We start from the raw sequence: 69,403 nt of genomic DNA, 5'->3' as shown, positions 1-69,403 counted from the left end.
AGGTCATGAAGAACTTGCTCTGAGGAGGTTGAGGAACCAAAAATGATGCGGAAACTGCCTTTAATAAATTTGAACACCCTGTGTGAAAAAGGAGGGCTGAAAGTGTGTCCTGGATAGGTAACTGGGACAGCATTGCCTCTTCCCCTCCAGGGGAAAGGAAAGCTGGTCAGCCTCCATGAACAAAGCTTGTGAAGATGGCCTTTGTTTGCCTCCACGAGCACAGAAATGCCACAGGAAGACCCTTATATTGAAGGCTGTTGATCCAGCCTTCTTAGGGTACTCAGACTTCTCCTCCTGTCTTTATGTAGTTCCTGTGGCCATTTCTTCCATCTCTGTCTTTCCTTTTACACATTTTCCTATGTGGAAACCTGGTCTCGCTGTGGTTGGCTCTGCTTCTCTGTGAAAAGGAGGTGTCTCCTGGCCAGTTCCTGGTGCAATGGCACACAGACAGCTGGCAGCTCACCCTGCCTCCCCATGGTGTTCCCTGCCAGATCTCTAGTTCTCTCCTTGGCATGTAGTGTCCACTCAAGTTCAGGATTCTGGTTTAACCCTAAGATTCAAGCGGTATTTGTGCCTCTTCGGGTCTTTAGGGAATGGATGACATTTATTCAGTTGGCCTTTGCTGATATTGAGGTCAGAGGACAGATCATTTTTGGTGACACTGGCCCCACTCCACGTGCTCACAGAAGCAAAGTGCTGGGTGTTTGTGAAGTGGGTGATGGCACATTTATTTGAGCCCTTAAAAAAACACAGGAGAACATGGGTGCCCTGCAGCCACCAGCTCTCCACTGGGGACAAAGCTTGGGGGAAGAGCCCAGGAGGGGCACCAAAATGCCCTCTGCCCTCTCTGTCTAACCTCAGCCCCAAGTGCTACATCTGTGATTGTGCTCCCCATTCCCAGCACTCTGCAACAAATGCTGCCCTGCAACAGCGGCTCACACAAGAGGACTGAGCCAGGAGAGCCTCTGCCTGCTGTGTGGCTTGGGCCTCTCCTATGCTAAAAAGGAGCATTTTAGGGAAAGCTTTTGTTCTGGATTTGCTATTTCAGCAGTTACTTGTCAGTCCACATTAGCAGGCACAAGGGGATGCTCAGTACCAGTTACACCACGTCTTGCACTGCCATTGCCTTTGGCTTCAGACCCAGATGAGCAGTCCAAGCACCTCAGCTCTCCTGTCCTCCAGATCTCTCTTGGCAAAAGACTTTACTTTTCAGGGAAAAACAGTTCTTTTTATCACACCAACAGGCCCTGCTCCAGCCCCCAGGACTCTGGTTCTTCTGTGACTACAGCAGCCTTTAATTTCCAAGGCAATTTAGTTCTGGGCAAAAAGCAATCTCAGCACCCCTGCCCACTGCCACCTGCCTGCAGCATCCCACATCAGCTGCTGGGGGGGAAATGCAGCTCGGACCCCTGGGGGAGGTACACGGGCCAGGAACTGCAGGAAGCTGAGGTTTTTGATGTTTGCCTTATTTATTTATGCAGCAGCCACCATTTCCACGAGCATCCCTTTCTGCCGAGGAGCGATAAGCTGCTCCTGGCTCCTGCTTGCCCACCCCTGCTGGCTCCATTTTCTGCCAGGCTCCATCTCGTTAACATGCACCAAAAAAGCCCCCGTTCATATCCCTGCCAGGCTGCCCTCCCTGCCCTGCCTCCAAAACACTGCCAGTGTACCATGGAAACAGCTGACTGAGCTTGCTGGGCTCAGCAGAGTGTGCAAGGGAAAGGGAAGAGGGATGGCTCCAGAGATGCCCTGGGTACCCACAAGACAGAGATGCAGCTTCAGAATTAAATTCCCCACTTCCCTTCTCACAGCTGGGCTGGGTATGGTGTGGTGTACAAAGTAATTTAAATATGTGTAATTAAATCAACTTGCTTGCATGGTTTGCAGCTGAAGGTCGGTGATACACGTCTGAGGCTGCACCAGGGTGATTGAAGCCTGAGCCCAACAAGTCCTGTGCTTGGACTTCCTTCCCCTGCATGACAGGTGGGAGCAAACCCCTTGACGGGCTCTGCAGGGGGCTTGCACCTCTCCATGTGGGTGCAGCTCATCCTCAGGTGTGCCCAGCTCCTGCCCTGCCACACTCTCCTGCCCACTGCACCTCGCAGTGCCCCTGGTCCCACCATGGCTCCAGTCCACACTAAAGCCTCTTCACCCTGCAGGGTCTGGGCATCAGCAGTGACGTGCACCTGTCTGGGCAGAGCTCTGCCAGGCAACACTCCTGCATCCCACATTCCTGATTGCTCCATGCTGTGATGTGTCCATCTAGGCAGAGCTCTGCCAGGTAATGCTCCTGCATCCCACATCTCCAGTTACTCCACAATGCAATCCCAGCTGTCCCTCTCCTTCTCCCAGCCCATTGCAGTTGAGCAACCATAAGAGAGAGAGACTGCTGTTGATGATAGTTTCTGAAAGGGATTTGGTAGGACTTCCCATCACAGCAGCAGGCTCATTGTGCCGTGAGCTGAGGAGCAGGAAAAGCTGTTTATCCAGCAGTACCTAGCAAGGAGGAGGGTTCTATTGCCCAGGCAACAGTTTTGTTTGTCTCCAAATACAAGCCAGGCAAGTTATGGTAGAGCCTTTCCCATGGGCCAAGCCAACACCAAGGGGACATCTGTTAACAAGCACTGACGAGTCTCTTGTGAGCACTGAGCACGGGGATGCTGGAGCTACAGAAACATCACTCTGATCTCTGCATTAACACCAACCCTCTCGTGTAACCAGGAGCTGGTGGCTGCACACACAAGCCCTGCACTGGCAGCAGCTGGGCTCCCATCCTGGCTTGGCCACACAGCTGCTGCTCAACCCTGGGCAAATGGCCCTGCTTTCCCAGTGCCTGGGAGCAGCATTGGACAGGGCTGGAGAGGGCACAGCTCCTCTCCAGAGAGCTATAATTAATATTTGGAAGCTGCTCTGGTAATCCCAAACTATCCACATTGTGCCCGTGCCATTCACATCTCTCCTGCTTTGTGAAGCATATTTATTATTATCTTTATTAATTATATACTGCAGTGCACTTAAAATAGGGAGGAGGGGGAAGGAATGGCCAGTATTTTACCGCCATGGAAAAGCAAAATGTTACATTTTGTACTTGTTGAAAGTAAAAAATCTTTCATTTCACAAAATGTGAGATGCATTACTAATTGCACAATTATTTTGTTCTGTGGCACTTGCAAAACAGAACTTGGAGTGCTTTCAGCAAATTCTGGTGTTGAGGAAATAATTGCTTGTTTTTTAAAAAATGTACTAAATTACATGCTCTTCCTTTATGATAGTTATTTCTTGGGTTTCTAGGATCTTTCTGCCCTAACCATTCTTAAGACATAAGAAGCAAAAGCTTTGCTGCATTAGCAATTTTCTGGAGTCGTGTGGACACTGAGGAAAGGAAGGGGCTGAGCAGGGACTACTCCCTGCCCAATTCCCACCACCTGGAGAAGCAGATGAGCCCCTCTCTGACAGGGGTCAGTCTGGAGTGTGTCACTTGCTTCCCCTTGAAGGATGGCCAGGTGACACTTGACATGCAAAATTCATCCTGTGCCCTAAGGAAGTGCCAACAAACATCAGAAATGCACACAGCTGGAGCAGCTCCTGCTCTCAGGGGCAGAGTGGGATGATGCAGGTACTCCAGCTGTCCAGTAGCTTGAGCAGTGGAACAGAGAACGACAATGCTTGTTTGCATTCAGTGAGAGGGACAGGGATGGAGCTGGAATATGGCAGATGAGTTCCTTTCACAAGAGATGCACAGGCTGCAATATGCAAATGCTCCCAGGGAGGTGGATATTGCAGATCTTTAAAATTAGAGGCCCTCTTCTGAGGTGAGAGGTGGGTTAGCCCCACCTCTGCAGTGCTGGGCTGCAACATGTCCTTCCACGGCTGCTCTGATGCAGTTCTCCCACCATATCTTGTCTAGACAAACTCAATTTAATACAACTATAAAATTAATGACATTGGAAATAGTTTTATGGTCTTTTCTTCTGTGTGTTTCTCCCTTGCCACTCTCCCACCACACACATAAAAATCCAGCCGTTGGCAGCCTCAGGTCTCTCTTCCAGCTCTGTCATGAGCTGAGGATGTGCCTGGCAGCACACGAGAGCGAGAGCAATCTCACTCAGCTCAGCAGGTAAGAGCAGATGTTTGGAAAACTAACCTCTTCAAGATGAGAAGAAAAATAATTCTATTTTTGTGAGATTGATCTGCTGGCACCAACAGAGCAATCAGCTGGACTTCTAGGAGAGCGGCAACAAACAGCAAATTAGAAGGTGTCAGCCTGCTGAGATTTCAGGCAAATTAGAACGTCGATTTTGCTACGCTGTGTCTCAGAAGAGGCTGGTTGGGCTAAATCAACTCCTTGCATCCCTGCAAGCCAGCCTCTTACTCTGCTGTGGTGGCCAGTGGCCACGTGCTAAGGTGAGGGAGCTGAGGGTCAGGTGGAAGCTGCCACTGGAGCCCCCTATGAGGATGCTGCACCCACTCCCTGCAGCGCTGGGCTGGCAGTGGCCACCAGGACCTTCCCGCTGAGCTGTTCCTCCAACCAGCCAAAACTTTGACTTCATGTCAATTGGCTGTATTCCTAAAGCGAGCTTGAGCTCTTCCTGTTTCTCTTAGAAGGCTTTGAAATATAGCTACAGTTACAAACCCCAAGATACCAGCACCCAGTGCAGCAGGAGTGCTGGGCAGGGAGCTTTGGCCAGTGGGAGCACAAGCAGTGGATCACCCTTCTGCTACAGCCTGCAGTCCCTAGATCTGGATTTTCCTTAATGCCCCCCAATTCTACCTCATTGTGCTGGTTGTAAATCTCTCTCTTCTCCTGACAGCACGATACTCCTTGCTGGACAACTGAAGAATAGTGAATTGTGATCAGAGTCAATCATTCCCGCGGGAAGTCAGGGGGTCAAACAACTCAAGTTGCCTTTATAGACTGTCAGAGTTTGATGACAGCTGTTTCCACCAATGCACAGTATTTCAGTAACTGTTATTTAGCTGCACTAAGGAGGATCTGAGCACCCCACAGAAACTCTGTCTTTATCCCCAAATACTCACCTACATATACTTTAAACTCTGATCTCATGGGAATGATGCTCCCAATGCTTTCATCCATCAAAACTGATATTGTTCCAAATGAAATGGATAATTAAACATCTCTGCTGATCTTTAAAGCCCTCAGAATAGAAAAATCCCAGTTTACAATAGCATAGAAGCACATCACCGAATAGTACAGATTGGCAGCCAAGTTCTGTTCAGGTAAAGGCAATTACTCTGTGATTTTGTCTTTCTTTGAAGTCATAGAATTTTTAGGAAATGTTTGTCCTTGATTCTAAGGAGACAAAACTTCACCTGACATTTTTAGATTTAGATTGCTGAAGTTTGCTTTCATTCCTTCTCCCATTCCCATTGAATAAAGGTAAACATTTGCCATTTTCTTGTGCCACTTCTACCTCAGAAATTAATGCTCCTTTTTGGCTGAAATGTCCGGAATGAGTTAAGCTACCCCCAAGAAATTACTGCAGTGATGGATGTGCAAGACAGGTGGAATGAAGAACCTACCAGCAAAGTGGGGGAGGGAGAATGCTTTCAAGTGCTTTATAATTGCTAAGATTTTTTTTTTAATCCTGTTTACATTTAACTTTGCACATTAAATTCATAACCGTGGTGTGCAACCAGGTGCAGTAGCAATATACAAAATCTTATTAAGAGGAACAAATGAAGAAGATGGGAGGATCTGGGATGGGAAAGGAGGGGCATTGCCATGGAATTAGCACCTGCTGATTTTCATCCTTTCTAATAAAAAATTGCTTGTCAAGAAACTTGAAGGGGACCAACTACTGTCAGTTAACTATGCACTTGAGAGAAATAATTGGAATGGAAAATTCAATGGCTCACAGCAGTCTCCAAAATCTCCTGGCTCCTTGCATTTCCATTCAGTGGGCTCTGCCTTGCTGCAGCTTGGCATCATACAAGGTCCCTCCTGCTCCTCTCTTGCACTCGCTCTTGTTAATTGCTGTGGTTTTTTAAAAACCTTAAATACAAAAGGGTCTTGAGCAGTTCTGGCTGGATTGAATTATTGTGTTAGCAGCTTTTCAATCCTGCCAGTGATGGTCAAAATAAAAGAGTTAGATTTTAGCCAGGTTTGCAGTTAGAACGGAAAAGAAGGATCAACCGATCACTGGTCTCACTTTGGGAAGTCTCTCAGCTCACACGGGTGCTTAAGCATAATCAGCCACTTTATATTATTAGCTGTAGAAATGAAAGTAAAGTGTCATCATCCTTATGCAGAGACAGAAGTCCTGGACCCAGGGAGAAGTGACTTGTTAAGATTGCTTAGAAAAATAAACGCAAACCCAGAAATGTAATCTCCACTTTGGAATTACTTAAAATTCTTATTGCTGCCACAGGAATAGAAGGACCTGCACAGAGAAAAACAGCAGAAATATGGGTATACTTCAAGATGTATATTTCTATGGCTTTTCTATGGTCAATATGTACCTGCTCCCATGGTCTGGGCTGTATCCTGCACCCTCCCTTGAACAGTGGATCATGAGAGCTCTTCTTGCATCCCAACACCACTCACCTTTGGAAAGGGAGGTAAGGTGTCAAATCAAGAGCTGAACCCAGGGTTGAATCTGGGTCAAAAACTCCTGTCAGGGATCCAGTGAAACCCCCAGCCCAGGTAGTAGCTGCTGGGCAAAGGAGTTATACTCAGTCAATTGAAGGATCTCCAGATCTCAGTGGAAAGCTCTGCTTGAGCATCCCTGGGACAATCTGAATGCATCATCCTGCTCCCAGCAAAACCCTGGAGACTCTCAGACTGGGAAAAGGCACAGGGGCAGGAACACACCACAGCAGGACCCCATGCCCCTGCAAACCCACACGTGCAAGCCCAGGCTTGAGACAGCCCAGGCTCCCCATGAGCACCTGTAAAATCGAAGCTCGGTCTAGCACAAGCCCAGCAGCCCGGCCAGCCCGAGCCTGCTCAGCAGTGGGATCTTTTCCATCACATAAGAAAACATCTGCAGAAAACAGAGGAATGAGAGCTTTACTCCAAGATATGTCATCTCCCTTCTCCACCTTCAGCTCAGTGTTAGTGTGGAGCTGCCGGGGGACTCTGATGTTTGTGGGAAATGTAAAATCATTGCAGCTTTCACATTGTTTAATATTCCTCATCGATTAGTTTCCGTCTCCCTGGAGGCAAGTGGATTTGACTCGGAGCCAGAGTTCGGCAGTACCCAGTGCTGTGGGTGGTATTGAGCTTTCCAGAGAGAGAGAGAGCTGACAAAACAAAATGCAGCAAATTACTTTCAAAAATAAGGACAAGAAAACGAATATCTTTCAGAATTGATGTATTTTCCTGACCTGGACTAAAATCTCAGTACTGTTTGCATAAAGCTTTAACTCCCTGAGACAGTTTGTTTCGGCTCCAAACCATGGATCTCATTGGTTGCAGCTACAGAAATGTCATGTGGGCATGGTTTTCATTTTTTCTGCCAAGAACTGGCTGTATTTGCTGTGCCCACCCAAGAGGAGGCTTGTGGGTGCAGCAGCCATGTGTCCTCTCCAATCATCCAGGGTGCCGGTGGCACGACGCTTTGTGCCAGTTCCCCACCTCACCCCTCTCCTGTCAACAGGACTTCCAAGTCTGCCCTGGAGCAGGTAGAAAGAGGAAGAGCTGCCTGTTCAGTTGGCACACACAGAGCTGCTGTCAGGGAAAAGGCAGGCCAGCAGAAGCAGGGTACAGAGCTTGTGGTAGGCCAGTTTTCACTGAGCCCTCACGAGGATTTCCTGATTCTCCAGACCCAGACCATCTCTTCTCACAGAAATCCATCCCTGTGCCAGATGTCCTGAATGAAACAGAGCTGCTGAGTAAGGAGGAGACCTGTCGTTACAGCTTAATTGCCTTGAAGCTTGTTTTGAGGAACCATAGGCAGTAATCTCCCTTCTAATAAAATAGCCAAGAATAGCCGTGTCTGGGCAGCTCTTGCTATTTGATTAATCTCATCTCGGCTCCGGCTTCCTTCTCCCAAAGCTTCTTCTACAAAGCCCTGACTCGCCTCATTCCACTGAGTCATCCACAGCACAGATCCCTCCACTCTCAGGCTGTTTCTTCGGGCTCATTATATTTTTCAAATCTAGGCTGGTTCTTTTCCTTCCCCTCTGTCCAGCCAAGTTTATGTTGGGATCTGCTTTACAAAGCCAGATTTTACACTGGCTACCAGGAATCCCAGTAACAGCCTCCAAAGGGGATCTTGGTGTTCCACACATCCCGTGCCATGCTGGCCATGCCACAGCTTTGGGCATTGGCAGAAGAGGAACTCCATTGCAGCAGTCAGTGGGAGGAACACATCTCTCTCATCTGCCCTGTCATTCCCTCCCTGACTCCAAGCTTTTGGGGACTCTGGCATTTTCAAACACATTACATCTCCCCAAACTGCCTCACTTCCACTCTCTGCAGGCAATGACCAATTGGTCATTGCTTTTTTTGTTTTAAGGAGTTTATCCCATCCCAGACCAGCTTAGGTGAGCTCGCTATAATAATAGCAGTACATAATGGAGAAATATTGAGTATTAAATAATCACATCTTTATTTATTTATTTCTTGGTACAGCAGTGCACCTCTGGGCTCCCTTATCTTTTTGGGAGCACCTGGAACTGTGAAAGATTTAAACTTGCAAATCCAAACCTTAAACAGGATAAATAGTTTTGCTTCAAACACTCCAGAATGGTAATACAAAAAAAAAAAAAAAGAAGAAGAAAAATCATGCTCTATATTTGGTCCTTGGATTTGTTGGGTGTGCAGGAGAGGAAGGTTTGGGAAGTTTATGGATTTGTACAAGAGCTGAAAAGCTTCTGCCTGCTTAGCAGCCTTCATTGCCTATCTGTCCTTGCTGAACAGTCCTGCTGCATGTGGACACTGGGCATGGATTTCCCCCAGTTCTACTCAATGCCTTTAAAAGTTGCCTTTTAGGCATTTCTTTTTGCATCTCAGAATAAAACTTGCCTTCCTCCCACTGCAGTTATTTGTGGGAGCTTTATAAAGTGCCCAGGAAGGAGAATCACTCCCCTCTTCGGTCCTGGACCCTTCAAAATTCTCAAAAAATGATTGACTCATCTTCCTAGAAAAACAATAGTGATGTCAGCGTGTCTGAGTGATGCCAGCAGTGGTCACGGAGACAGCCGGGTAACTAAGCCCTGAAGGATCCCCGCGGGACTCTGTTCCAAAGGCGCCTGCAAGGGGCAGGGCGGGGAGCTGTGCCCTGCCAGCGGCGCCGGAGGTGACTGTCAGCGGAGGATGCTCCGCCAGCGCAGATTTCCATCCCGCCACTAAAGTGCTCTGACAGCCCACACCAGCTGAAGCCGGGTGTTTGCACTAACCTAACACACTGCCCGCATCCCTCGCCGTGGAATTTTGCTCCAGCTGCACGGCCCGTGGCATTTGTGCGCTGCAGAACGTGCAGCGGGGGGCACTGGCAAAGGGGCTGTGACTTTGAGGCACTGCCTGGTCAGAGGGCCGAGGACAACTTAAGCCGTTTCTCAGAGGCAGACACAAAGGGGGACAGCCCAAACCCCATCTCTCTGATATAAATAAGTTTTCCAACCCATTGGGAGCACGACAGAACGACTTACCACTGCCTGGGGCCATCCACCCCAGGATGTTGTAACCCCTCTGTCTGAGCTGGGATCTAGGAACCGAGAAAGGGATTTTCCCAGCATTTGGGGTATGTCATGCCTGACATACTTCAACTTCAACTTTTGACCAGGATCTTGCAAGCTATTTGTGGTTGTAAAAAGGATTTGTGCCACACAGTCCATCTTTTAGCTGTTTGCAGCAAAGCAGGGCACTGCAAGTAAGAAAAAGAGCCCCAGCAGCAATTCCCTGACCCAGGAATAAAATTTGATGAGGAGGTGGCTCCATTCAGTCCTGGTCACTTTTTCCATTTACACCACACTCCCCAAAGTCCATGGTGGTTTGTTGTGAACAGTGAGTAAAGCTGCACAGAGGACATAGATCAGGTGAACTTGTAAGAAAATCCTGGTTTTTAAGGTATCTTCTGGAGTTCAAGAACAGGTAAACGCATGTCAGATCCATTTCCCAGCTTTTCTTTGGGAAGAAATACAAGGATCCATGTGCTTTCTGCAGGCTCAAAAGACAAGGAGCCAGAGAGAGCTTCCAAACAAGTCGTATTTATTGTCTTTCCAGTCTTGACTTTTACAGCACTCCCCAGTTTGAGCTCCCTGTTTTTCAGAGTTTGGGGCTAGCTGGCAGGTTTTCAGTTTCCATCAGTGGAGAAAACAGGATGGATATCTCTGAGAGTGCCCAGAAGAGCCAGGGGAAGTCTGAAGGAGGGAGTGAGACAGTGGCAGTTTGCAGAGAGGAGAATGAAGAGGGACAGCTGCACCACAATACAGCCCTACTGCTGCTCTTCAGTAATCACCCAACTGAGCTGGTTTTCCCCCCTCTCTCTTTTTTCACTATTAAGATTTATGGGAAGGAAGGTGCCCAGCTGCATCTGAGTGCAATAAACCTCTTGTGGCTGGTAAGAACCTATGAGCTATTCTTCCCGCTTGTTAGCAGCCAGGAAGATGGAAGGAAGTGGGAGGAATCCAGAGGGTGAAGTTTTCTAATGCCTCACTCTTCACTGCCGAACCCAGAGCTATTTATGGTGCAATTATCACCGCAGACAGACTCCTTTATCATCCAGCCAATATTCTGGGTAGAAATCCTATTGCAGCTCAGCCACTCCATACATCATCTGGGCGCAGGCAATGGCCAGGTGAAGAGGTTCTCTTGCAGAGAACATATCTGCCAGACACTGCCAGTCCTTGGCATCCCTGCTCACCCTCTATTTATGACCAGGGAGGAGGACGTGTCCTTTTGCCCTCCCAAAGTGCCCAGCAGAGTGGGAGCAGGCAAGGACAGTGTAGGGCTGCTCTGCACAACAATGCCAACAGGGCCTTCCCACGGGAATCTGCTCCTGTTGAGGCATGAGAGATGGTTTTTATTAGTAACACAAACAGCAACAAGTCTGCTGGACTGAGGATGGCTCAGGGCAGCAGTGGAGGGAGAGGGGTTACAGGGAAGTGATAGGAGGTGAGTTTTGAATCCCCTGTGGTTTCATAAACGAGCCACAAGACAGGAGAGCTCTGGGGCACCCTCCTCACCTCCTGACTGCCCCATTGCCTGGGTCAGTGCTTCAAGCATCATCCCCAAGGAATCACCATGGGTGGGCAGCCCATTTAGCTTTTCTTTTTTCTCTTCTCAAAATTCCTTTTACTCTAGGGAGGAAACTGTACTGTTCTCCTTAGTCTGTACTGGAATCCCTCCTGAAGTTTGACTGCTCTTCTCCATGGGGCTAGAGGGTCTCTGAGCAAACTCCCACTCAGCCCACTTATGTGGCTGGTTTGGGACAAGACCAGAGAGGACTGGCCCACAGACAACACCAGTGAAGCAAGGTTTCCTATAAAATACCTATCCTGAAAAAGACTGTGGTGTAGACTCTGGTGTCTAATAAGGGTTGAGCATCCCCTTCCCCTCCCCATTGGCAGATGCCTTTCTTTTCTCTCTTTCTCTGCCCATATTCACAGACCTTGCCAGGACCTCGATATATCTGGAAGTCTCTTCCACTGTGTCAAACGTGGGTGGTACTGGGCAGCTGCCAGTGGGAACGAGCAGGAACACACGCAAGGCTGCTGAGTCACGTAGCCTAATTTTCCTGGAGAATTGGACTAAACTCCCACCCACGTCACAGTTTCCACTGCCGGGGCAGAGCTGAGCCCTGGTCTCTGCTCCATCATCTCCCCTTTATCTCTCATTGTACAGAGCTGGGCTGCATTTATTGAGGGATGAGCCTCAATACTTGCAAGGAGTGAAATTCTTGAGGTGCAGGAGATAAAATAACCATCACTCACAGCGCCTGTTTACCTTCTAATTGTCACTGACTCCTGCCTTTTCACGTTCCTGGTGCTTGAAAAGGGAAGAATAGATCTAGGCAATGTAATTTTATACACCAAACACACTGGCTTAATTGCAATCCCCATAAGCCAGACACACAAAACTCTAAACAAATTCGATTAATTTATTTCAATTTGCACAAGTCTCCCTCTCAGACTGTAATTAATGGAGGGAAACAATTAAGGTAAACACAGCCCAGCTGAGAGAGCTGTCCTTGCTAAAAGTCACATTTTATTTTAATAATGCTGTATTTAGATAAGTTCCATGCTTTTAACAAGTTTCCCATTTCCTCAATGTTTAATCAGTCCAGTAAATATTTTGCCTGGGCTCAAAGGGTTTTGTGAAATCAGAAATCAGCAGGGAGAGCAGGAGGCAGGGAGAGACCAAATCACCACTGGGCACTCAGGATGAATGTGGCAGTGGGCAGAGACTCAGGCAAGGGGCCAGTATATATACATATATATATATGGTCCTATATAACCTCCCTCTCTCCACACACCGGGATGCTCCCAGGGAGCATTGATGATAGGTTGCTTTGCCAAGGTTTGCTTTGGTTAGGTGGTGAAGAACTCACCAAGCAGGCAGAGCCCATCTCTCCCATTATCTGCAATAAACACTTGTCCCTTACAATCCTACACACTGGACAGCAGCTGATTGCTGTTCACTCAGAGTTTGACAGTCTCCAAGAGACCTGTTAGCACCAGCACTGGCTCTGTGACACTCTGCCACCCACGGACACAGTGCCACCTGGACCCTGCCGTGGAAAGGGCTGGATGAAAGAGTGTTGGGGGAAATCCTGCACCCCCACCACGTGCTCAGCCTCAGATGTGTCGCTGTTGTGGGACTGGAGACACCGAGGGGGTTAATTCCTCCTCCAGGTGCTCCCTGGGGAGCTGAAAGGTGGCCCTGAATCAGGCAGTGTGGGAGGGCTGGGGAGCAGCCCCTTGCTGCTGCCCCAAATCCAGGGCTCCCTAGACGCAGGTGTCACGCTGCTGATGTGATGTGGCTAAATGGGTTTGGAAAAGCTTTTGGAATAAGCCTGTCAATGTACATCTGTTTGCTAATGGTGTGAATGACCCATGGTCACGCTAAGGCGGCTCCACCTGATGCATCATCCCAGATATTCTGCTTGGATCCGGGCTTGGCTTTGCACAGTTCCCATGTGCAGCACAGCCAGTGACACGTCAGTGCAGCAGCTCCAAAATGCCACTGCACAGGAGGCCCAGGCACTTGTCCAGCTGCCATTTGATCTCTGCTCTCCGTCACCTTCAGCACACGCCCGTGATCACCCTGCTCTGCTCCGTGCAGGACAGGGCACAGGCAGCCTGGCCAGAGGAAGTGACAGCACCATCGTGTGATCCCAAACACCACCATGGTGTGATTCTTCAGGTTGTCCGGTGCAGGGGCAGGAGATGGACTCGATGTACCTTGTGGGTCCCTTCCAGCTCAGGATATTCTACGTTTCAACGATTCTGTGGTTTGCCCAGGTGAATAGGCAGGTCCCAATCCAACTGCTACAGCAGTGACTTTGAGTCACTTTTTTCATCACTTGTCATTTTTCCAGCTTTGAATACATCCCGTGGGCTGGTTTCTTGAAAGAGACGGCACATCTGTCTTCATTGCTTTCCTTTTCTTTCTTTTTTTTTTTTTTGAAAAAGCAGGAACAATACAACCCCTCCTTCGTTGCACCAACTGGTATTGCTAAAGGGTGGAAAAAATTAGGTGCTGGTTTTCTGCTTTTTCTTCCCACCTTTATTAGCTTTAACATGTACTGTGCTTCTCTTCCAGCACAAGCATACCTTACTAGAGAAAAAGATCTGAGCTCAAACAATCTAGTGTTGATTTTCCGCTCTCTCAAGTACCGGCTGGTCTAATTAGTTTGGAAATGCACCATTTGTTAAAGAAAGATGAGACACAGCCTGACACCTGCTGTATTAATTACTTGCCTCTTTAGCTAATTGTTTGCCCACACTATTAGGTGAGGGAAGTTGTCACCCGTCTCCATTGGAAGGTGCCAAATAGGAAGGGAGGAAATGGTGCTGTTGGGGAAGAGGTCAGGTTTGGGGATGGTGGAATTGGGGCCAGTGCTAGTGCTGATTTCTGATTTACACCTCCCCAGGGATGTAAAAATCAGGTGCAGGAGACATCCCAGCATCCACAGAGTGGAGGCTGGAGGGATGGGAAGAGGATCCATTTGGAGAGTGGACTCCTGACTACCATGGACCTTGCTGGGTGACCCTGGGCAGCACACTGGCTCTTCCCACCCCAGTCCCTGTCTGTAAAATCCAGAGAAGATTGTTACATAAAGGTCAGAAATCATTGCTAGTTGTTGTGGGGATGCACAGGGGAGGAATGCAAAGCATGGAGGCACCTCCTGTGCTGCAGGTCTGGGTGGCTCATCTCCCCTTGGGGAGTGCCACTGAGGAGCCTACAGAGAGACAGACCCATCTCCTCATGGCTCTGGCTGCTGATTTGGGCCTGAAGCTGTTGCCTGCACTGCCACCAAGCCTGGGGCAGAGAGGTTGGAGGTGTCTGTCACTGCCAGCCCAAGCCATGCTGAGCAGGACCAGATGCAGCCTCTCTGCAGGCTCATGGCAGAGGATGAGGTGAAGCAGGAGCCCTTGTCCTCTGTGTCCTCACAGACAGAGTGAAACTGTAGAAGCCTGGGACCTAAAGCTGTCCAAAATGGATCTTGAAGACTAGAGCTCCTCAAGGGGGAGAGTGGGGAGAGTGGGGTGGTTTGGTGGGAGCTACTGATGATCCCAACATCCACCTCGCAGTCCCACCTGATGGTGAGGACTTTGGGGTTCCCTCACTCCAGTAGACATTTGTGGCAGGGTTGGGTGACAGCATGGAAGTTGTCCGGTCTTTCCGAACTGGTCCCAACTACTGAGTGAAACAACTGGTTATCCCAGTGGGGCTGAGAGATTCCTGTCTGCCTTCAAAAGGCACTGTGGGACAGTTCTGTCCCAACTGTGTGCTGGGACAAGGGGTTGCTTCACCTCCCACCTCTGAGCTGAGGCCATGCCCAGCAGGATGGTTGGAAGAGGATGGGGAGCAGGACACCCCACAACTGCCTCAGTCCCCTGCCCCAGTCCCAGGATGGCAGACTGGCTGGAGTGGGGAGAGGATCCCCCAGCACAGACCTTGCACACCTGGGGAACTGAGGGTGGATCACAGTGACATCCTGCACCGGTGCCCAGCTTCACTTCTGTGCTGATGGAGAGGTCGGGGCAGCCCAGCCGAGGCCAGAGCTGAGAGCAGGGCTGATTTTGGGGCTGGGGTGAGAGAAGCATAGCCAAGGCTCTGGAAGCAGCTGATGCTGCACAGCTCTTCCACTGCGCCTTCCTCCTCGCCCGCACTCAGCCTCCTCCTGACATCTAGTGGGAGCAGGGTAACACGGCAAAGGGACCCGGAGCCAGCTCCAGGCTCCCGGACACACAGGCTGCCAGAGCCACCACAGATCACAGCTGGGCTTCACCAGGGCACAGCTGCTTCTGTAGAGGGGAGGAATTCAAGGTAAAGAAATTGCTGGGGAGGAATTCAAGGTAAAATTCCTCATGGAGGCAGTTATTAATGGGCTGCTAGGGACCCTACTCTGAGGAATGGGAGCTTTTTAGGGTTATCCGCCATCTCAGACCACTTGAGCCCTCTCCCTCTCTGCTGCTGCTCTTCCAGGTTCCCAGGGTGCACAGCAGAGCTGGGCAGAGTTCCCTTCTTAGCCTTGGTTTTGGATGGTACCTTTGGGAAGCAGAGGGAAGAGGCAAGTGGGGAGCAAGAGACAGATGAGAGCTGTCCCAGCAGGACATTCCCTCTCCATCCAGGACCACCCTCTCATTTTAGAGCCTGTGCATATCTCCCTGGATCATCTCTCATTCCTAATGCCAGCTGCCAAAAGCAAGCCTGCTCCCAGCTCCAAGCCCTCTACCCACGGTTGTAGAGGCAGGACAGGGGCAGATGCTCTCCATAGCATTTGGGGGCCAGCCTCCAGAGTTGTCCCACACTGGTCAGCATCTCTACCAGACTGGTCTCCCAGTTCCCATCCTTCCCCAAAGCCTTCAGCTGCACAGACAGGCAGGAGCTTGTCTGTCCTGTCTTGTTTTCACATATTTTCTGCATGCAAAACCGCATTATTTTTTCCCTTGTTGCCACCTACCCTTGCTTCACCGTGTTCCATGTCCACCTTGCTGTCTGCATGCCAGGAGGTCACCTTTCCACGTGTCCCCAAATCTCCTGGTAATGCCCACGTATCTTTATCAATGAGCAGCTAAATGTTAAACACCAGCAACAAAACAACAATGACAAAAAAAGGTCTTTATTTCAATGACCAGAAAGAAAATTTAATCCCAAGAGCGAAGATACTAATACAAACCACAAAGCACTCCAAGCAAACTGGAGTGATTTGCAGGAATCCCTTCCCAGAGCAGCCAGGTGGACGTGTCTCTGGTCCCTGGCTCTTCCCCAGCGTGGACATGGTGCAGAGCCACACTTCTCCCTGCATCCCCCCATGCCACCCCCTTGCTGGAGGGACCCACAGGGAGCACTCACACCTGGGGAACAGGCAACTCGAGGGGTAGGTGAGGGGCTCAGAGTGGGGGTGTCACTGGGTGAGCTCCCATTGACCCTGCAGAAAAGAAAGGCACTTCTAAAACTTCAGTGTCATCCTGCTACCTGCACACATCTGCCCTGGGACTGTGAGGCATCCCTTCATCACCTACCCCTGCCCATCCCAATCTGACATCCCAGGGATATGGCCCTTTGGGGTAGTCATGGTGCTCCACACACAGCAGCAAAGAGGGGCAGAACACATTTCAAAGGCACAGGAACAAATGCAGCTCTGATTTGTCCTCAGCTGCCCTGTTCTCACTGTGGTTCCTGGGGAGCAAGCCCTCAGATCCCCCTGACTGTTGCTCCAGGGAGGCACTTTGATGGAGAGGAGGGACAGAGACTTCTCACTCCTGGAGAGAGCAGGAGAGGGAAAGGAGGTGGTCCTGGGCAGGGACTTCTCCGAGGCTATGCCCATAGCTGGGCCCAGTTATGCCCAAAGTCTCCCACCCCAGGCTCAGCACAGCAACACACACAGTAAGAATCACACCAGCCCCAGCCTGATTTTCTTTCCCATACACACATCCAACATTCCTCTGAGGGGGTTGTGGAGCCTTTGAGAAAAGCAGGGATAAAATTCTAGAAGCAATGATAATCCAACAACTAAGTAGATGTTACTCCTAAATCAAACCCGAAGCCACTGAAAATTATGGATGGTAGACAAAAATCCCAAAGTCAGGTCTGTCCAGATGGATAGTCTTTTCCCTGTGTTTAGAGACAAGAAGCAGCCAAGCACTTGATCCCTTGACAAGGGGCTCATAGTCTCAATCACCAATCCTATCCCCTCCCTGCCCCTCCAGAGATTTGGCTCTCTTTGACTTCACTCTGTGCTTTTTGGGGGATCCTGAACTATTCTGGGTCCCAAGTGCAAGGGTCTAGCCTCAGCTTAGATCCTGATTCTCTCCCGAGGGGGCAGAAAGTTCACAAGAAACACTGAATAGGGGAAAATTGCACTAGTCAAGGAGCAGAAAGTCTCAAAAAGACACTCTCAAACTTAACTCCCTCAGCTCCTTCCAGCCCCCAGGTCCGATCCTGTAACCTGAACCCAGCCAGGCTTGGAACAGCAGCCTTTAGATAGAGGAAAAGCACCAATGCTGTCCTATTCCCCCCTCCCATGGCACTTCACAACACTGGAGCCAGCAGTCAGGGAAATGGCTGGCAGTCTCCCAGGGAAAGGGGTTGGGGAGCTCAGCACAGCAAACACAGCACAGCACCAGGAAGAGTGGTGGGAAGGGGATGCCCGGACCTGGGCACATTCGAAGAGAGGCATCAACTCATCATGTGGCCATGGAGGTGGTTAGGAGCGGGACCATGAGTTTCAGATTCTTTAATTTAACCTTTCTTCTTTTCAAATAGGAATTAGGTCAAAGTTGGAAGCAGAGGCAGATCTGTCAGCTCCCAAGGCTGTGGGAAGCTGTTGGTACTTCCCTGCCTCCCTAGTGCCACCTTTTCCAAGCGTCTAAACCTGCTGCACGAAGCAGGACCATCTACCAAAACCCCTATGTTGCCCTTCAAAGTGAAAGAGCCAAAAACTGAAGCCATCCTGGCACTCAGTCCTCTCCCCTAAGGAGAATCCTCCTTAGTGAAGAAGCTGCTCAGCAAGCGATTTCGGCTCTGGAGTCACAACCCAGCTCTCCATCCCGGTATCCCCCTTGGCAGTGGCACCAGGCACCTCAGAGAGGTGGCATGGACGGCATAGTGTCACTGCCAGCGCAGCCCCGGCCCCGTCGAGCTGGGCAGAGGGTGCCCAGCTCATCACCGAGGTCACTTCAGGAGGAGGAGGGGGGGGCTGTCAAACCACACACAAACCCATGAAGCGACACAGAGAACCCCCCGGGGCAGGGGGCGGGTGCGGGGCCGGGTGCGGGGTCAGACACGGCCACGGGGGCCGCGCTCGGGCAGCAGGGGCCGGGCGGGCAGCTGCTGCAGGAGGGCGGCCAGGATGCGCTGCAGCTGCGTGAGGCGGGCGCGCAGGGACGTGCAGGAGAAGAGGTTCAGCTGGTAGGACGGGTCGAGGGGCAGGATGGAGATGAGCCACCAGCACCACGTCGGGCCATCCGCCGAAGCCTGGTGGGGAGAGACAGGGAGAGACCCCCACGTCAGGAGCTGCAAGGTAAAGGCATGGATGGGATCCCATCGCTGATGGAAAATGGTTGCTCTTGTTGGGACAGCTTTGGCTAAGGTACTCCTCTGAACGGCCCTTTTGTCTGTCCAAGCTCAAGACTGCTGGACAAACTAACTTAATTTCCAGACAAGCATTCCCCAGGGAGTCTCCAGACACAGATGTAACCGCTAAAAAGTCTGTATTATAGAGACAATGAAATATCTTGTGCATTTCCTTGTTTAGGGCAATGCTTTTTGTTAACATGGGCCAGATCCTGCATAATCCATGTTTATGGGGCACTGGCCTCACAGAGGTGAGGTGCAGGCCAAGCAAGCATAGTCACTGGGCACTGCTTTTGTAAACTGGCTCTTTTAAAATCCAAGCCGAAGTAAGAGGGAAAAGCTCAATTCAGCTGAAGGGGGGGGAGTGAGTCTTTTGTAACTCCTGAGCTCATCATTAATGTGACTGGTGGCCAGGACAGCCCTAGCCTGGTACAAGCCAGAAAGAGCGTATTTGTAACAGTCTATATGGAAACACTTTCTTGAAGGACTGAAAATTAAGTTTTGGGATTCTTTTTCCTACAGAACCTGAATTTGTCACAGTAACGTAATAAGCAAACAGGATCCTGTCCTCTTAGCTCCTTGCCTCTGGCCAGCTACAGCTGTCTCAAAGGATCACAATGAGAAAGGAGACTGCAGACTTGCTGAGCTGAGGGGTTCATTTCCTTGCCCATTTCTATTTTTTCCAAAGTGTTTTCACATCCAGAAAGTTCAGTTTCTTAGTTCTCATTTATCAAAAGACTCTGGGAAAGATTTTAAAACTCGGTGCTCAGTTTCCATAAAGTAACATTGAACAGTTTTACGAGACAAGTCCTGCCACCCCTCTGAATGAGAGATGCTGTAACAGGTAACAGGGTAGAAAAACTGCATTTCTTTTGTCCATCTTGGGGGGAAGCCAAGTAAGGAAGCAGGGTGGTTAGTGCAGGAACAGCACTGCTTCAGAGGCTCTCTTGGTACCCTCCCTGTTTAGAGAACCCCCTCCCTCTGGGCATTACCTGGATGTCCTCTTCCTTCTCCGGCAGTGGCCCATGCTGCATCACAATGTGCCTGGAGGTCAGGTCTCCGTGCTCACAGAACCGCTGAGCCAGGCGGTAGGTGCTCTCGTGCAGGCACTGCAGCTCCTGCAGCTCCTCCCCGGCCACCTGCATGGAGGGACGAGGGACACAGGCGTCCACAGGGAGGTTCTGTCCCACTGCAGCCCGGGATTTTGCCCGGCCCTGCCCTCACCTTCCTGTCCTCCAGGTACTCGATGTCGGCGGTGTGGTAGCCGTCCCTGTGCCCGCGGCTCAGCACCCGGAACCGCCGACGGCCGATGGTGTCCACCAGGGACCTCCCGTCTGCCAGCAGCTCGATCTGCTGGATCTCCAGCATGCAGCCATAGTCAGCAAAACTGGGGGGAGACAGGGAGAGAAAAAAGGGCCTGAGCTGGGACACCAGTGACAAGACCTGCTTGTCCTGAAGGTACCACCTCCAAAGGAGGAAAAGGCCCAAGTCTTGGAGAGGGGTAAATTCAGAGATTCACTCAAATCTGTTCACACAATCACAGAATGGGTAAGGTTGGAAGGGACCACAGTGGGTCATCTGGTCCAATCTCCCTGCTCAAACAGGGTCATCCCAGAGCACATGGCACAGAATTGCATCCAGACAGTTCTGAAATATCCCCAGGGAGGGAGACTCCACACCCTCTCTGAGCATTCTGTGCCAGTGCATGGTCACCTGTACAGCACAGAAATTCTTCCTCATGTTCAGGTGGAACTTCCTGTGCATTTGTTTCTGCCTGTTGCCCCCTGTCCTATTGCTTGGCACCACTGAACTGTTGAGTTACCACTGGCAGGGAACAGGGAGCACACTGCCTGTACTCCCTTGGATTTGCCATATATCAAAATTACTCAGGTCCTCACATTGCCCTGATGTCCACTGGTTCTGATGACACCACCCCTTTCAGTGACATCTTCCCAAAGCCCAGAAAATGTTATCTATCTCATTTCAGTTGAACAGGAGTGGAGCACGGGGAGGATGTGTCATGTAAATACAGGTATTTTACAGAATATTTGGGTTAGATGCCTGGAGACCGAGCCCATCCGAGCTTTGGAGATGCCACCAGGAACATAGGGATGGTCAGCCTGCACCAAACGAAGGTCCATTTAACCCAATGCCCTCTCAGAGGCTTGTTAAGAGCAAAGCATGAGAAATATGGCAATTTTCAAGTGCTCACTAAGAGGATCTGGAGGTCACAGTCAGCAAACAGCTCAGAGATGTCCTGAGCCAGAAGCTGTTCCAAGAACGTTGTATTTAACGGCCATCACTGGCTCTGCACAGCTCCAGTGCTGGCCTCATTCCTTGCCTGGCTGGTGGTGATGCTGGGAGGCAGCGAGATCCCATTTCACTCTGCTGTGTGGGGAACACAGCACCTTCCTGCTGCTTTTATCCGCGAGGTGCCACGGGATAGGAAATATCATCGAACTACGTGGAATTTTAGATATTTGGGGCTGGGGCAGAGAGGGGCAAGTCAGCTGGGGCAGAGGGAAGCTGCCTTGCCCGGGAGCTCACCTTTTCCCATTCTCATATATGCACATGCCAAACCTCCTGGTGCCGGTCTCCTGGCACCGCCGGATCATGAGGCGGTAGCGAGGCTCGAAGACATGCAGAGGGCAGGCGATGCCTGGGAAGGACATGGTGCATACGAAGATGGGGATGTTCTTGGTCAGGCTGAGGGACAGGAGGAGAAACCACTGTGACACCTCCCCAAGCAATTCCCATCCCAATGCATCAGCTGCTTTCCCAAACTAGATGTGTCCTTTACCCTAAGAAGTGATGGTCTGGCACAGAGCAACACTAAAGCTTCCACTTGGTTCCCCAGGAGCCCAAAGACAGATTCTGGCCACAAAACAGCTCTTTGCAAAGATGGTCATCACCCCCAGGTGCCCCACGGGGCACATCCACGCTCAAGCAGCACTGCTGTGATGTGGTCCTGGATGTGAGACCAGGATGTTCTGCTCTTGCCTGAGCAGAACCAAGCCAGAGTAATGGTATGGGGTGTGGACAGCCCCTTCAGAGCCCCTCCCAGCCTTCACATACACACACATTGGAGCAGGTCCCTGCTTACTTGGAGAGCTCTGCCATCTCAGCCCGGTGCAGCTCCTGGCGCTCGGCCAGCTGTGCAGGGAAGGTGGCCAGCATGATGTCCTGCAGCAGCACAGTGGGGCTATACCTTCCAGCCTTCAGGTACTAAAAGAAATTAGATCCAGAAATAGGTTGGAGAAGAGCAGGGAGGAAGCCCTGAGGCCCTGCTGGGCTCTGAAACACACTCACTTTTATTGTAGCTGAGCGTAATTTTAGACCGGAGAAAGTCAGGGATAAAAACCTATCAGGGGATGTTGAGCCATCTAACAGGATGGGATGTCAGCTCCACCGAGATCTCTGGACACAGCATAGAGCCAGGGCCCGTCCCACACAGCGTCCTGTATCTGACAGTGATGCAGTCCTTGTATGACAACCTAATTTCCCTGATGGTCTCATCCGAATCCCTTTTCATTAAAGATTAAATCAAATCTCCAGGCTAGAAGGTTTTCCATCCATTTCCATTTTTTAAAAGTAATTAGCATTTGCCTCTCTCTCTCTCTCTCTCTCTCCCTCTCTCTCTCTCTCCCTCTCTCTCCCACTCTCTCCCTCAGCCCTGTTTACAATCTCACTAAATCACTGTGGCATCTTGTGGAAATGAATCTCTTGGTCTTAATTATCAACTGTCTGGTCATTCCCCTGTGAGTGGAGCTGACACTGCTGTGCCAGGGAGCTGCTAATGTAGCAGCATTGCACCTTCCCACCCCCGTCCTGGGCATGCTGCCAGCAGCCAGAGCTGGTTCCCTGCTCTCCTGTGGGCTCCATCCCGTGGGACACATTCCCTCACCTCTCTCAGGCTCTGTTTGCAGAGGGGGCAGTTGGGCCGGTGGTCCAGGCAGCGTTCGAGGCACTCCTTGCAGAAGGTGTGACCACATGGTGTTGTCACTGGCTCAAAGAACAACCTGCAAAGGATGATCAAAGTCAAAGGATTGGAGAGAGCAACAAAGGGAAAGGAGTACAGGTAAATCCAGCTGGGTGCACTCAAAGCTGTCGTTCCCCAGGCCTGGCTCAGCACCCTGCTTTGGACACACTGGCCCAGCTCAGCCCCATGGTGAAGGGGTCCCACAAAGCACTCAGTGATTGCAGAGGCCCAGGTAGAGTAGATCAAGGTGGGCAGACCTGTGGGCACAGCTTTTGGCTATCCCCAGCCTTGTATCTGCTTCTTCCTTGAACCATCTTACTGTGAGCAAGAGACTTTGCTTCCAGTAGGAATAACACATTTCCCATGTCTCCTCCTACCATTTCAAGGTAGATTTGCTCCCTGCACCAGACTTTTGCACTGAAGACAGTGATGCTGTGGGGATGCAACACCATGGAAAGTGATCTCACACTGTGCCTTCCAACTCCTGGCACCCCATGGCTCTGCAACTCACTTTCAGTAAAGCTGCACTGGCTGAGCTTTGCTCATAACTTCTCTTAATTAAATGTAAAGGTTTCTTACTGGCTTAGTCCTTTAATTAGAAGTCTGGCCTCAGACTGTTGGACTTGCACAATGATGTAACATGAGAACTGTCCCAGGCCTGAGCACTGTTCCTCATCTCTCCATGGAGTCCCAGCAGACCCCATCAGTACACACACGGCACCCCTTGGTTCTGGTAGGGCTATGGTTCCCCAGACACCCACAGTGGTCTGTAGTCCAAACAACAGCGACAGGAAAGCACCTCCTTCTCCTCTGCTCCAGGAGCAGAGCCAGCAACAAGCACTTGGGTTGCTCACAGGCAGCTCCACAATCAGAAATGAATGAAGGTGTCAGGAAAGCTCTGTTCAGCACAGAGCCCTGACTCCTCCTCAACACTGTTCCTGCTCTCAGAAGAGACCTAAATTCACCTAATTCAGATCAGATCTCTCACACCCCTCCCATGTCATTCCCTCATGCCATGTCCAGACCTGGAAAAAGCTGTCATGCAGAAGACCTTGACCTACTTGCATGTCTGGCAGTGGAACACCAAGCCCTCTGCCAGTACCCACTTGCACAACTGCTCCTGGGACACACCAGGAATAACAGCCTGGTTTCAGCATGCCCTGTGGCAAGTACAACACCCAGCCCTTTCCCAGCCCTAGCCAGCACACAGACACAGGCTCTACCCTGTCCCCTTTTCCACCTCCAGCAGGCATAGAGCTTGGACATGCTTCCCCTCTGGGTTTGCAATATCCCCATCATGTATAATATTTTCCTGTCCCAGCCTGCAGGTACAAAGGGCCACCACTGCTTTTGGTCTTTGACCCTGCTGAACATTCCCACCTCCACACCTGCTTCCCAAGGGATACAGACCTAATGATGCTGCACCCTGAGACGGGGTAATCTGAGCTCCTCCAGCCTGGCAGAGCATGGCATGCCCTGCCTTCCCCTCTTATCTTTTATCTCCACTGAAACCTATGTCTCAGCAGTACTTGGGACTGAGTTTCCTATTAAGATGTGAAGAAAGATGCACACCAGCATAGAAAACCCAGCAGGTGCTAATTCTTCATCCTAAAAGCTCTCCTGACAGAGAACTCACCGTATGCAGAGGGAGCACTCCAAGTCAGATATGCTCAGCAGCTCCCCAAGGCACAGCTGGGGACACTTTGCTGCTGCTGTTTCCTCTCCATTATCTAATGGCAAAAGAGAAGGAAAGAGAAGACAACCCCCATTTCAATATAGAAAAGCAATGTTTGTTTTCTAATCTTCTTCTGAGGCATAACTGTCACACAGAGTGCTCTGAAAGTGTCAAAGAAAACAAAACCATTAAGAAATGCAACATAAACTCCTCTATTAACCCATCCACGTTCACCCATAGCTGGTACATCAGTGGGTCCCATGGTACTTGTTAGAGGAAGGTGGTATCTCCTCCCTTTGCAGGCAGGGAAACTGAGACACTGGGAGGTGAAGTGGCCTAAGAAGCTCCAGGATGGAAGCCTCTGGAGACGTGCCACGAGTCACCATCACTGCTTTATGTGAACCCAGGTACGTGGCAGTCACCTGGCTGGGTGCTGATGGCAAGTTAATGCCAATAGAGGTGCTGCTTCCCCAGCTCATGACATGCCATGTCCCTCACAGGGAATTTAATCTAAATTTCCACCAAAAAAAGCCTCTCCCTGATATGGAACAAGGGATGTCTGGTTTTAGTCACCATCTAGAGCCAAGCTAGAGCCAAAAGTTTGGTATAAGTTCACCAGCTCAACACAAGAAGATTGGATGGATCCTCCCCACAGGCATGAGAAGCAGTGAAAGTGCTGGCCAGAGCTGCCCCACGGGACATCTGCTCACTGAGCTGGAGCGCAGTGAAAACACCAAGTTTTTGGTGCCAAAATGGATTTTAAACAAGCATTTTGCATGTGACAACATTCTGGTACCTTTGATAACACTCACCTACCAACTCCTGGCTCTGACTCTCTGCTGAAATCTCCAGTTCTTGCCGTTGTCCCAGCTGGGAAAGGCTGTCTGTCCCCTGGCTGTGCTCAAACACAGCATCCCCTCTGCCATCTGCCAGCTCTCCTTCCTGATCCTAGGCACAGCAAAGATGAAATGCAGCCCAAACCCTCTTGTACCTTTGAATGTATAGCCCCATCTGTCTCACCAAGCCCAATGGCACTGGGAGGCTTTTCAGTGTGTTGCTGTACATTAATATCTTGCATCTGCAGAACAGCAGGAGAGTGTGGCCTTCACACATTCCTGCTCATCACATGGTTAAAACCTGGGTTCACTATGTCTAGACCTACTACCTGCTATTTGGTGTGTCTGAGCCCAGTTTCTTTAATTTTCCTCCTCTCTCCGAACCTGCTAAATTTGTCTATAAAAGGCAAAGAGTAAAATATGAGATTTCCCTAACAGCTGCTAATGACCTGAACTATTCTCCGATGTGGTCTTTAGATGAAAAAAAATTAAAACTCACTTTTTTTCTTTTTATTTTTTTCTCAATGTAGTGTGACTTGGGTGTTTTAAATACAACAGGAGTCTAAAATATTACCAGAAGTATTGTAGAATAAAACTGGGAGAGGAATTGAGACAGAGCTTGCTCTGTTTCCTCAGTCCCCACAGCATCAGCTCTGATGGTATCTGCTCTCCCACCCTCCACTACCTGCAGATTCTCTCCCCAGTGCACAACCATATGCACAGCCTTCCCTTATCATACCTTCCTTTCCCATCACTGGAAAACCCAAAATTGGGATGCCCCAGAAGGACATTAAGTTTCATCACAGACTCAGATCACTGCAGACTCTTACCTGAGCTTGTGTGAAAGATGATGGGAGCACAGGGCTCCCTCCATTGACCTGGGAACCAGCTGAGCTCAGGAGAGCATCACCCTGGTGTGCAGCAGCTGTGAGAGGCTGAGGAGCATTGTCTTGCATGAGGATCTGCAAGGAGAAAGCAGAGGTCAGGGGATGCTAGGAGGCAGGGAGGTAGGAGGACTGCCAGGCTCCCTCTTTCCCCAAAGCAGCTTCCTGCTTGCCGCAGGGTATGTTTGGGTTACTTGTTTCAGTGCTGGCCAAGCACTCAGCTGAGCCCTTCAGAGCACAAGGACATCTCCCCATGTGATGTGAGGGCACTGGAACCCACCATGGTACATCCCACACACCTTCTCCATCTCTCTCCGAGCAGGATGGAAATGGGGACTGAGTGTCAGGCAATGTTCCCACACCAGCAGGGCTTCAGCTCTCTGTCCCATCTCCAGAAGCACCTTCCCTTTCCTGAAGAAGGCCTGCAGAGCAGAAAAACCTGCAGTGACTATGAGACAGTGACCAGCTGAGTATGTGTCCCTTCAGTTCCCACGTGAGCCCCAAGGGAATCTCCCTCCAGCCTCCTGCCTGCTCCCATCCCAAGCCAAAGCATCTGGACATGACCCTGCTCCCATGCTCAGACCTGTCTAAAAAAACGAAAGACTCTCCAAAATGCAGCAGTTGCAAAAGCCAGGCTGACAGAGAGCTGGAATCAAGGACAGACATGGTGACAGACCTCTCCCATGAGAGCAACTCAGCCCTTGCTGCCTGGATTGGCAACCTAATGGGTCTGTCAAGTATATTTCTGAGCAGAATGAATCCAATGGCTAGGAGAATTCAGGAAAGATGGAAATTGGTCCCACACAGTAAGATCTGACTCCAAGTTTAGTCAGCTGATGGGTCTCTCCTCCACTCACCTCATGCTCTCCAGGCTCTGCCCTGCACACAGTGTCCAGGTCCTCCAGTGCCTGTGGATATTGCCCCAGTGCCAAACATGCCTCTGCCCGGCACAGCCGCAGGGAGCTGGAGTCTGGGGCTGGAAGGAGAAATGTTGTCACTTGTGATGAGTCCGTGGGGGGGCAGCAGGGCTGGATAAGGCTGGGGAGACACCCCCAAAGTGGGACAGTCCCTGCACTGCTGCCTCACACCGAGCAGAGCCAGGTCCTGCAGTGCTCTTCATCAGGAGTCACTGGCCTCATAAGTCTCTGCAAGGAACTTATTTCCCCTAAATATCTAGTTTTAAACTGTTTGAGGCTCTTCACTTTGTTTTTTCCCCCATCTTCCCCAAGCAGCCTCAGCGAAGAAGTCCCATCCCCACTATGCTGGGATCTGGGCTTTTATCCATCTTTTTGGGATCCAGCAAAAAGGTTCTACCATACACGTCTTCCCTCCTGTAGCCACAGGAGGCTCTGCAATGTGCTTCACCCAGCAGAGCCACAATAACATGTTACCAAACAAGACTGCAGCTATGGATACCTGAATTCCCAAACCACTAGGGAGCCTCCTGGGCCTACCTGGCTGCCACTGCTCTCTCCCAGGGCAGAGGAGAAGCTGGGGGGGGGTGCAAGAATCTGCCTCCACTACATGACCTGGGGTTTCCAAGTATCACAGTGCTGGGTGCCCCACATGCTCCAGCCTGCTCCTAAGTAACTGGCAGTGAAATCCTCTTCTTTCCTGCCTTGGAAAACCCCATAAAGACCTTCCTTCCTATTAGCAGTGCCAGCAGGAGAAACGGGTTGGTGGATGTCAGGGAGAATGAGCAAGCAGCACCCCAAAAGCCCACAGTCATGGAGTATGGAGTAACCAGGTGTGGTAATGTTTGTGGGTTTAAACTGCAGAGATTTCCAGACCCACCCCATTATATCCCAGCTCATGGAGGTGACCTACATCCACTGCTCTGCTGGCTTTCCAGCTCAGGGAATGGGTCTGTGCATCCAGCCCTGCATCCCCCCAGCTCTGAGCCTCAGGCTACAGCTGCTGAGGGTTGGGGCTGGGGACCTGCTGGGAGCAGCCCTTCTGGGGAGGCCACCAGTGTCATGCAGGTCCCCTCATTGGCTCCCAGTTCCCCATGGGATGATGGTAGGTCCAGCACAGGTAGCATTTGTGATGGCCCTGCAGGATGCTGGCACTGAAGACAACCTTGTATCACAAATCAGGCACCATTTGCAGGCACTGCTGCTGCATTTACTGTGGCAAAGTGGTGTGGGCAACTCTGCCTTGCATCTCTCAGGTTCAAGCTGGGTCCATGAGCCTGGCTGGCAGCCGATCGGTGATCATCAGGAGACACCGTTGATGATGCCACCTCCTGTGCTTCCAAACCTGGCAGCATTTCCTCCTGGCCTGGTTCAAACACAGTGCTGACACAGCTCTGCCAGCAAACTGCAGGTCAGGACTAGCAGCTCTGTGACAGCCAGGCACAGGAAATATCTGCCCACTTCCCTGCTCACCTCTGCTGCCCTGTGCCCAGGCACCCACCACTTCTTATCACAGAGCAGAGGTAGCTCTGCCATGGCTATTTCCTCCTTGTCCCCCGTGCCCAGCATGGAGCACAGCCAGACTTTGCTCCTGGTTCCACCTTAACCCAGAGAGCAGCAGAGAGCCCAGGCACAGCCACTCCTGCACTAAGGCTGCCCTGGCCACACTGAGCTGTGCAGCAGAACAAAACCTGATCCCTCAGAGCTTGTTTTCATTTAAGATATTAGCTGAGACCTTAGGGCTCAAGTCAGTGGGAACTTTCTGCTCAGTACCCCGTCCCACAAGTAAGCATCCAGAGACAAAACATCCCAGCCACTAACAACAGACAGGGATGAAGAAATGGGTACAAAGTCTAGAGGCTTATTTTCCATGTGGGCAAACCCATTCGAACACTTGCACAGCAGTAAAGTAACTGATTTGGCAAAAAATCCTCAGATGTGTAAAACGGGGCAAGGAATTCTGCATTTCTCTTCTGCTGCAGCTATTTTTGATCTATGATATCATTAGACACCAGGGCCATAAGCCAGCTGGCAGCTGGACAGACTCACCAGCCTCCATGCTCCAGGCATGTCAGAGGGCCTCCTGTGTTACGTGTTACAGTGCATTTTTCTGTTGTTCACTTAGAAAGAATGAAGATTAAAAGTTGACAGCTTATTTTCACCCAAGCAAAGCGAGCTGGTCTGTAGGCTGGGCTGAGCAGGGCACTGCAAACTGGCCCATCATGCAACACTGAACCACAAAAAAAAAACATTCCCATGGGTCAAACATTTATCAGGGGTTCTGTTTGAAAGGGAAAAGGAGCCCATAAGAAGTTGTGCAGCTGAACGCTGTCTGCAGGAGCTGGAAAACACATCCCGAAAGCACCACCCACGTGGCTGAGCCTGGCAGCACCAGCAAGCACAGGTTCACTGGAGCTGAGGCTGTGACTGCAATTTCCTTATTGCCCTAAGCCAGACTTTCCTGTCCTTCGGGGAACAGAACGTGCGGGGGAAAGCCAGGACAGAGGTTGCAGTATTTCCTCTTTATACCGACAAAGGCTTTTTAAAAAGATATTGGTACACCCCGGGCAGGCAAAAGCCTGGCAATAAGGCAAGCAGTACCAGAGAGCTGTGCACGTGCCTTTGTGCTGAAGGACGGGTGCGCAGGGAGAGACGGATGCCTCTGGAGGTTGCATAAAAGGACCTGCTTTCTGCTGCCAACACCAGGATCGACCGGTCGGCTCAGCCCTTCGTCTCCAACCCTGAACCTCTGGCACTTGTCTCGCAGCAGGCGATGAATAAGAGCCTGAGCTGCGGGAGGAGAGCTGACTGCTGTCATAGAAACGCCGCGGAGAAAGGAAGTTCTGCCTCCGTTGCTCCAACCCCCTGCTCCAGAAGCATTGTATAACCCCTTTTATTTAAGTATTACTTTCCAAGAAATCCACTTACAGCCACAGATCACCCCCCCCTCACCCTGGGCCCTATCCTGGCCCTGCAGGCAAATGTCTCGCCAGAGCCGGTTGCCAAAGGGGGCCAGGATGGGGGGCTGACCTGCACCATGGGGCTGGCACAGGAGCTCGGCCAAGGCTGTGTCCTCGCCAGGCTCTGGGGCAAGGACGTGTCCATCTCGGACTGGAAAAGTCCCAACCACTTTACATAATGCCCTACACTCCGAGGCAGAGCTCTTCCTCTGACCCTGAAATATTGCCGGGAGGCAAGACGTGAGTATCTGCTGCTCTTTCCCCTCCAGAAGCACGTGGCCGATGGGACACAGGCAGTGAGCCCCGACCACAGCCCTGGTAGCGGGATGAGCAGCGGGGCTTGCCTGGCAGCCCACCGCTCCCATCACCTCGGGACACGCACGGAAAAGGAAGAAATGCCCAGCAGCTGCACTCCCCTCCCATCCCCATCCCCACCAGCCCTGCCTTACAACACTTCCACCTTCCCAGGTCTTCCAGCTCTGGACTGTGCAGGCTCGGAGTGCCATGAGGTGCTGGGACACAGTGGCCTACATTGGTATCCACCTGCTCGAACAGCCCAGCCCGTGCATCCCCGTCTCTGCTGCTGTTGGCCCCACGCACCCCACACCCGCACCCCACCATCCGCACTCCCAGCCCCTGAGCCCGGATGGTCCTTACCCAGCTCGACCCCTCTCTGCGCCATCCTCAGCGCCTCCCGCGCGTCCCCGCGGGCCAGGCGGTCCCGGGCGCGCTCCGCCAGCCCGGCCAGGAGCCGCTCCCGCTCCACGCACCGCTCCAGGAGCCCGCACAGCACCACGCTGCTCCTCGCCGCCCCGACGCCCCGCAGCTCCAGCCGCTCCTGGCACAGCGGGCAGCGGGACAGCCCGGCCCCGCCGAGGCACGGCTTGCAGAAGGAGTGACCGCAGGACACGGTCACCGGCTCCCAGAGGAGCAGGAGGCAGGAGGGGCAGCGCAGCAGGTCCAGCCCCGCGCCCCCGGCGCCGAGGGGCTGCGGGCTGGGGGGGCCGCTCATGGCAGCGGCCGCAGCCGAGCAGGGCGAGCTGCCCTTAGGGCCGGCGGTGCCCGCACGCTCCGGCCGCCGCCGGGGCCCCGCGCATTGCCCCGCTCCGCTCCGCCCCGCCCCGCCCAGCTCAGCCCATCCTCCGCGGGGCTCCCGGAGCGGGCCGGAGCGGACCGGGCGGCCGGAGGGACCCCCGGGCGGCCCGGCGGGGGAGCTGCCCGGGCGCCATTGGCCGCCGCCGCCCCGCCCTGGCCGCGTTTCGTAACGGAGCCCGCGGTACCGGGGTCGAGGGGCGGCCCCGGGCGGGGCCGTGTGCTCGTGTGCCCGTGCCCACCCCCCGGGCCGGGTCAGGGCGGTGTTGGGGGCTCCGGAGCAGCCGCGGTGAGGGGTACAAGCCGGGAGCTGGAGCTGAATGAAGCCTTGTGGAGGGCGGTGGAGAGCTCTGCACCAGCTGGGCACGGGGTCCCGGGGAGTCTGGGGCAATCTGGAGCAGGACCAAGGTGCAGAGTGCTGCGGGGTGTTTTGGGGCGCCCCAGAGTGTGGCCAGGGCACTTTGGAGCCAACCATGGTGCGGGCTGCCTGAGTAAATGGGGTGCTGTGGAGCAAGGCTGGGGCACGAGTCCTGGGGGACACAGGGTGCTCTGCGATGGGGACAGGAAGGTGGGATGCTCCAGAGCAGCTGGGCACAGGGTACCTGGGGTCCCTCAGCTGGCTGAGACTCTCCAGAGTGGGAGTGGGGTTCTGGCTGTTGTGGTGCTCCAGAGAAGGGGGGGCTGGTGAGGCTGCAGTCCACCAGGTGTCTCTTTGCAGACCCCTCCATGGAAACGCATCATCTCAGGATGTTTGAGGTGAGAAAGATGTCCCTCCAACATCTGAGGTGTCTCCCTCAGCTGCTCTACTTATCCAGAACTGAATGAATTCGGATTTTGTATGGGGACAATCCCAGTCCCACTCACGGACCCCCAGGACAGGCTCAGTGTCCCAAGGGAGATGTATCCCACCCCACAGCCATACATCAAAAGGGTCAGCAGCTTTTGCATAGCAGGTGCTGAGAAAAACAGCTGAAATCTGGCAACTGTGGAGCTTAGTAGATCAGACTTTATATAAGGATGATGCAAATCCCCAAAGGGCTCATTTGTGTGTCCCCACAAACAAGCCAAACCCATGCATGCATTGGAAGGGATGCTCAGGGAGGGGGATCACCAGCAGGACATGAGTGCTGGTGAAACCCATGCCCCACTGAGGGAGTGGCTGGCGGAGGTTTGGGCTGTGGAGCAGGTTTTGTTTCAAAATCTACTGCAATTGCATTAAACAGCTCATGGGTGGTTTTAAAAACTCAACAACTAAGCATTTTATGTGCGCTTGGAAGGCTTCACTGCTTTCTCCGTTATCTTTTCAAGTGATCCCTCCAGACTGGAGAAATCTCAGGTGATGTTTGGCAGCACAGCCCCAAAAACCTGCATATGGTATTAGGGACAGTGATCACACTAGGACCGTTGAGGGTTTGTCTGGGACTCTGCCCTGGGGGGGGACATTTTCCATATTCCCCATCCACAGAATCAGTCTTTGGTTCCCCTCCGATACGGACTTTCCCCTTCACTTCCCCCAGCAGTTCTACCGAGGGCATTTCTCAGGTGGGCAAGGCTCATTTACACCAGACACTCTCCTCTCATGGTTTAGTTTTCTCCGTGGCTTGTTTTTCCACCAAACCTTGGCTGTTGAATGAAACAAAAGATTGCCACCAGGGAGTCCTCACCATTCTTACCTCCAGGTTACACCTCAAGAAGGGCATGTTCATGGCTCCTGAGCCATGAAATGAGGGTGACTTTAGCTACGGTGGCCAACACTGCAGTGATGTGCTTGAAGAGTGCTCCCATAACCTGTTTGTGTGGCTCAGCCTGGGTGCAGCAGCCCTTTGCCAGGGGCAGCTGGAATCGGGTGAGGAGCATAGCATCTTTCATAACCCCAGCCAGTTCCTCTGGGAGACACCGGGCTGTTAGCCTGGGACCTGCCTCATTCTTTTCCTCACCTCCTGATTCACTCCACAACCATTCTCACGTGTGTGGGCTCTCCAGCGACTCGTAAGCGGCGAGGACGTGCTGCTGCCTTTGCATAATACAGTTTAAAATCAATCAACCACGACACGCGAGTCCACTGGAAACCAGGCTTCATTAGCACCAGGGCAAGAACAATTTGTTTTCTTCATTCCACCCAGAGCTGAGCTGGTTCTGAACTCCGAATGCCTTCTCTTCTCACTGCCGTGTTCGTGCTGACTCAGTACATAGCTGCAACAGAAAAAAAAGCTTTAAATGCTTAATGCTAACCATTCTGCTGGCCAGATGAGAACTTCACGTGTTGCATAACAGAGGACAGACCACGCTGTGTTTAGGAAGTATTTGCAAAGCACAATAGGATTTTTTTTTTTTCAGTTTAAAGGTGGGAAACAGCTGAGGTCAGTGCAAGGTGAGGAGTTCCAGGTGTTGCTGCAGGGGAAACCAACTCCTCCTCTGGCTCCCAACCACACATCCACTTGTGCTTCGGCTCCAGTACAGCCTCATTAATGTGGTTCCGACTGTTGACAGCCCAGCATAGGGGTCAGGGATTTCACACCAGCTGTGTTTGTTCATTTTTAGTGCATAAATATTTACTGCATACATTGACACTTGTTTTTGACACACTAGGGATTAAGGAGTGGCTCTGAGGTGACAGCACCTTCCCAGTGCTGCCTTTTTTTGTTCAGACAGAGGAGGTCTGCGTGCTCCTTAGAGTCTCTTCAAAGGCACCACAAACACTTGTAAACAGGAATAAGAACCCTGAATGTCATGACTCCTTTTCCACACTGCTATCCTCACTCTGCCCACCAATCTCCTCCTGCACCATCAGACCTGAAAGTCCTGTTGCACAGAGGTAAAACAAGCTTCTCCATTTCCAAAGCCAGGGAAGGAGGAAAGCATTGGCATCCCAGCTAGGGAGGAGGAGTGTTGCTATAAGCAAGGGCCATGTGGGGTTGACAGTCGCATTTCTAAGTGCCAGGCAGCCTGCTGGGTCATCAGGAAAAGAGCCAGGGCCAAATCCAGTCTCAGCACCTGTGCAAACCCACTCGTGGTTTACTCGTGGTTTACAGGACCCTTTCAGCAGTGCTGCACCTGGATCCTGGCTGTCTGCAAGCCTTGAGAGTTGGCCTAAGGAATTATTTTTACACCTCAGTACGTGCAAATAACATGCAGGGAGTTATGTGCATCATCCCCCTCCCAGCCTGTCAACAAACACATCAGCTTCCTGGAATTTTTGCTTTCTTTACATCATGGTATTTCTAGATCCAGGATGTTATTCAAGCTCCAGGTTTGCCAAATGTGGTTCAAAGCCGGTCCTGGGAAGTGAAGCAAAAGGAAGTGGAAGCAGGTGGTGTGGGAGACTCTTTGTCCACAGTCACAGCACATCTTTTATAACAATCACCTTTTCTCTCAGGTCTCTAAGAGGACCTGCTCCATGCCTGGTTTTCTCTTGGCAGAGGCAAGCAGATTGCCACACTGCTGCATGAGGTTTGGGATTTGAGGCCTGCAATGTGCTGACCAGGCACTGGGCAGGGAGCAGTCATATAAATTACATAGTGCTGTTCCCAAGTCCTGAAACTGCTGCTTGAGAGGTCAGAGAGGTCCTGACTCTCTCAGTAAGAAGGATCAGATGTAAACAGGGCCAGGGAATTAAGAAAACTTTAGTATTTTTTTCCTTCTGACTCATACAGGCTTTGCCTGAGGTGACATCATTCCTAGAGAAATGAGTTGACTTTCACATGGATTGGTGGGACACAGAGCTGCAATGTAATGTTATCTCACTGTTCATGTAACCGGGCTTATGTCTGAACTCCTGGAAACTGGAAAGTCACAGCGGGAGAGCCCAGAGCAGTATCTGACTCATTTTGGTCTCTTGAGCCAAACATCTTGGCAAAGAGGTTGGCAGAACATTATTGCTCAGTCTTGAAAGCATGTCCCACATAAAATTGATGGAGATGTCTTTTTCCACAGCATGGGTAGTCATGTACAAACCACATAACCCTAAGAAGAAAGTACAGGTAAAAGCAAGATCAGAACTGTCCACATTATCCAGGGGGAAGCCCTAGGATGGGTGACAAGACCATGATCTGTGGTGCAGGGTGCTATAAGCTTGCCTTGATGCTTTGCAATTGTTTCATTGGTGTTTCAAGGGCAGCTGTAGGAGATCCCATGGAGGAGTCCAAAGTCAGCATGGCTTGTTCTGCATCACCTAATCCCAGGGTGCAGAAGGACATGAATAACATAACCAAGTGATTAAAGGAGGAAAAGTCATAAAGAATCCACTTCCTGAGGACATAATTCCACCTTTACATTGCAGCAAGGTCCACCACTTCCAAGGAGGTTGTGTCCACAGGGAGCTGCATCCTAGTGGGCCAGACCTGGAGGCCCCATCACCCACTTCATCTCCTGGATGGGGAGAACTGATTTGTGTCAGGTGTTAGTGCAGGGTCAGACAAAAGTTGCCAGCTTCCCAAGCTGCTGTGTGTCCATGTGCCTGACCTGGGATGTGTGGCAGGAGGTGACACCATGGTGGCCCATCACTGGAGCTGGGGACTCACCAGACTGCCCTGCCCCACTCATTCCCCATCCCACGTGGCCTTGGCTCCTTGCCCCAGCCAGAAGCGAGTAAGTGCCGCCTCCCTAATTTCTTCCTTTTTTCACTCTTCCTGTTTAGCTCCCACCCACCTGACAGAGATGCCAGCAGGCCTGGCAGGGACCCAGCACTGCCTTTGCACTTTGCCAGAGGAGGCTGCAAGTGGCAGTGGTGGGCTCTGCAGGTGGCAGAGCCTGCTCTGCAGGAATGCCTCTGTCCTGCCATGCTCAGGCCAAGTCCAGGGTCCAGCTTGTCCCACTCATCCCACAACTCAGTAGGTCACAGGAGGTGCTACTGGCAGAGGAGCCCAGCTCACCTTTACAGGGCACCAACTGGAAGGAAGTTGGCTGGTGCCAGAGAGGTTGTCTGGGTGCAGGGCAAACATGGACAAGCACTGAAGTCCTGCAGCTGAGCATCCCCTCTATGAATAGTCCCTTCCCCAGTGGCCAAGAGCTGCTGGATGAGTGCTTTCCCAGGCTGCACTGCCTGGGGGGCTGCAGATCTTTCCCCTTCTCTCTGCTCTTGGTGTTGGTTCCTGTACAGACATTTTGCCAGATGAGCTTTCGTGTGTTGCTTCCTAATCCTCTCCTTCCTCCTGAAGGTCTTTATTCCTTCAGCCCCAGCATCTCCACCACAACCAGTGGTGGTGGTGATAACTTACTGTTCTTCTTGGTGAGGACAAAAGAGCTCTTGCAAAGCTCAAATTCCATCTAAGAGCCATGGCTGACCATGGGGAGAATGAAGCCCCTTGAAGTCTTGGGGAGCAATGCAGAGAGCTGCTCAGGGTCTTCCTGCAGTTTGGCTGCCCCACAGGCACTGGGCTGGATTTCAGGCAGGGTGAACAGGACTGTGTCTCTACCATAGTTATAAAGAGCTGCCTGTGGGCTCCTGAGCTGTCCACAGAGGTGGTGGGCTGGGCAGAGCTCTCTGCTTGGGGAGCAGACAAGTACTTTGTCTGTGCCTTTTTGTCTCACAGGCTGGCTTGCCTCCACCTCTCGCTGCACTTTGAACAGCAGGTGAATCATGTTTGGGTAAGTCACCCACTGCCCCGCCGCCAGCTCGTCCTTTCATAACGCACGGACGTCACGGCTCTTAAAGAGGTCAAGTTGTTAGTACTCGGCAGATTTGTCACTCAGAAACCTGTCCTGGTGGATCTGCCAGAGCAAATTGAAGGTTTTCCTTTGCAGGAAGCCTGCCACCATTTCTTTGTGTATTTTAGGAACGTATTGCAGTGAGGTTTAGGGAGTAAAGAGCAAACACAGAGTCCTGGAGGGGTTTACAGGAAAGAGAAGGATGTTGTGAAAGGTGTGTATTCTTAGACTCATTTTTGTGAAAATTAATCCCAAGCAGTTTAGTGAATAAAGCTCTGCTATAACTTTTATCTGCTAATTTACATGACAAAAACTTTTAACTAACAAATTTTCAGAAAGAAAGGACAAGTTGCAGAAGAATGCAGCAGAGAGAGGAGCAAGTGCAAGTGCTGTGCAAAACACCTTCCAAAACACCTCTCGCTTGCATGACTCCAGTTCCATTTGGGTTTTGCTTTTCTTCTTACTCAGTGCAAAAATAGAAGAGTGGTTTCATAGGAAACCTCTGCCCAGCACTCTGCAGAGATTAGCAGATCATAAGCAGGGCTGCAGGAATCAGCTTTTCTGGGAAAGTCAGGATTTCTAACTGTTTCCACTTTTTAGTGGAATGAAAAAGCAGCTTGAAATTTTCCATAAAGAAGGTCACTTGGGAACAGAGCAAAGATTTCTTTTTGATGTCTACCTTAAAGATCCTTGCTTCTCTAATAGGACACTTCATATAATAAAGCCCCCAGAAAAGTTTCATCACAAAATAAAAGTCCAACCCTTCTGCTCTGAAATCACCGGCATTTATAGAAAAATGCCTTCATTTGGAGGCATCTCACACCTAAGCTCTCTTGGCATTTCTGCTGCTCAGAGGCTCCAGACAGCCACGTGCCATGCAGGATCCCTGCAGGTACCCCCAGGTGCTATCAACAGGGGCAGCACAACCCCTCCTGCTCCCCAAAGACCAGCCAAAGTTATTAGATAAAGAGGAATAAATTTGCATAAACAAGAGTTGCTTAAGTAACTCCACAACTGCCAGTTCCTCTTGCTGGTCTTCTTTTCCTACTCCACCCTTGCAGAGCCTGATGTGATGGGTGTTGGGCACGGCTCTGTCCACACTCCTCTCCCACCCAGCTGAAGGCACATCAGCTCCAAGGAGCCCCCAGTTGAACCTTGCAGATGCTTCAAGCAAATAAGGTGGTGAAACAGCCTGATGGAGTCAGAGCTCATGCCCAGCAGTGCTTGGGAAGCTGCTGGCTGTCACGTCTGTGGGCAAACACCCATCTCAACACACTGAGGTCATGGTGGGGGATGTGTCCCTTGAGACAGCTACTGCACTGCTGTGACTCAAGGTCCTCAGCATCTCCAAAAGCCTGATGTTCCACCTGCCTTTTTTCTCCTGCACTTAGTGTTTTCAGAGCCCTAATCCCCGTGGCTGGCACAAATGTCAATGCTATACGCCCATCCCTGTCACCTGGCTTCAAGCCAGGGCTGAGATGCAAAGAGGACTTAGGGAGACCAGACCACCACAGCTCTCTGGGGAAACTTGGCCAAATTCAGTCCAAATGAAGGCAGCACACGGGCACAGAGCCCGTGCCAGGCAAGGTGCCAAAGGCAGGACGGAGAACCTCGGCTGCCGTAGGAGACACCTGAATGTTGGCCCTGCTGATCCCTGGGTGTGTTTGGCTCTTTGCTCTTGTGCCACGGGGATCCAGCTGCATGTGTTATATTTGCACAGAACGTAGCACAGTGGCCTGAAGCAGGGACTGTAAAACACAAACAGCAAACAGGAAGGCTCTGCCTGGCTCGGTGCTCGCCATCACCCAGCAGTGCAGGGTGTACCCAACACTGTCCCTGAGCACATGGAGATCCTGAGATTTGGAGCAGTGTGAGGACATGGCAATGGGGTCAGCTGCAGACAGCCATATGCAAGCTCCACCCACTTTGGGAGCTGAGACAGAAGGCACAGAGGACAATTTTAGGACTTTTAGCTTGTTAGGTGAGATATCTGTCAGCTGGAAAGCAGAGTCTCAGCTCCAACTGAGCATCTTACAGGCATGCTTGACCTCAGTCTGGCACAGCATGCTTGAAAAGTTTCTAACCTTTAACTTAAATAGCAAAGGCAAGGGTTCCCCTTTTCATGTCAAAACACAGAGAATTTATTGCAAGATATTCCCATCCCATGGTAGAGTGGCCTGAGGGGACTGTAAAATGCTGCAACTCCATATGCTATTTGAAAGTAAGTTGTGTCTTGTGCAAGAGTCCTGTGTACTTGCACGAAGGGGAAAGTAAAATATGTAAAATAACCCCGCATAGGATTATTTTACATTAATGTACCCAAGGGTTCATGAAGCAATAAGGAAGTTAAAATCAATCTTTCCCTGCACTAGCCAAACCAACCCATTGAAACCCAGTTTAGCTTTTGGGGCTGTTTGTTTTTCCCATCTTCGTTTTCCCTTTAATCTTTGTGCTGGATAATTAAGACAACATTCCTCAGCATCTTCCCTGCTGTTTGTTGTGATTATACAAGAGCCGGCTGCATTTGTTCCATGAAAACAACATCCAAAGCCACATTCTGTGGTTTCAAGTAAAATCCTCTGCGGTGTTGACTTTTAATCTCGCGTTTGTCTGAAATCTGCATTACTCAGGAAAATACCCATAAAAATAGACTTCGTAAGGAAAGCAAAGCAAGGCAGCGACGCAGCTTGTGCTCAAGTTTGCATTGAAGTTTTTATTGATGCTGAGACTTCTGGGCTTGATCTAATACCGCCGGCAGCAGTGGTGGACCAGATGCCGGTCCTGTCCCCCACTCCGAGGTCCCTTTCGCTGCCGGTTGGACCCTGCCAGCAGCCCGGGCCCCCGGCCGGTGCTCTCCCTGCCCCCGGAGCACTCCTGCCCCCGGTGCGCTCCCAGCCCCCGGCGCGCTGCGGGAGCCTTATAAAACAGCCGAGCGGTTATGAAACGCGTGGCCCCGCTGCCAGACGTTCCATCCCCCGGTAGATGGCGGTGCCAGCTCATTTTTCCTAATTTTTTTCCCTTCTTTTTTTCCCCTGGCGCCCTGCCCGGTGCCAGCCCCCGGCGGCTGCCGCGGGGCCGGGGCTGCGCTTACGCGCGGTCCCTGCGCTGGGGTCAGCACTGCAGAAAGAGAGAGGTTTGTCGGTTTCCCCCCCCCCCCATAACTGCTCTTCGTCTGTCTTTGATAAATTTGAGATCCGTTATAACAGCTCCAGCACAGCCTCAGGCGTCTGGAGCCGCTTTTATGCAGCCCGTCTGTCCCTGCTCAGGCTGCTCCATCCCGCAGCAACCGGCGTGGAGGGCACAAGGAGGTTATTGGTGCTTCCTAATCTGGGGCGACTATGCAGAACCAGGCAGCCAGAGTGCCTGGATTTTTCTCAACATGGTCTTGAACAACATCCACTCACCCAGATCCCAGTTTCCCACCTATTGCTTTTCCTTGGCTGTTTCCTTCTCCAGAGGGGCGGCAGTGTGACTGGATGAATAAACAGCATTTCTCTTTGGAGCCCACAAAATCTTTATTTGGCTAAGAGTGGCCCAGGCGCCCTCCAGCACGTGCTGTTATTTGCCTCTCCACCTCCTCGGCGAGCCCAGGGCGTGCGCTGCCACTCCGGCACGGAAAGGCTAATCCTTGTCTTCCTGCTCATCATCCCTGTCACTGCCGCGTTCCTGGGGCAGGGACACAAAGAAAAGGGACAGCATGTGAGGGGAGCGCTGGCTGTCCCGGCCCCTGGTACCTCTGGGTATTTGGCAGCATCCATACAGGGGGTGCAGGTGCAAACCCCCCAGGGCCGGTGTGCAGGGGGGCAGCCAGGCCCCAGCATCAAGCTGGGGGTGGGATTACCTCCTCCAGGTCACTGTCGGAGCTGCTGCCGCTGCTCCTGTCCTCTTCCCCATCTCCCTGCCAGGGAGAAGAGAGAGGGACCTTGGCACCCCATTTGCTGTTTGAGCTACAGCCTTGAGTCAGAGAGACTCCTGGCCCTGTGGGTATCTAGAGCCAGGCTTTGCACCACTGGTGCTGCTGTGGAACCACGTGTGCCCACAGCCCTGCAGGGAACTCTGGAGCCAGGAGCAGGGATTGAGTGGTGTGTGCAGTGCAGGCAGCATCACTGTCCATGGCAGTATTTCATTTGGAAAGGAAAAGGAGGGAGAACTAGCTGGGAATATTGAGAGAAAAGAGGCAGCTGTCTCTCAGTAGAAAAGCCACACACACAGTGTGATTTCTAGGCTAAGGATGGCATAGCTCCATCCACCACAGGCATGGGGTTGCCAGGGGTCAGACGTGGCTTCCCTTCACAGCCAGGATGAAAATGGTTCTGCAGAAAACTCTATCATTCCCCTACCTTTTCGTCTTCTTCCTTCTTCTTTCTCTTCTGCTTGTCTTTCTCTTTTTCTCCCTCAGTCTTTTCCTTCTCCTTTTCTTCCTTCTCCTCTTTCTTGTCCTTTTCCTTCTCCTCTCTCTCCTTATCTTCCCGTCCAAACCCTACAAGAGGGCACAGAGGAAGGTTCATTGCCAGCATCCAGCACACACAAACCCAGCAGGTCCCCCTGAGTCTGCACCAAACACTCACATTTCAGGATTGTCGACATTTCACCGAAGCCAAAGAGCTCTGGGGCACAAGATGGTCACACCTGTGGCACAAAGAGGACCTAAAGGAGCGGCTGGAGAGTGGAGAAAGGAAGAAGGTGAGCTTTTCAGGGATGAAAAGATCTCCCTGGACTGTTCAGTTTTTGCACAGGTCCTGTGCACTTACTACTCCCAAAAATGGCAGGGAAGGGGATCAAACAATCTGTGGCCTCCACAAAAGCCAGACCTTGTGCCCACCCAGGCAGCCCCCCCTTCCCCCAGGGAAGCAGCAAGCACCGAGTGTTGGAGGTAGAGAAATCTCAGGGCAAATGTGCAGGGAGATGCCTTAAACCTCCCATGAGCAGGTGCAAATTAAGGAAATATTTCAAATTATATGGGGATGAAGGAATAAAGAGCAGATGTGGGGACTCCTAGGAAGCCCCAGCAGAAAGGAGACCTTCTCTGGGGACAGGGTGATTTCAGGGAGGGAGATGGAAACAGCACCAAGCAGAAGAGAAGCTGAGAGCAAGGGTAAGAAAAATCCAAGCATTGATTAGGTGCCTGAAAGGTGGTAGATGAGAAGAAAGGAAAGAAAATAGCTTGCTTTAAAAATAGCAGGCCCAAACAAATCCCATGAAATAGCCTGGGCAGGTCAAACCCTCCCTCTCATACACAAACAGCACAACAGGGCAGCAGGGGCAAGGGATCACGTCCCTTCTGCTTGCAGGGAAGAGCAGGGTCCTTCCCTGCCCCAGCAGGTAATTAGGAAACAGCTTCTCTTCCAGCCAGGAAGAGGGAGGGAGGCAGAATATTAGTGCTTTTTTTTTTAATGGTTTTTAGCCTCAAAATGACATCATCTGGTTGGTATTAGTGCCTCTTTTAAAAGAGCCAGTTGCAGCCTCTGAGCTGATAACATTGATTTGTAGACAGGTTTTTAAACCCCCAGGATGCTGCAGGGGAGTGGGAAGCAATGGGGTTTGGGGTGGCATCAGGGGAGAGACAGGTTAGACAGGGAGAGAAGGAGTGTGGGAAATGGCTGATAAAAGACGTAATCAGTGCAAAGTTAAAATCTAATTAATAATGAACAGTAATCTAATTCATCTCCGTAATTAAGAAGTGCAACTACTAATTGAAAATAATTACATTTTAATCTAAAATCATTAAAATAATCAAACGTTAACAAAAGAAAAGGCAGCCCCTGGGAAGGTGCAGGGGAAGGTGCAGGAGGTGTAGCTGATGCTCTGATCCCAGGGTCTCCTCACCAAAGCTGCTCCACAGCTCCTGTGGTGTGTGCCCAGCCCCAAATCCATGAGGATGTCCCTGCCTTGTGCCTTCACTGCCAGAGGGGAGCAGATAGGGAAGGCACATGGTACAGAGAGGTGGACATCAAGCTTTGCACTAGCATATGGGCAACCAGATCTCTGTGGGGGGTTACAACCCCTTAATTCCCTTCCACACGTGGGAGACCAGCCCTGCTGATTTCCAAGACATGGGGTAGGCTCCCACACTCCAGGGCTCTGACAGGCTCCTGTCTGGGGGTGCCACCCAGCCCCCTCTGCAGCCGTGGGTCATGATGGCTGCCAGTGCTCAGCTTTTCCCCATTCCATCCCATCCCAGCAGATCCAGTTTTCCCTGTTCCTTCAGAGCCTTGGCCGCCATGGGTTTCAAACAGGTAGGTTCCCCTGACCCAGATGAGCTGGTTCCCTAAAGCCTGGGCAGGCAAACCAGCAAAACCCAGTGATGGTCCCACTGATCAGCTGCAATTGTCCTCCTTAGCTGAGCAAAGTGTGAGGTGCAGCTGGATCAGACCTCTGGCTAATGGAGCAAACCTGCATATTCATACCTCTCCAGATGCAACAGCCTGGATGGCCTTACCCCCCAGGCACGACAGGCTCACAGGGCACAGTGAGCCCACTCCCATCTCACCCAAGGAACTGAAGTCTGTCCCACAAGGCTCAGGCACGATGCCCCATTGCCATCCCCAAGACCACATGGAGCACAAGCTGTCCCAGGGATACTCCTGCTGCACCCTCTGCTTCACCCTGCCCTCCTGCTCTGCCTCTCCCACCTGTAAAATACATATGCAAGTCTGTAAATTCCCAGGATTACATGAGGGATAAAGGAAAGAGCCTTACCTGGAGCCGAAAAAGACAAGTGGCCTCCTCGATGCCTGGCTGGCAGCTACCAGGGATCTGGGTATTTGAGTGTTGTGGTATCCTCCCCAGTCCCACTTTTGGAGCAGAAAAACTGGCTCTGCCACCTGCCACGGACAGCACATGACAGCGGAAACATGACCAGTCCCATTGGTACCCACGGGAAGCATTGCCTCCAGCACAGGCAGGAGCTGAAAGACCTTGCAGCAAGCAAGTCAGGGCAGCTCTGGAGGCTGCAGACAACCACGGGGACCAGCCCTGGGACCAGGGAGGGCACTGGGGACTCTGTCTGGGGATGTGCTATGGCCAGGGCCCTGCTGAAAGAACAGAAAACGGACTTTGGGGTTGTCCTTACAACCACGGTGAGAGGGACCTCCAGTAGGTCCTTGCTCCCTCTGGGTGGGAGGTGTCAGGTGACTCAAGCAGATTAAGGCAAGGCCGACCAGGCAGAGCTCAGCACTCCCAGCTCCCTCCACTGCTTGTCCTGGCTGCTGGCTTTCACTCCAACATATCATTAAGTAAATACCTGTCAGCAGAGAGCAGTTACCAGCAGGTCTAAACACTTGCATAATGTGCTCTCCCTCTAATGCAATGCCCTCATTTCTAACAGCGCCAGTACGGGATAATAACAGTAACAATAATGTCAGAAAGGCCTTGTGTACCCAGCTAATTTGTTTTCTCCACCTAATCAGAAGTATTACCTCTCCCATAAGATTTGCCCCATTTAACACCTTCAACTCTAACACGAAGTTGCTCCTGCAGTCATTTGACTTTCATTTACAGTAATTGCAGTGTGGAGCCCCCTCCCAGCAATGAGATTAACCCTGGGTAACCCATGCAGGGAGCAAGCAGCTGTACAGAAGTCACTTGTTCCAAAAACCTGGCTATGTCTGCCCAAGGCCTCCTCCACAGCCTGTACCAGTCCCAACCTCAGAGCAAGAGTCCCCTTAGCAGGTTTAGATCAGAAATGAGGGATGGGTTTTAACATCAAGGGTGGATAAATCCTAGAGCAGCTCAGCAAGCCGGTAGCAGAGTCCCTGTTGCTGCCCATTTTACAATCAATAGATGTGGTGCTCTTACAGAGATGCTCCAGCTCACACACAAATCATTCAGGGCACTCCTGCAGCCAGCACTCAGTCTTGGGATAAACAATGGCAGCAATCCCGCCTGTCCTGGCAGGACACAGCCACCAGGTCAGTGCAGCCAGGGAATGTGGGGGCTCGGTGGAGATGTGCACATGGAGCACAGTGCAGGACCATGGAATAGATCCAGGGAGGATGCTTAGTGTTGGGCATCCAACCCACACCTCTGAGTAGCTCCTGCCCCCTCAGGAAGATCCTCCCCCACTAATACCAAACTCAAAGCTTATTTTTAGCTGGTGACCTCATTGCTCATTCCCTACCAGGCCCAGCTGGGCTCTCAGTACTCTGATGTCCCCAGCATCCTATACTTGGAGGAGCCCAAGGGACAGCCCTGCCATCACTTCCTGGCCATGGGAACACAAAGCATCACCCAGGGAATGGGCTCTCAGGGATCTCCCCGACCATCCAGCCAGGCTGGAGCCACCAGCATCTCCCAGCACAGGAGTGGCCGCCACTCCCCAGCAGAGTGGCAGCCACAGACATCCACAGGCCCACAGGCCACACAGGCTCTGCTCTCACCCTGCAGCAGGCACAAAGCTGCCCTTGAAGGAGGGAAAGCAGCCTGCCAGCCAGCACCCAAAACACCAGTGTGTGGCCATCTCCGAGCTGCTGTCACAGTGCTGAGCTGCAAGGGACAAGGAAACTCCCAGAAAACATGAATTAGCACCGTACAGGCCACTTATGTCCTCTATTTCTGTGCCAAGGAGCCTTTGGCTACAGAACGCCAATCTCTGCTTAAATCACATGATCACAGACCACTGTTTATTTAGGATCCAGCGTACACATCTGAGAAGGAAATGCCAGAGCTCTCCCCTTCCTGCCTCTGAGTCAGCCCATGTAGTTTGTGCTGTGGGTGACCTGGGACAGCTGTCCCCTTGGTCACAGCCACCAGTGGCAACATAGGTGCTGCTTCTTCCAAACAAGGAATACTGCTCATCCTGTCACAGGTTCTGCTGCTACTGAACATTCATGTTTTAATAATGGAAAATGAGTCCCTGGGAAGGTGGTTGGGCAAGGACTGGGAGCACGTCCCGAAGCCCATCGGCAAGACCAAGCCTTTTTTATGTTTTCAACCTTTCCACAGCAGCTGCCAGGAAGCAGCTTTTACAGCTGCAATGACAGAATCTCTCCCAAGGAAAAAAAATAATTGTGGGAGGCTTTTTTTTTTCTCCTCCAAGTCACTGCCAGCATCTTAGCTGACTCTTATCTATTCTCAGCCACCTCTCACCTCCCCAAACACTACCAGAAGTGCTCAAATTACTGTCAGCTCTCATTAGGTTCACGAGCAAGGCAAGGCCAAGCAGTAAGACCTCCAGACAGTTGGATGCTGATTCTGATGAATCCTTTGGGTAGGAAGGTTTCAGCAACTGTGGAACTGTTTTTGTTGGCTGTCTATTGCAGCCTTTGCACTGGCACACAAATGAAGCTGGTGCATGCTTGATTATTGGCTGCTATAACAAAATCCAGGTGGGTACATGACTGAAAGAATTACTGTCTGCGTCTTAAAAGAAGAATCACTTCATTTCCTTTAATTATTAAACTACTCTGCACTAATGCACTGCAGGTGAGTAGACTTTATCTGCAAGAAAAACAGCTGCTGCTTCATAAAAACCCCATTACCTTTATTTCTTCTCTTCTGACATTTCTGTAAATTTTGGCTTTGTAGCAGGAGCAAAGCTGCCATTTTGCACTGATGCAGGGACTGGGAGTTCGTCTGTGGGAGCCCTCTTTCCCAGGAGGCAATACCCTGCCATGCAAAAAGCCCCAGCTGTCCTGACCCCACAGCTGCACCCAGCCCTGCCCCAAAAAACAGTCATAGCTGAGAAAAAACCCACTGTTCTTTCATTTCATTCATGCCCACTGCTACCTTGATAGCTTTAAACTGAAACAGTTGTCAAAACAAATCCTTTATTTAATAATGCTATCAACCAAAAGAAGAAAAAAATACAGAGTTTATTGTAGTGCAGATTTTTTTACCCCGGACACACTCCTTTCAAGTCCAGTTTTCCTTAACCCCCCTCTCTCTTTAGAGATCTGATTGGTCTAACCATGACTAAGGCAAGGCTTTTTCCATATATATAAAATCAGAGGATCAGCCAAAAGGTATTCTAATAATAAAAAACATTTCTCTACTGCACAAATAGAGCAGAGGAATGCTAAGCCTTCAGTATAGCAGAGATGTGCAAGACCTGCTAAAACCCACAGGATTTTCAAAAGGGGATTTGAGCATCATTGTTCCCAATGAGCAAGTGCAGAGGCAGGTGTGACACTCAGTCACCTCTGGTTAGCTATTATGGACTTCTTGAAATTCCATTTTAGCTGTGCATTTCTGCTCTTGTGAATCCAACAGAGGCTGCTCCCTCCCCATTGGTAGGCTCAAAAGACAGAAACTGGAAAAAGGAACAAAGCAGGGAACTTGCACAGCACAAAGAAACAGATACCATATGTGGAGCAGCTTCTGAGACAAATTAGGACTCCCACCAACAGAACCAAATTGCTTCCTCTCTCCCTACTTTAATATACCTTCCAAGAAGGATCATTGCATTATAGTGTTTTTATACAGAAACAGAAGAAAAGCAGTATGTGAGTTTGTGAACAGTTTGTGGCTGACATGTCAAGCTGCACTGAAGAAGGGGAATCCTCCTGCTAAATTCTCTCATTAAATTGCCCAAACACAAATCAAACCCTCTTAGCCAGTTCTCATTTATTGCTATAAAGCTAAGTACCTGCATTCTGAGGGCCAGATCAGCATTTTCCCAGCTCTTGCTGAAGCAAGCAGTCTGTGATAGAATGAGAAACAGCACCCTGGTGAGAGTCTCTGTGCCACATCCCTGAGTCAGTACAGATATCTTCAGGAAGCCGGGGCTTCTCTTCAGCAACAGCTTGATTAGGAATCCTCTCTGCTCTATTCTTTCCAGCATAGGAGCTGCAAGGTTCATAATCATATATATTTGCCTTTTCTTGCACCTCCTAACCAATATTCACTCTAACACCAGCGCAGAGCTATCAGGAACCTAATTATGTCCGACTTAAAAATCACACCGTGATTTTAGCTAACTCTAACTAGTCAGCTGCTAGTTAGAGCAGCTGGAGAAGCTCTCTGGACTGTGAAGACAAAGAGCTTGTTAACACATACAGCAGAGAGGTTTCAGTGCAAAGATACAGATGGTCCATGAAAACAGAGAAGCAATCTGCACTTTAAGTCTGTCACGTTGTCCACCAGCCTGGACTATGCTAATCACATCTCCCAGTGTGCTGGAAGAGCTGTCACTGCCAGACTGCACTTAATCACCATTCTTGCAGCAGTGAACAGAGTTCATCTTTTTCCCTTTAATAAGAGCCATTACATCATTCTCCAGCATGGAAACTACGAAGTGGGAAGGTCAAAAAGTTCTTAATTAGAAGGATTTTTATTACTGTGATAGTTCCGTTCTAGCCTCGATAAGAGAGATCTGCAGTACAGGCAGCAAGAGCTGGAAGGCATCTTGGATATAGGAAGCACTGTTTGAAGCCTGTGAAAACAGAAATCAAAATACACACATGAATAATTACACTGCCAATCAGCTTTACTAACCACATACTCATTTCAAACAGCATTGATTAATGCACAGAAGAAACAGAAGCCTAGTGCTTGCTGGATTTTAAAGGCTTTATTCCAGAAACCAATTTAATATTAAGTTTTGCAGGGGATTTATGCCATTAGTCAAAAAAAGCAATTGGCTTAAAAACTCGCAAACAAGATCAGGTGCAATCCAAATGTAGGATTCTGTTTTCAGTAACAGATGAATAGAGTTTATTTCTAAGTGAAGCATAACCACACTGTGGCAGGAAGGAAGAACACACCAACACGAAACACTCCTTTCCTACCACACTGCAGAGCTGTGCAAACATTGAGAACCAACTTAATGGCAAGGAAGTGTTGGGACTCTTGCATGGCAATTTCTGAACTTGTCTGAGGTTTGACTTTGGACATTTAAATTCTAAAACTCCAGACTGCTGAATTCAATATGCGTCTTCTGCCCCATGGTAACTGTCAGCTGACACCACGTAAGGCTCACTCTTCACTGAGTAACTCATCTCCTGTGCAAATCTAGACATTTATTAAAACTTTCAAGTTATTAGACAGGTAAGCACAATTTTAGATCGTGGGTTAGAGAACTTGGCATGCATAAGGATACTGAAGTGGAAAGAACCAGCATATCTATTTTTAAACCATTAGCCTAAAGTTTTAACGTTAGCACAACTGACCTCCAAAAACACTCCAGTGATTAAGGGATTAAGCACATCTGCTTTCTCTTTGACCTGCAGAGATCAGACATATATTATCCTGATTGAAAATTTGATCACATTTCTTCAAGCAAGATAAAGCTAAATCCTCAGTAAGTTTAAAATCACCACTGCTCCCTTGACTAGAGCAAAGCTAAGCCACAAGCTAAGCTGCCCTGTAGCATGCAAATAAGGACACAGTAACCTGCATGTGCCCAACACAGATCGTGTATGAATACACACATCACATCTTCAAATGCACTGGGGACACGTGGAGAATTCAGAGATAATGATACTCTTCAGTAACACCTGAGTGCTCTGGAAAATCCACAACAGGATCACAAAACTTATTTGCTTCTGTCTCCTTAGTACTGTCAGCCCCGACTCCCACCCCCACTCTGTGCCAGGCTGGATGCAGCAGGAGACACTCAAAACCTCAGCATACAGTCTGGGGAACACTGGCCTAGAAAATCAGTTCACAGGAAAAAGACTGCACATGTAAACATGCAAAGACAAAAAGCACTTCATGGCAAAGATGCCAAGGCTGTAATCAACCAACCACATCTCATTCCTAGGAACTGTGGTGCAACTCTTACCCCTGCCGTTGTTAAGCATGTTGTAAACTCTTTAGAGAAAGCTGACAGTTCTTTACACAGCATGATTGTCATTCTGTGGAAGAAGGGAGGGAAAACCATGAAGTAAATACAGTCCTCAGGATGAACTTTCTAAAACATAAATGCCTTGTTTCTATGCTTATAAAACTAAATTAAACCAAAACTGACATAGAGCATATAAACGGTGTATGGAGATTCAGAAGCTCCCCAAATAAATTAGAGAAATAAATAATTAAAGCTGAAGAACTGAAGCAGCATTTACAGGACAGACACATCCATCCTGGAAGGAACAGTACTAAATTGCCTTTTTTTTTTTTTTTACTGGCAAGTGTCATTTTCTGAATTAGAAAGTGATGCATATTTCATACACACGCCAAGTATCTCCTGGGCAGTAATTGTACAGTCTCATGTATCTGGCATACTAAATGATTAACAAAGAGAGAATCAAGAATTACTTTTATACAACTGCTTTGTCATGTTTTAAATGTCTGTCTACTGACTAGCACAAGCTTAGGGCAAACATTCTTCTTGACTACATAAAGCTTTCAAGTAGGGTTTCCTGCTTCTTATCAAGAAATGTCTTTAAGATGGAAAGGGGCAGCCGAGTTCTGCTGGAAGGCAGTGATGCCACCCATCACAAATCTGAGCACCTGTGCAGAATTCAAGAGCCCTGCATTGCATGGATTTGCAAAGAGTTATTAGACAGTTTAATCAGTAAGTAATTAATTATATGCTATACATTTACTAAGAGATGCACTCACTGTGAGAGGGCCTTGGCTCTGTCTGTGGCTGTCACCTCCTGTTTCTGACCATACAGAAACAAAGCTGCAGTTTTGTGAAACATTTCAATGGAGCAGGCTGTCAGTTCTGCCAGGCTTCTTATGGCAAATGCATGAATATCCTGCAAGAGTGAAAAAGATTCCCTATACCATATAAAAACCAGCAGCTTTTATTATTTAAAACAAATCATTCACACAACATACTATCACTACACTGCCTTTTCAGACCTCAGAATGTGCACAGAAATAGAAACCCATAAACTCTGGGAATCACAACTGTAACTCAGCAGCCAGATAAACACACTGCAGTCAGATATTCTCTTCTTTCATTACTCAGTTACCTCTACTGATTTTTTAGCATCCCGGTCATCATCTCTGGGTTCTGTTTCTTGGTTTTCTTCACTCTCTTTTTCTTCTTTAGGAAGACTACTGTTGAATTGTGCTATCCATTCATGAGCAGATGTCCCCACCTGTATAAAAATGTGCCACAGTATTTAATGACTAGAATGAAGCCTCCCTGCACATCGAAAGACATAGAATATTGGATCTCTCTATAGGAAAGAAGAAGCTACAACTCCTGAGCTTGTGAGAAGAACCAGGACAAATGATCCCCCAAATGATCTACAAAGTGCCTTCAGGACTTTGTAGAGAGTTGGCTGATGTAGTTGAGGGCAGTTATTTCTCTGGCACCAGGTGCTGGAGTTTACCAGCAAGACCAGACTATCAGAGGTGCTTTAAAAACATGTCTGCAGAATGCTGCTGCCACTTGGTGGATCTGAAGGGTAGTGAAATGAAGACAAGGTGAATCTTCCTCTCCTGAACACAGTAGAACCAGGTGCTTTGTACCAAGAGGAGGGCTTCAGCTCGTGACTGCAGGTTATTTCACTGTGGTGGCTGAAGGCTGCTGCTCCTGGTTATCTTTGCCACCACCCACAAGTACCCAGTGACAGGGCAAAGACACACTGGTGTCTACTAACTCAGAGCCAAAGACACGACAGACCAGGACTTTGTTCTATAAAGTTAAAGGAAAAGGCCCATCTCCTTTGCCTACCATTGTCAAAGGATCTAAAACATGTCTTGTTTTCATGCACTTGGTATTTACACAAGCAAAGCAGGACTGAGAAGCAGTTCCTGTGGGGAATCTCTTCAGCTTTTAAAAGATGGGAAATAACTCACCATTATCAGTTTGTCTGGCTTGGAGGAGATGTGCAATTCTGAAAACAACTCTGTAACTTCTTTTGTGAACTCCTCATCTCCTGAAGGACAAGAAAGGTTAAAGAATCCACACAAACGACAGATTCAGGAATAAGCAGAACTTCAATGCACAACTAGTTCTGCACAAGTCTGTCAACTGTTTCCTTTATTTCTCTTTGAATCATCACCTCAGGCAAAAATGCATCAAAGCCAGTCTTTTCAAATACAATTTCTAAGGTAAGTTCTGCAAAGGTGGAGACATCAGTGCCTGAAGGTTAGCTTTTGCCTTCTCAATTCTGGTTTTGTAGCTAAGGTAACTCCATTTTTTTTTATTTTTTAGTTTTCTACAGGCAACCTTTTATAACACACTAACTTGCACATCACCTTGGAGAGTCTGAAATATCACTTAGAGCCTATGGTTCTCCTGTTATATATGGCAGAGCAGATGTGAGATCCATTATGTGCAAATATAAAGGATACATTAAACGTTGAACGATAGCAAGTGCAGGTGTGTAAGCCCTCCCTGATGAGCATTTAGGTAAAAGCAATGCAAGAAATTTACATTTAAATCCATGTAATCCTCAAGAATCAGAGCTCTTGTGTGTGAAGGCACCTCTGAGTCTTTTGGTCTGTGTGCTAACTCTCATTTAAAAAACAAATAAAAAGGCTTTTTGCTTTCCCACAGGTTGGACATTCTATTCACAGTCTTTCCCTCCTGGTCAAGGAAACCCAGCATCTCTTTGAATTTGCCTCTTGGCTCAGGGTCAGTATGAACTGTCCAGGAGTCAAACAACTCTAATCCTGCTCTGGCAAGAAATCGTTCCTGCTACAGAATTACTGTACCTTTTGGTACAGAATGACTGCACAGCAGCTTTCCAGAAATGAAGGGTGTTGCTACCTGTCATGCCCCTGGCCACAGATGGCTTTAGGATTAAGCATCCAGCTAAAGAATAACTTAACTTTGGCATCATGCCCACTGCTAGTGATCAGGGCTGGTTGGCTCTGCACTGAGAATTTCAGTGAGAACCAGCTTCTCTCCTCCCTGAACCTGGGACTCTCTTACCCTTCTTTTCTTCCTCTTCTTCTTCAAAGAATTCAGGTAAAGAAAATGCTTCTTTGAGTTGTTCCATTTCCTCCTTCATTGTGTCCAACTCCTCTCCAGAGAGGGCATTTAGAACCGATTTCACCTAATTAGGGGCAGCACAGGCAAAGAGAATCATAAATCCATCCAGTAGGACAGAAAATACAGCACTAGTTTACACTGCATGTAAAAGCATGACAGATTGATGGTAATGAGAAAAGGGTATGTTCCTACAGGAAGGAGGAAAGGGAAAAAGACCTGTTTGTGAAGCCCTGATAGGTAATAATGGATTCTTAAGAAGTTACTCAAATTTCTTTCATTAAAAAAAAAAAGTGAATGACCTTTGAAACTGGATGCTCATCTGCCCTCCTCCTTGTCTCAAGACAGAGAGGACAATCTCTGCCGTGCTTACAACACCCTCCTCTTCTCCAGACCAAGGCAGCAAACAAGTGAGTGTGAGGAGAGTAACTTGTGAAAAGTTATTGAAGACATGCAGGACCTGAGGCTGGCTGGGTAAAGGGAATTCCATTAGGAGCTGAGGACAGGACAAACTGCTCCCAAGGTAAACATCAGATACTAATGCAGAGGTCCAAGTGAAGCTGTGTAATCACCATTTTATAGCAAGTTCTGAGCACTTGATTTTACATGTATATACATATATTTCTAATCTTTTTTTTTTTTCTTTTTTTTGCCTGCTCAGCTGAGCTCAAAATAGAAAGCAAAATGCTCAAGGCCATTACCTTTGATTCACTCTCTCTGGAAAGCATCTCTAAGGCCTCCAGATGCGAAAGACCCTGAAACTCATCAAACAGTAACCCATAATGGGCTTTCTTCTCTGTAGCCATGGTAACCTCGGTAGCTGTCTGCTGCTCTTCTTTCTCCTTTGCCTCTCGTAAGACCTGAAAAAGAAAAGCAGAGGCCTCGTGACAGTGCCAGAAGATACAGAATACAGGAGGAAAAGGCTTTTAGTTCAGTAGTTGAAATGGTTGCTTAATGACAGGACCGCAAAAGAAGGGAGAAGAAATGAGAGAAACCAACGAGGTGCTGACGGGGAACTGCCATACCTGAGATAAAGTAGAGGTTCTGTTTATTAGGCCCTTTGTTTTTTTGAATCCAGGGTCTCCCTCAGCTATTACATCCATTGTCTTTTTCCCGATGAATTCCAAGGCATCCAGACCTCCACTAATAACAGTTTTTCCCTAGGAATCAGATTTGGATAAAGACAGCACGTAAAACTTGCAGAAGACTACACAGGGGAAGAAATTTAACTGGGGGATTTATATCAACGATGTGATGCTGGGCACTCACATAAAAGCCAAATGGGTCCTTGTCACCCTAAAATTCAACCCTAATAATCACAAAGAGAGCAGAAGGACATAGAAAGAGCCACAACATATTATCATCCAACAGTTTATTACAGCACCCAGACAGCTGCAGCAATCTGGTGGGAAATACATTTTTAGTTTGTGAACAAGCTGGTTCTCGGCACATTAAATTATTTAGTTCTCATCCTTCCAGTAAGAAAACACTAGACCTGTGGATTTTGGTTACTAACTTTTGTTCAAGCCTTAAAAGAAGAAGCAAGCTTTCCATCTGCAGCTCTTTCAGATTCACGGGCAAATTGACAAGACAGCAGATCACAAAAGCAGTTTCTAAGGGTAATGGCTTCCTTTGAAGTGCATTTCTCATGGTCACAGGAGCAAGCTGATTTCCAAGCAAATTGGGCTAGTTTCACAAAGGTTTTTGAAGAGGAGAATGGATTTCATCTCTAGACAGTTCTGTGGAAATCAGTGGAACTATTCCAGGAATGAGTCTGACCCTGCATTTACCTGAATACTCTAAAGGAAGGGAGCAGAGATGACAGAGTCCAGAGGTGAAACGCATGGAAATGCAGCTCTGCACAGTCCACCGTTAGCTTTTGCTATTATGTATCAACATTTAGTACAGAACTATCAAAATTCAACATATCTTACACATTAGGTGCCAATTAGAAGCAAGGTGCAGGATAAAGGTTGGCTGAAGGTTGGAACCTCACCATTCATCCCACAAATGTCAAAATTAGTTTCCTCTCACAATAGTTCAGATGAAAGGTCAGAACTCCAAAGCTCTCTTAAACCCATTTCCTCCCACATTCCCAACTCACTTACTGTGCTTTGGACAGCAGTAGAGATGGTTGATAAAACTTCAAGAGCCCCAGCAATAGGAAAGGAGCTGCCATCCTCAGCTGCACCAGGATTCTCACTTCCTGCATTAGAAAGCAGAAAATTAGCTTCCTCACCTCCAAAAAAAGATCCTGTCAGCTGCAGAGTGGGGAAAATCAACAGACACAAACTGTCAGCCAGGAGCAGGTCTACAATTAGGATTATCTTCCTAACCACTTTTCAGAGGTAACACAACTATGCAATAAATTATTATTTTAAATTATTATTGATCTCAATATGCAAGGTGCAAAGTAAGGTGGTGTTATCTAGGGGCTGATTCTGTTATGAAAAATATTTCAGAGTTGTTCTTATGCAGTAAAAACTGACCTCTTGTAGTATTTCCAGACTCTGAAGAGATTTCACTAGGACTGGGGATCCCAAGGGTTGTTTCTGCTTTTTCTATGACATTTGAAATACCTTGACCTAGAGAAGACAGAAATCAGAACACAAACAGGATTAGAGCTGCATATTCTTTTTTATTATTCTGGATTCCTCCTGTTCAAAACAGTTTACTCAGCACTAAAACCTCCTCATATCCAGCTTGCCTACCAATGTAATGAACCAAGGTTTTATCTTAGCTTTTAAATCAGGTTGTAAATACTGGCTGAATACCAGTTTAAAATATCAGGTGAAAATTACACAAACGTCTTAAAAACTTGAAAGAAATTTTGGCTGTGAATATCTTCCTAATCTCACTGTACCTTTTGGTACAAGCCTTCCCCATTACTTGAACAATTCTCTTGACATTTTTCCAATAATGGCTGCTATAACTGAAATCCCCTTCTCTGGAAACAAGCTCTAAAGCACTAGCTTGAGACACAAAACATGATTAAAATATTTATCAAACACCAGCAAGAGCCTTACCTACAGTAGCTACAGTAGCAGATGCAGTTGACAGGAGAGATTTCCCCCAACTTCCCCAGTAGCCCCACCCTGTCTGAACTGCAGGAGAATCTGAGACCTTTAATGAAGAAAAACAGAAGAGTGATGCAGGTATTATGGTGAGGAGAGGAGCAAAAGCAGCCTATGACGTGTGACTTTTGTGCAGCTTTTGCTTTTCAGAGAAACAGCAAATATGAATTTGCAGAGAGGAGTGGGGCTTATGCTCAGAATTCTCCCGTGCTCAAGGACATAAAATGTGAAGTCACATTATTCTGAGTAAGCACAGGAACATACCTTGGTGGTTTCAGCTGTGGGCTTTTCTGTGGCGTCAGGCTGGCTTGGAGGCTTGGGCTCAGGTCTCTTCCGAGTCACAGGCACAGTCTCAAGTTCTTTCTCTCTCCCTTCATTGCTCTCAGAGTAGCCAAGTTCCTCTGCTTTCTGTTCATTTTTTTCCTCATGAGAGGTTTCTTCTTTCAGATTTTCACCACTGCCTTTCTCAGACATGACTAAGAACATCCACAGGAAGCAAAGCAGATTAAAAAATTACTCCCTTGTACACTTTCACACTAGTTCAACAGCATAAAATTTGTGTTTTAAATAACTAAACGCAACAATGTTGCTACACATACCCACTTGCACAGATTATGTTTTTAGGCAAGTGTGTACACCAAATTACATCTGGCTATAAGAAACGTCATACTTGGAAGTTTAAAGTCCCACAGGAACACGTGGCTTTATCTAACTGACACACCCTCTCTGCAGGAAAAAAAACAGGTTGCTAACTCTGAAAAACAAATGAAGGTACAAAAGGTCCTCAGATAATGTAAATCCATGGCTTGCTCCACCAAAATAAAAGCGAAACCAAACTGCTTGGGACGGCTGCTTTGAGGAGTGTAGGATATAAATGGGGACAGCTGTCAGAAAGCTGAGCAGGTAGGGAGGCAGTGACTGGGTCACTTCTGTATTTGGATCTGAGTTTTGCCAGGGCATTAACGCCCCCAGAACCTGAAATGTGCTCCAGGTGCCACCCTGACATCGCACACCGGGGATGGGCAGCCCACGATAGCGGGGCTGCCACGCTGCTCCCGGGCCGACCTGTCCCTCCTCCGGGCTTCTCTGGCAGCACCTCACCAGTTTCGGAGGACGAGACCCGCAGGCAGGGCCCGGCCGAGCCCCTCCGAGCCCCCCGGTACCACACCGGCTGTCACCCCCTGAATCAGTCCCGGCACACGGGGTGCGATGGCTTCAAGCGAAGGGCAGGGACAGGCCTGCGGGAAGGGCGGCTCCGGGTGCGGGCTGGGGACCCCCACCCACACCTGCCCAGGACCCTCCCCAGCGGTCACCGGGGCCCCGCTGCGACCCCCGCGCCCCGGGTTCCACGGCACCAGGGTCACCCCACCCGGGGCAGCCCCTGCGCCCCCTGTCTCATCTCTGGGGGTCTCCCTGTGCCTCCGCTTCCCCGGGACACCCCCAAAGCCCCATGACCCCCATACGGGGCTGACCCACGTGTCACCCCCAGGTTCCCCCAAGTCCCCCCGTGGAACTCTTGCCCCAGATGCCTCCAGCCCCCCATGGTACCGCCGGCCCCACAGGGGGCCCGCAAACCCCCCTGGCCCGTGGAGGCGCACGGAGAGCCCCTCGATCGCCCCGTGCCGCCCCCTCACCCTCGGCGGCTCCGGGCGGACCGTGACCAGCGAGGCCGGCGCGGAGCGGCCCCGGCGCTGCCCCGGAAGCGGCTCCGGCGCGGGGGAAGCGCGTCCGGTCGGCGGGGCCGGCGGAGCTGCGGGACGGGCCGGGCCCGGCACCTCGTCCCGGTGAGAGCGGCGGGGCCGCCGGGGCTCCCCGGGCCGTGGCGGGGGCGGGGAGGTGGCGGGCCCGGGTCCCTCCGCGCTGTTTTGGCGTGGAAATGGAGCGGGGGGGTGGGAATAGGGGCGGGTTTGGAGAGTAACGAAGGTGGTGAAGGGCCTTGAGGGGAAGGCACAGGAGGAGCGGCTGAGGTGAGTTCAGCCTGGAGAAGAGGAGGCTGAGGGGAGACCTCATGGCAGTTACAACTTCCTTGTGAGGGGACGAGGAGGGGCAGCACCGATCTCTGCTGTGTGAGCGCTGACAAGACCCGAGGGAATGGGCTGAAGTTGTGTCAGGGGAGGTTCAGGCGGATGCTGGAAAGAGGTTCTTCCCCCAGGGGGTGGTCGGGCGCTGAACTGGCTCCCCAGGGCAGTGGTCACGGCCGCTCTGCCATCTGGCAGAGCTCAGGGAGCGTTTGGACAACACGCTCAGGCACAGGGTGTTGTTGGGGTGTCCTGTGCAGGGCTAAGGGACGGGCTGGTCCTTGAGGGTCCCTTCCAGCTCAGGATATTCCGTGTTTCTGGCGTGACGTCGTGTCCCGGTGACGTCAGTATGTGACGTCAATGTGGGTGACGTCACACCTGTGTGTCCCGGTGCCCACGGCCGCAGTCTGGGTGGGTGTCCCGCTGCCTCCAGCGGCCCAGCAGGAGCAGGGATTTTCCACAAGCGAACTTGGAGCATGCAGGGCTGGGCTGCGAGGACGGGGTTTCTGTTCTGTAGGACTTGGTGCCCGATCCTTTTTAGTTGATGGAGCAAAAGAAAAACCTATTTTGGTGCACAGCCAGTGCCGTGTCCACGGCGAGTCACCCCCGTGACAGGGGTCAGGCAGCCAAGGGACACACACAGGGAAACACCGCATCCCATCAAGTGCGAGGCTGGCCCTGGTCTCGTGTGGATTCGCTCCTTAGGTTGGATTTTGGGCTGTGGGTGCTGCTGCTCCCCTGCAGAGCCTTGGCTGGCGCCAGCAGAGGGTGACCCCTCCCTGTGCCCTCTCCTGCACTGGGAGCACCCGGAATGGCTTTTGTCAAGACCATGCTGTCTATTTTCATAAACTTCCCAGGAGTTATTATGTGCAGGGCTCTGCCAAATGCATCTCCCTGGTTTGACAGAGGGTCAGAGGGGCCTTGCAAATGGTATTTCTGCAAGACATCACGCTGCGAGCAGGAAGGTGTGCTGGGGCGATCCATTTGGATCCATCTACGTGCACTATTACCAATTAGCCTGCTGTAAGTGCCAAAACTCGTTTCCACATCGTGTGCCAGAAGTGTCGGTCAGTCAGAGCAGCCTGTGCTCTGTCAGGTGTGTCTCAGTTTATTGCTCCACGTTACTCCAGGTATGGAATGATGTTATAAGGAGTGAATGTAAAGCCATATAACTCGCAACCTCTTGGGCCCCAATTTTGCAGTGCCATATAAATGTGTGTAATTTTAAGTACTACCAGTACTTCCACTGACCTCAGTGGGACTACTTAGAGTGCTCTGAGTTAAACACGAATACCCTTCTTCAGGGTAAGAGCCAAGGATGACTCATACAAGCTCATGCATCACAGATTTTTATCTTTCCACTGCTATTTGTTGTCACAACTTATGGTTTAATAAAGGTTAAATATGTTGAGCTCAGCTTCGGGTTCAGTTGTAAAATAGCCAGTTTCTATTCTCCACATTTCGTCTTGCTTGAGCTTAACACTTTCTTGAGGAATTTTGATGTTGGCACTGATCACACTTTATCCTTTTTGGGTCCTTTATCAGCTCCAGCAGCTGTTTTGCATAAGTGCAATGGTTGAAGAATATGGATTTTGCAAGTCATTTTATTGTTCCCAGCACTCGGCAGTGAGAGATCATTGTCTGCTTAGCAATAATGGCTTTTCCAAAAGACAAACAATTTCTAATAAATCAGACCTCGAAGAATTTAATAGTAAAATTAAATGACCCATCACCAATGGTCTATACATTATGCAGGCTCAGTGCAAGTATAGTGGAGAGCATTTGCAATTACTGAAGATAATTATTCTTATGAGGGGAAATGTTGCTGAGTATTTCTTGTGTTAAATAATTGAGTGAGATTCCTAATGTCGTTTTAGGAGGAGCGTCACAGACACTTGGAAATCTAACAATTTAAATTTAATAATTTAAAATTTCAATAGCACAGGCAAAGTACAGGAGGCACTGGAATTATTCTCTAATAAATCTAAAGTATCAGTTGGGAGGTTATTGTTTTAGAAGACTGTGAGTTATTATGTGCCTGTGATTCGAGATTGAAGAGGAGGGTTTGTCTTTACTGCAAAGTTGTAACTGCGCCGGGTGCTGTGAAGTCAGGTCTGATGCATGCAAAAGCCATTAAGTGCAGTGGCATTTTTAGCTGAAGGCAGCTGGGTCATGGGATGATGTCAGCTCAAGATCTGTGACTGCAGCTTCTCACTTGCCACCACAAGCTGTGACAGACCCTCAAACAGCAGCTCCAGCAATTCAAATGTCAGTGGTCCACAAACCACTCACAGTCCACAGCCTGCCTGTAAGCAGTCTGCACAAGGTTACCAAAATATGCAGGTCAGTTGTCAGCAGCCTTCTGAAGGCTCTAAAACGGTCTGAAAATACAAGGGGTCTAAAAAAGAAAGGTTAAACCCCCCCTTCAAACAGAAGAATAGTTGTTGATCAAGAGCCACCTTAGTATTGGGTTCTTTTCAGACCTGTGCCATTGCTGTGGGTGGGATGCTCTTCTCTAGAGGCAACAGGACTCAGTAAACACTTTCCCCAAAGTGTAGTTGGTGAAAAATAGGAATGAAAGAGCCCTTGGTACTGTTTTTAACTGTTTAGCTGTGGGAAAGTAGCTTCTTCAGCACAATGGTATAATTGAGTTCTCAGCACTGGTCTCATCTTAAATGAAAGGACAAGAGGCATGATAGAAAACAGAGTGCAGCCAATGATTAAAAAAAAAATAAGAGGGCAGATGAAGGGATTTCTGTTTACAGAGAAACAAGTGGGGAGCCTGTTTTCCAGTTTCTCTTGCAGGATTCAGTGGGTGAGTTGGTTAGTCAAGCTTGAAGGAGAGTTGGACACAGCTGTCTTCTTTGCCTTCTTTGTTAAACTGGTTTTGGCAATAGCTGCAACAGAATTGGAAATGGGTCAGATAACACATTTCTCATCAGATGTCAAGTCTGGAATCTGGTTTGACCTTCGGCAAATTAACTGAAAAAAATTCCTACTCTGGATAGCATCTTATCAGCAGAATTTCCCCTTCTTGAATATGCCTGGATTTTCTCTGATAAAAGACAATTAATACAAATCACCTGGCTTTATGTATATTTCATTATTTTTCATAAGTGGTTTAGGTAGTGATAACTAGTGATTCTGGAAGGATGAGAAGTGTCTGCATTATTTATTAAGAAAATGTGTTCCTTTCTGTTGTGATATTTATGAAATTCAGTTCTACAACATCTGTTATTGGTAGAAGAAAGGCTGATAAATTTGAAGTCACACAGTCAATGGTATGAAGTGAGATATTCTTTAGGATAACATTTGGGCTTGTGGCTTCTGTATTTCATAAATTTTTTTTAGGGCTCTGGAGCAGTCTAGGTGGAATTATAGCTTCAGGGAACACATATTGGATTAGAAGTTTTCTTGAATCAAGCTGCCAGAAAAATTGATTACAGATTTTCTTTTATCAGTGTCATCTCATTTTGTTACAAGTTGGTTTTATTCTGTCTTGTAAAAGAGGAAAATCCTTGTGTGCAAAAGACATAAAATTACAGGCTGTATCCTAATGTCTTAAAATATCTTATGTGCGCATTAATTTGAAGATAATCTGTCCCTAGACAAAACAATTTTTCAATTTGCTATGAAGTTTGGGTAGAGAAGATGAGGAAGACTGCTGAGATGTAGCAACATAAAGTAAAAGATTTTCAACAGGAGCTCATTGTAAAACAAACAAGAATAAAAAGAAGCAGACTTAGGAAATGCAGCAGGAGCAAGAGAGATTGCAAAAAAGGAAGTATATTGAGACATCAGTATCCTGACGGGCGGAAAGAGACTTCCTCTCTATAGTGTTATAGCTGCCAAGAGTTTTCCTAAGAAATTATAAGCATATTATGTAGTATTTAGACATCTAACACTGATTGTGCCTCTAAAATCAAGTAAGTAGATGTATAAATGCTAAAAGTCAGATATGTGTGTGTGCTCTGGCTTTTTTCTGGATTGTAAATGAAAGACTGGATTTAGAAAACCAGGGCTTAAAAGCACTTTGATATGGGTGGGGAGGGAGGCAGAAATTACATCCTCTTTCTCACTTTTCTTCCTCTATTAAGAAAGCACTTCTAAAGATAATTATGCATTTCAAGCAGTCTGAACAATTTGTTCTTTTTTAAAAACCTCTTTCCCCTTAATGATTATTGTTCCTGAGATTATTTATTTGGTTGGGAAGATGAACATCTAGTGGACTGGAGGTTGGGCTAATGCCTTCTTACCCTGGTTTCATTACTATGTTCTGAGCAAAGCTCTGATTTGGAACCTCTCAGCTGACAGTTTGTATTATGCTAATCGAAATCTGTTTACTGGAAATGAAATTTGAATATGCTGTAACCTTGCTGTCATTAATAAACTTACTGCTTTTTTTTTCTTTCAGTTGGACTTCCAGTTTCCACTTCAGATACTGATGGTCTTGAAAGTGCATTTGGATTCAAGACCTTTTTCCATCACAGAACAAATCAAGAGCCTCCTCTCCTATCTCAGAGCAATACAGACAGCTTAATATCATATGACCTCATTTCTCCAAATTAAATGAAAAAAGAATTTTCACTAGCTTTCCATGAAGCTCAACTACTGCCTGTTAATTTTGACTGTTAGTGCTGATCTTTCAGTTGGATTCACAGTGGAAAATGTAGCTTTTAACAGGACAGTTGCTTTTGGGTCTTTCAATGCATCACTTCCTGCAGTGTCTCAAGCTTTAATAAGTTCTCCAGCACACCATGATATCATAGCCAAAGAGGGGACCAGTATTTTAATTGAATGTAAACTGAACATCAGCCACTATGAACATATCCTTTGGTATAACTCCAGGGGACACCTGCTTGAACAGCAAGATGGTGAGTTTTCCTGCTGTTTTCTGTCCTTAAGTATTCCCCTTTTATACAGTATCTGAAAACCTCTGGGGCTTTATTATAATTTTCTCTTCCTCTCCTCCCGTTTTTACAGTTGGGCGATAAGGCGAAAGCAAGACAAAAGTCTTTACTTGTGAATTATACCTGAGTTCTCCTGTCCCAGTCCATCCATCCTGCTTTGGTGCCCCAAAGAACCATTCAGTACAGAAGAAATGAGTTTGCATTTTACCAGACGCTAACTGATGTTTTTGTTTATTATTGCTCTGCTTTAGATTATATTTTTCCAAACACATGAATTAAACACAGTTGTCCACAACTTGTGACCTTTTCCAGCTGGCAGTCAGTGCTTTAATTTCATTACAGGATATTTTAAAGCATGGTAACTTAGTACATTTATTTTCTGGTTTAACCACCAGTGAGACTGTGGAAAGTAACTCAACGTGTAATGGCCAACAATGCAATACATGCTGTTTAACCCTTTTGTACTGAGGGGGACTGTATTTTTTGAGCTATTGGCTCTTAGAGTTCTGTCCCTGTAGTTGTTAATTTAAAAAAAGTGTTTTAGAGATGCATGTGTTTTTCTCTCTTAGTATTAATGAAGATCATCAAACTAATTGATAGGACTTGTTGGAGGCCATCTTTCTGCCTTAAGTATTCGGTAACCTTTTTGTAGTTATAATGCCATCTGGAGATTAGTTCAAAGTAGAGTAATTAGAAGAATAAGTTATGAAAATAGTTCAAAGTAGAGTAATTAGAAGAATGAGTTATGAAAACAGTTTTCCCCCTAAGTTATAAACGCACAGCAAATGCTGTATAAAGCTTCTCGTATTGATTTCTTTTTACTTGGGTTTTGTGTGTCAGCACTGCATGCTCAGCAGAAAACCATGTCTTAGGAAAGTCCTGGGTTCTTTTGCCAGCAGAGCCATTTACAGACTGATCTTTTTCATGGGTCGGTTGACTTTTGATTCTGAATGTACGGAAAATTAGACTTTATGGAGGACAGTCTTTTAAAAGAAGCCCAAGTTAAGAATTGGATTCCCTGTCAGAAAGAGCTGGCAGTCCACAAGCACACTAGAGAGTGCAGATGAGAGAAGGAGGTAAATCCAGTGTAGCGAGCATGCAGTATAATTTACCATTAAGCAGTAGGATTGGTAAATGGGTTATGGCTTTCTGTATCACAAGCATGAAAAGGACATTGCAGTCCTTGGTGTACTGTTAGTGTTATGCTAGAAGTGGGCTGCTTAACTGCCAAGCTTTGACTTCTGTTGCTGAAGCAAATAGCACATGTGTAGTCTACCCAGTGATTTTGTTTTCATCAGCTTGGTTTATTTCTTTCCACTCTCCAGGTGACCGGTGGAGGATTGCTGGTAATTCCCTTAACATCACAAAGGTCAGCTTTGCTGACCGGGGCCGATACACGTGTGCAGGCATTAACCATAAGGAGACCTTGTATTACACAGTCACTCTGAGGGTTATCTTCACCTCAGGAGACATGAGTATCTACTACATGATTGTGTGCCTCATTGCCTTTGCCATCACCCTCATTTTGAACATAACCCGTCTGTGCATGATGAGCAGCCACCTCCGCAAGACAGAGAAGGCGATCAATGAGTTCTTCAGGACAGAAGGGGCCGAGAAGCTTCAGAAGGCTTTTGAAATAGCCAAGCGTATCCCTATCATTACATCTGCCAAAACACTGGAGCTGGCCAAGGTCACTCAGTTTAAGACCATGGAGTTTGCTCGGTACATCGAAGAGCTTGCCAGAAGCATTCCCCTCCCGCCTCTGATCCTTAACTGCAGGGCGTTCATGGAGGAGATCTTCGAGGCTGTGCGAGTCGACGATCCCGATGAAGTCGGCAAGGAGGACAAAGAGTCCCAAGGCTGCGGTGCCCAGGCTGCGATATTCCCCATCGACCCGGAGATGAAGCGCAGCGATTCCCCAGCCGGGGATTCCGACGATGGTTCCATGAGCGAGCAGGGCCAGGAGATCGCCGTGCAGGTGTCCATCCACCCGCAGTCCGAGGTGCAGAGCATCGACACTGTTTCCCACGACAGCTGCCAGTTTGCGCCCTCTGAGGAAGGCACCTGCTGAGTCCGGCAATCCGAGGGGGTGAAGGAAGCTGGGGTGACCCAAGGATACTGTGAGAAAGGGGTCTGCAAACAAGCTGCCTCAGTCCCACGTGCACAACAGTTTTCCAAATTGCAAGGTGCCAGAGCTGGTCCTGAAATCTGTATTTCCTGTCAGTGTTGATCTAACGAGTTCAGTCTGTTAGAAGAGGCCACTTGGAATGTTGTGCAGGGGCTTTTCTTTTTAAAGCAGGCTTGCTATACTTAAAACAGTTCCTGCAAAACAGATGTTCTTTGTCCTTGTCTCCTTGGTAGCTTCTGATACTTCTGATCTGTGTTAGAACTGGCCAAGCTGAGCAGTACAACTTGCAATAAGGTCTTTTCCTTTGTGAATTCTTTCTTTCTTCACAAAGTTGAGCCGAAATTCCTTTGAGTCAGTGTTGTCCTGTTGATTCAAGTTGTGTGCTCTTTTTGAGTTGCCTCTTGGTGCGTGCAGCCCATCAGAACCATGGTGAGCTTGAACAAATCTGTTTGGTGTCCCGTGCTTCTATGTTGCTATCAAAATGTACTGTACTTAGGAAAAGTACCAGGATCTGCTGCTGGATTAAACAAATTGCTCTGGTTTCAAAGCAGCTTAGAGAACAACCAGGGGGTCTCAGTTTTCCATGCATCTGCAGGAAACTTGTACAAACTCTAGAAGCTTGTTGCTTAAACTCGGTGCTGATGCCAAAGCGCCTTACCCTGGTTCTGTCCCACAGAATGGAGCAGTAACAGCACTGCCAGCACTGCCTGGCTTTTGACTTTGCTGATGTCACTCACTACAGAAAAGTCCAAAGTTTTATATCGTATTTGACATTGTTGTGAGAAATGAATGACAGTAATCACATAGTGACATAACTAATAAATAAGTTCATCTGCAGACAGGTGTCTCAGGCACTTCTTTCTGAGCATTTTAATTTCTGAGCATTATCATAAAGCAGGTAAAAAGTAGTGACACTTGCTCTGCTCTGGCTAGTACTGTCAGAAGGCAGTGGCAGAGAGAGGGGCTGGTGGAGGGACTGGCTGAGCTGTTTGCCAGCCCCTGTTTACAGGTGTGGAGTTTACAGGGTGTAGCCCAGCCTTATCCACTGAGGAGGGTGGCAGAAGGGAGAGGTGCCGGTGCTGACGTACGTACACACACAAGTACTTCACCGAGGATCTCCCACGTGGCTTCCTCGGCTGTAGAGATCCAGCCTCCAGGAATCAGAGTGCACACAGGAATCTAGTTTCTTCTTTCACTCTTTGGTGCTGGTTTTTTTTTTCCTCCTTAACATTTGTAAGTTGCATCACTTAAATAGCATTTTCTATCCCGTTGAGATTTAGTAGATGTAAAGCTTGTAAGCACTCCACAAATTAATTTCTTACAACTACTGGAAGCGTATTGCCATATAATTTTAACAACTTGGCAACAGGAGCGCCATTTAATTTCCCACAACTCTTTTTTCTTTCCTTATTATTACAGAAATGTCAGTTGAACAAGTGATTCTGGACGGCTGCTCAGGATTCTTAAGAGGATTTGACATTAGATTTACATGAGTAGAGGTAGAAAACAAGCAGGCAGAGTGGTAATAGCAGGGTGGGGCCATCTATGGTTATTCATGCTCTGAACGAATTATAGTTATCATATCGTATCAGAGAGGGGGAAATGACAGCATCTGTTACCATTTTAAACTGCCTGCTGGGGAAAGTCCTGCAGTCAGCCACCAGTAAATGCACCCTAGTTGCCTTTGGCCTGTCAGGTAAGAGTGGTGTTTGTCAGGAAGGAAGGAAATTGGTAGCCTTGGTTATAGTAGCATTCCCACCAGCTTGGTGCCATTTCCCGGATTGTAGCAAACTTTATCTGCTTCAGGGGAATAAAGCCTTCTGTAGACACTTAGAGTAGCTACTGCCCTCAACAGTAACTTCTTTTTTGCTTCCATAGTTCGATGGCACTTTATGTCCAGGTGAAAAGTTTGTACAGTTTTGTGTAAGCTGTCTGGTTTCTTTAAGTTCTTCGAGGTGATCAGTGTTAAAAAATACTCTGTGGATAAATACCTGGTTCTCTCAGAAGCCCTGCTATGATGCTACTGGCTTCACTTCTGTGAAGCGACGAGTTCTGCAGATTTGTTGCAGGTTTGTTTGTGGGTGGAGATTTGGGGGTTTGCACCCTCTTGGATGTCCTACTCAAAAGACGTGAAGGCTACAAGAGAATGACTTGTTTCAGTCTCCTTTGTGCCACAGGCCATCAAAATTGAACCTGCACCTGCCTTATTTCCCATAAGCAGCTCTCCTTGCTTCTGTGAAGCTGTTGCATGATACGCAGCAGTGGCACGTTGCATATTTAGCCCCAAACTACGCACACACGATGAGAGATGCCACCACAAAATCTGGGGTCCATTTAACTGCTTCCTAAGAAGCAGTTATGACTGACAGATGTCTCATCAGAAGTGGCAGCCGAATGACACTGGAGGTGTGTCAGATGGGTGTCAGGAGAGCAGTTTCTAGATTAATTTGATCCGTTCTTTGATTTTTGTACTTTACATACCTTCAAGTTCTTACTAAGCACAGTTACGTGATGTCTTTGTGTGTCCTGTCACTGTTGGAGAGGAATAAAGGTGCATAAAGGTCCTCAGAAATGCAGTTGCAGTGTCAATTGCTGGATAGCAAAGCAAAGAGTTTTCCTCACTTATTACAGTATTTTGTTCATTAAATTAATTTCATTCCTGGAAAAGAGGTTTTGTAAGGATTTCAGTATATCAGGAGTACTTACTGCATGTAGGAACTGATCCTACTCCCACTGAATTCAATTGGAGCAGATTTGGAGCTCTGGTGTATTTTACAGGATTTTTATGCATCTGAAGCAAGAACGATGGTGATGTTATACAGCTAAAGTGATTGCCAGAGAACGAAATTTGACACTGTTTTCCAAAGAACTTGTGAACTATTCTTGTTATCCTGAGAGTAGATATGTGCACTTAAATTTCTTTGATGAATCTAACTGAACATTAACGTTGAAAGTGTTTCTCTCTTAACTTTTTGTAGGATGAGGAGAGTCTGCTGTGGTTTCCTTGCTTTAAACTAAAGTCTTTGACAATCACAAGGCTATTTTTTCTCTTCTTTATGACTTACTTTTATTTTAAGTAACATAAAATCTACTTGTTATCTAAGAGTACCTAAAACTAACTGTGTAGTGATTATTTGTATTACCTGGATTGTACTGTAACTGTTTAATGTAACCACGTAGGCTTTCATACTTTCATAAAATGAATTGGTAGATTTTCAAAATAAATTAAAAAGAAAAACCGTGCCTGGGTGGAATTTTCTGTTTTAGAAGTAAGGAGTGCCTGTCTCTCCCAGGCTAAGTAGCAGCTGTATGGAGCTCAGCAGAATGTTTGTTAGTCATCCCTGACAAGGGTTGCTGGGATATTCAGTCATCTGATGGACCATTCCTGCCATGACATCTTTGTGTCTGTCATTTTTTTATGTCTCAAGTCCCCGACAACATCTGTAATAATTGTTCCCAGCTGCATAAATGGACAGTTTACAGACATAAAATGGTTTCAGGAAGGTCTGTGTGTTCTTGATTTCACACTGTGAAGTGCAGTGACTTTCAGCCACAAACCTGTATTGTCTGTTCTTACCTTTTTCACATGGGAAGGGGCATCCCACTGCATTTTGGTGGCCAGGCTTGCGTTCCTGATCTCTTTGCAATCAATTCAGAGCATTAAACTCTTCCAGAGGATGATCCCAAGGGTCACCCATCACCACTGGTTACACTGGAAAGCCATATTTCCAACATGAGCATCTGATACTGCATGATAATGGGTGTCTTCTGTGGGCATGTCCAGTGCCAGCCTGAAACACAAATTGCCCTTGGTTAAGTTTTAACTGCATTCCCCCACCCCAAACACCAAAAATTCAGCTTGCTCTGGGTTACAGAGAAACCCTCTGTAACACGGTCAGTGGGGCTGTGCAAGTGTGAATGAGAGCAGATTTCACCCACATTGTTTTTAAAGAACAGTTTCTGGTTGCCAGTGTCTGCACAAGGCTGGTAATATAATTAAAGCTGAATCTTGGGGATTTTCCCACGAGAATCAGCTGCTTAAAGGAAGAATTATTGGGCCCATACTCCTCAGGCTAGGTCAATATTCAGTCAGCATCTGCTTTCTGTCTCCTTGTTATGAGAGATGCATGAATGATAAAGGTTCAGTTTTTTAAAGCTCCTGTAACCTGACCCCTCATGATCCTATCCACAGTGAACAAATTCATCTGCATCCATTTAAAGCACTTTTCCATCTGGTAACAACAGATCACTGAAAAGGGAGCTGCATTAAGGATGATTGTACTTTAATTTTAGGTGCGCTCCTTAAAAAAAACACATTTTTTTCTTCATGTTGCAGCACTTTTGTGCATCAGATCTCCAGCTGGAGACACAGTGAAGACACCACGGTGTCATTCAGCTCAGGCAAGTTACAGCTTTATCGACTTTTCACTGAGCCAGGTCATTTCATACCAGCTGGGTCTCTCTCCTCTTCTCTTCTTTTATTGTATAGCGGCTCATTCGGATGTCTCCAAATACTGCCAGCTTTTCTGCATTTGGAAGTGAGAATTACACCATCATTCAAAAAAAAATTGTTCTGCTAGATGTTCAAATATCAAAAAAGCCCCAAAAGCTGGAAAGTTGTGCTTTATCCCTGGTAAGACAATGCCTATTCTTTGGTCACGCCTGGATGCCAATGAGCGTAATAATACTGAGCAATTAGGCCTTTCATTTTCGTTAGGCTAATTAATTGTTTGCACAGTGCCC

General features: G+C 48.8%; 3 protein-coding genes and 1 long non-coding RNA gene across 7 annotated transcripts; 1 reads left to right on the top strand and 3 right to left on the bottom strand.

Annotated features, from left to right (window-relative positions):
• Positions 1-18,312: 18,312 nt before the first annotated feature.
• On the bottom strand, positions 18,313-31,060 carry LOC116794495 (LON peptidase N-terminal domain and RING finger protein 1-like). The gene is made up of 12 exons (XM_032703186.1): positions 30,618-31,060; positions 26,944-27,062; positions 26,386-26,508; positions 26,033-26,164; positions 25,179-25,314; positions 24,328-24,421; positions 22,617-22,731; positions 21,816-21,937; positions 21,260-21,418; positions 19,937-20,099; positions 19,705-19,851; positions 18,313-18,613 (listed from the first exon to the last, which is right to left on the bottom strand). The coding sequence occupies exons 1-12, from the start codon at positions 30,970-30,972 to the stop codon at positions 18,416-18,418; spliced, it is 1,863 nt and encodes a 620-aa protein (XP_032559077.1). The 5' UTR covers positions 30,973-31,060; the 3' UTR covers positions 18,313-18,415.
• Positions 31,061-41,136: 10,076 nt separating this feature from the next.
• Positions 41,137-43,605, bottom strand: LOC116794518. Its single transcript, XR_004359819.1, has 3 exons — positions 43,398-43,605; positions 41,267-41,357; positions 41,137-41,178 (listed from the first exon to the last, which is right to left on the bottom strand). It is a non-coding gene; the product is annotated as an uncharacterized LOC116794518 (long non-coding RNA).
• A 2,846-nt stretch (positions 43,606-46,451) lies between these two features.
• FAM114A2 (family with sequence similarity 114 member A2) lies at positions 46,452-57,314 on the bottom strand. 3 transcript variants are annotated; one of them, XM_032702854.1, is made up of 14 exons: positions 57,239-57,314; positions 55,869-56,080; positions 55,557-55,653; positions 55,020-55,115; positions 54,639-54,736; positions 53,556-53,690; positions 53,232-53,390; positions 52,474-52,597; positions 51,393-51,472; positions 50,558-50,686; positions 50,199-50,338; positions 49,420-49,492; positions 48,806-48,859; positions 46,452-48,069 (listed from the first exon to the last, which is right to left on the bottom strand). In XM_032702854.1, exons 2-14 carry the CDS (start codon positions 56,076-56,078, stop codon positions 47,971-47,973), a joined length of 1,494 nt encoding a protein of 497 aa, XP_032558745.1. In that variant the 5' UTR covers positions 56,079-56,080; positions 57,239-57,314; the 3' UTR covers positions 46,452-47,970. The 3 variants fall into 3 exon arrangements, with proteins under 3 accessions (XP_032558745.1, XP_032558746.1, XP_032558747.1); XM_032702855.1 differs by lacking the exon at positions 57,239-57,314 and adding an exon at positions 56,204-56,521; XM_032702856.1 differs by lacking the exon at positions 48,806-48,859.
• On the top strand, positions 56,404-67,900 carry MFAP3 (microfibril associated protein 3). Of its 2 annotated transcripts, none has more exons than XM_032702858.1 (3): positions 56,404-56,507; positions 62,037-62,496; positions 63,858-67,900. In XM_032702858.1, exons 2-3 carry the CDS (start codon positions 62,220-62,222, stop codon positions 64,601-64,603), a joined length of 1,023 nt encoding a protein of 340 aa, XP_032558749.1. In that variant the 5' UTR covers positions 56,404-56,507; positions 62,037-62,219; the 3' UTR covers positions 64,604-67,900. The 2 variants fall into 2 exon arrangements, with proteins under 2 accessions (XP_032558749.1, XP_032558748.1); XM_032702857.1 differs by lacking the exon at positions 56,404-56,507 and adding an exon at positions 57,320-57,388.
• The last annotated feature ends 1,503 nt before the right edge of the window (positions 67,901-69,403 follow it).

Source organism: Chiroxiphia lanceolata, chromosome 15, assembly GCF_009829145.1.
Source record: "Chiroxiphia lanceolata isolate bChiLan1 chromosome 15, bChiLan1.pri, whole genome shotgun sequence".
Taxonomy (NCBI): domain Eukaryota; kingdom Metazoa; phylum Chordata; class Aves; order Passeriformes; family Pipridae; genus Chiroxiphia; species Chiroxiphia lanceolata.
Note: the sequence above shows the minus strand (reverse complement) of the source record. Positions and strands in the feature narration are given on the sequence as shown.

Bases quoted from the DNA above. Each gene is read 5' to 3' on its own strand.
- LOC116794495 (XM_032703186.1), bottom strand. From the start codon at position 30,972: ATGAGCGGCCCCCCCAGCCCGCAGCCCCTCGGCGCCGGGGGCGCGGGG. The intron at 26,509-26,943 runs GTGAGTGGAGGA...TCTGCTCTGCAG, and splicing joins CAGAGCCTGGAGAGCATGAG to GCCTTCTTCAGGAAAGGGAA. The intron at 21,419-21,815 runs GTAAGCAGGGAC...CCTGTCCCTCAG, and splicing joins GAGATGGCAGAGCTCTCCAA to CCTGACCAAGAACATCCCCA.
- FAM114A2 (XM_032702854.1), bottom strand. From the start codon at position 56,078: ATGTCTGAGAAAGGCAGTGGTGAAAATCTGAAAGAAGAAACCTCTCAT. The intron at 53,391-53,555 runs GTATGGCAGTTC...TTTCTTTTTCAG, and splicing joins GAACCTCTACTTTATCTCAG to GTCTTACGAGAGGCAAAGGA. The intron at 50,687-51,392 runs GTGAGTTATTTC...ATTTTTATACAG, and splicing joins AGCCAGACAAACTGATAATG to GTGGGGACATCTGCTCATGA.
- MFAP3 (XM_032702858.1), top strand. From the start codon at position 62,220: ATGAAGCTCAACTACTGCCTGTTAATTTTGACTGTTAGTGCTGATCTT. The intron at 62,497-63,857 runs GTGAGTTTTCCT...TCCACTCTCCAG, and splicing joins CCTGCTTGAACAGCAAGATG to GTGACCGGTGGAGGATTGCT.